The sequence below is a fragment of the Brassica napus genome, chromosome C1 (genome assembly GCF_020379485.1).
Source record: "Brassica napus cultivar Da-Ae chromosome C1, Da-Ae, whole genome shotgun sequence".
Classification (NCBI taxonomy): Eukaryota; Viridiplantae; Streptophyta; class Magnoliopsida; order Brassicales; family Brassicaceae; genus Brassica; species Brassica napus.
In genome coordinates this window covers 37,510,782-37,581,126 of record NC_063444.1, presented here as the reverse complement: position 1 = coordinate 37,581,126, position 70,345 = coordinate 37,510,782, and the positions used below count along the sequence as shown (strand labels likewise).

General features: G+C 34.5%; 9 protein-coding genes and 3 pseudogenes across 12 annotated transcripts in view; 6 read left to right on the top strand and 6 right to left on the bottom strand.

Moving 5' to 3' along the window:
• The window catches only part of LOC106351481, a 3,848-nt gene extending 671 nt beyond the window's left edge, over window positions 1–3,177 (top strand). The window contains exons 1-6 of the mRNA XM_048744400.1: window positions 1–751; window positions 831–1,037; window positions 1,119–1,718; window positions 1,787–2,119; window positions 2,207–2,560; window positions 2,665–3,177. The exon at window positions 1–751 is cut by the window's left edge and continues 671 nt beyond it. Of these exons, the coding sequence (XP_048600357.1) occupies window positions 1,509–1,718; window positions 1,787–2,119; window positions 2,207–2,560; window positions 2,665–2,946 (1,179 nt within the window). The 5' untranslated portion in view covers window positions 1–751; window positions 831–1,037; window positions 1,119–1,508 and the 3' untranslated portion in view covers window positions 2,947–3,177. The remainder of the gene's footprint in view (window positions 752–830; window positions 1,038–1,118; window positions 1,719–1,786; window positions 2,120–2,206; window positions 2,561–2,664) is intronic.
• An 804-nt stretch (window positions 3,178–3,981) lies between these two features.
• LOC125579983 lies at window positions 3,982–6,776 on the top strand. The gene is made up of 5 exons (XM_048743910.1): window positions 3,982–4,010; window positions 4,089–5,475; window positions 5,559–5,696; window positions 5,781–6,406; window positions 6,485–6,776. Exons 1-5 carry the CDS (start codon window positions 3,982–3,984, stop codon window positions 6,774–6,776), a joined length of 2,472 nt encoding a protein of 823 aa, XP_048599867.1.
• On the top strand, window positions 6,529–7,976 carry LOC125580205. The gene is made up of 2 exons (XM_048744401.1): window positions 6,529–6,957; window positions 7,252–7,976. Exons 1-2 carry the CDS (start codon window positions 6,853–6,855, stop codon window positions 7,864–7,866), a joined length of 720 nt encoding a protein of 239 aa, XP_048600358.1. The 5' UTR covers window positions 6,529–6,852; the 3' UTR covers window positions 7,867–7,976.
• An 8,361-nt stretch (window positions 7,977–16,337) lies between these two features.
• LOC106347032 lies at window positions 16,338–20,598 on the bottom strand (annotated as a pseudogene).
• Window positions 20,599–27,752: 7,154 nt separating this feature from the next.
• LOC125579982 (glutathione S-transferase T3-like) lies at window positions 27,753–28,622 on the top strand. The gene has a single exon (XM_048743909.1). It carries the CDS (start codon window positions 27,753–27,755, stop codon window positions 28,620–28,622), a length of 870 nt encoding a protein of 289 aa, XP_048599866.1.
• Window positions 28,623–29,250: 628 nt separating this feature from the next.
• Window positions 29,251–30,878, top strand: LOC125580204. Its single transcript, XM_048744399.1, has one exon. It carries the CDS (start codon window positions 29,262–29,264, stop codon window positions 30,585–30,587), a length of 1,326 nt encoding a protein of 441 aa, XP_048600356.1. The 5' UTR covers window positions 29,251–29,261; the 3' UTR covers window positions 30,588–30,878.
• An 873-nt stretch (window positions 30,879–31,751) lies between these two features.
• On the bottom strand, window positions 31,752–34,065 carry LOC106349957 (annotated as a pseudogene).
• Window positions 34,066–35,276: 1,211 nt separating this feature from the next.
• On the bottom strand, window positions 35,277–37,716 carry LOC106349958. Its single transcript, XM_013789916.2, has 5 exons — window positions 37,670–37,716; window positions 37,326–37,572; window positions 36,479–37,213; window positions 35,421–36,392; window positions 35,277–35,306 (listed from the first exon to the last, which is right to left on the bottom strand). The coding sequence occupies exons 1-5, from the start codon at window positions 37,714–37,716 to the stop codon at window positions 35,277–35,279; spliced, it is 2,031 nt and encodes a 676-aa protein (XP_013645370.2).
• Window positions 37,717–38,449: 733 nt separating this feature from the next.
• LOC106347034 (VAN3-binding protein) lies at window positions 38,450–46,901 on the top strand. Of its 4 annotated transcripts, XM_022704940.2 has the most exons (8): window positions 38,450–39,364; window positions 43,691–43,965; window positions 44,316–44,426; window positions 44,682–45,093; window positions 45,266–45,514; window positions 45,619–45,668; window positions 45,993–46,050; window positions 46,485–46,901. In XM_022704940.2, exons 2-8 carry the CDS (start codon window positions 43,750–43,752, stop codon window positions 46,697–46,699), a joined length of 1,311 nt encoding a protein of 436 aa, XP_022560661.1. In that variant the 5' UTR covers window positions 38,450–39,364; window positions 43,691–43,749; the 3' UTR covers window positions 46,700–46,901. The 4 variants fall into 4 exon arrangements, with proteins under 4 accessions (XP_022560661.1, XP_048600355.1, XP_048600354.1 ...); XM_048744398.1 differs by lacking the exon at window positions 43,691–43,965; XM_013786519.3 differs by lacking the exon at window positions 38,450–39,364 and having other exon boundaries at window positions 43,427–43,965.
• Window positions 46,902–57,278: 10,377 nt separating this feature from the next.
• On the bottom strand, window positions 57,279–58,573 carry LOC125575421 (mitotic spindle checkpoint protein BUBR1-like). Its single transcript, XM_048744395.1, has 4 exons — window positions 58,319–58,573; window positions 58,160–58,233; window positions 57,992–58,081; window positions 57,279–57,905 (listed from the first exon to the last, which is right to left on the bottom strand). Exons 1-4 carry the CDS (start codon window positions 58,385–58,387, stop codon window positions 57,842–57,844), a joined length of 297 nt encoding a protein of 98 aa, XP_048600352.1. The 5' UTR covers window positions 58,388–58,573; the 3' UTR covers window positions 57,279–57,841.
• On the bottom strand, window positions 57,399–57,508 carry LOC125581216 (annotated as a pseudogene).
• A 129-nt stretch (window positions 58,574–58,702) lies between the features above and the next one.
• On the bottom strand, window positions 58,703–59,694 carry LOC111206917 (mitotic spindle checkpoint protein BUBR1-like). The gene is made up of 6 exons (XM_048743908.1): window positions 59,662–59,694; window positions 59,495–59,553; window positions 59,293–59,422; window positions 59,022–59,212; window positions 58,864–58,948; window positions 58,703–58,780 (listed from the first exon to the last, which is right to left on the bottom strand). The coding sequence occupies exons 1-6, from the start codon at window positions 59,692–59,694 to the stop codon at window positions 58,703–58,705; spliced, it is 576 nt and encodes a 191-aa protein (XP_048599865.1).
• Window positions 59,695–70,345: the final 10,651 nt, after the last annotated feature.

Genomic DNA, 70,345 nt, shown 5'->3' with positions numbered 1-70,345 from the left:
AGAACAGCAAAGAAAACGGCTTCCCCTAAAAAGAATTTAGTTTTAACGCCAACGAGAAGAAGTAGTAGAATCAAGAAAGTGGCTGCTGAAGATGATTACATAGAAGATGTAACACCATCTGACGATGATGAGGTAGAAGATGTTACACCTCCTAAGGATGATGAAGTACAAGATGTAACACCTGCTCAGGATGATGAAGTAGAAGATGTAACACCCGAAGATAAGGATGATCAGGCTGAGAAGTCAATGTCTGAAGAAGATAAAGACGATGAAGAGGATGTCAATGGGAAAGAGGATGAAGAAGATGGCGATGTCAATGGGAAAGAGAATGAAGAAGATGGAGATCTCAATGGGAAAGAGAATGAAGAAGAACCGGCCAATATGGAAGATGATGGAGTTCTTAATGAGAAAGGGAACGAAGAGGAAGCTTGCGAAGAAGAAGCTCGCGATATGGAAGAAGATGGCACTGCGCAAGATGATGAGATTCCTAGTACTGAAGGAGTTGAGCTAGCAGGGGAGGAAGTTTCAAAAAAAAAATAAAAGAGGACCTACAAAGTTGCGTAGAGTGGCTGAAAATCCCAATGATAAGATTATGGTCACATTCAATGACATTGGTGAGCATGTTGGACCTGGTTCAGTAACCCTATCGTCGTTTCTTGGTCCTCTTGTGAGGGAACATGTTCCGGTTACACTTGCCGATTGGAGAAAACTTGATGCAGCGACTAAAGCAACAATGTGGGAAGAAATTCAGGTTTGTATATATATTAGTATGTTTTGTTTAACCGCAAGATGAAATTATAAACATGTTTAACTTGATTATTGTGATGCAGGGGAGGTTTAACTTGCAAGAAGAGTGGCAGAAAGCTGTTATTTTCAAGCAGCTGGGAAATGTGTGGAGGGCTGGGAAGTCAAGGCTGGTGTCACAAGTACGTGTGGCGAAGACTGCAGCTGAGAGAATAGCTTTAAAACCGAGCAACATCCCATCCCTTCAACTGTGGAACACTTGGGTTAAGAGTAAGACTACCAAATCTTTCACAGTGAGTTATCTACAACTAAGTAAGTTTCATCCTTAAAGGTCATGTCTGATGGATATAATCAATGTCATATTTATATTGTAGGAAACGAGTAACAAGTACAGAGCGATGAGAAGAAATCAGATTCCTCACACCACCAGCCGCAAAGGAATGCTTCGTTTAGCTGATGATATGGTAAAAGAGTAGTCAAACATCTACATATTGTAGATCAGCTTGTTAGATTAAAATGGTAGTGAGATATGTTTGTTTTCATATAGAAAAAAAAGAGTAAAGACCCAAGTAAGGTGAGTAGATCCAAGGTTTGGATTGCGGGACACACTCATGCTGATGGCAGACCTGTGAAGCCCCAGTTTGCTGAGACTATTGTAAGCATTATGGAAGTTGTATATTGTGTATAGTTAATAGACTATGGCAATGAATGATTTTGTGTTTAAATGATTGTATCAGGAACAAATACAGTCACTTGACAGTCGGATGGACTCCACATCAGCTGCTGATAACATAAGGGAAGATGCTGTGAGCAAGGTTTTGGGAAAAGACAAACCTGGACGAGTAAGGGGCTTTGGTAGAGGGATTACAGCTAATAAGCTAGCATATCTGCAATTTAGAGACGCTAAGATTGCAGAAATGAAAAGTGAGATTGAAGAGTTAAAGGGGATGGTGCGAGAATTAGCTGAGAAGAAGGTAATCCTTTTCATTACCTTTGGTCAATTAGTTTTAAGACATTTACGATTTCCGTTGCCTTTTCTCAGAAAAGTAATGTTGATGCTGAAACATCTGAGAGTAGTGGTGGATTCAAAGAAGGAGTCAGAGTACAAATACTGGATTGGATTGAATCAGAGGATGTTGTTGTTGGTGAAGGAGAATTCTGCTCTGCTGAACCGAAGTACAAAATTGGTCGTATACCAATTGGTCCTAATGCAGTGGCTATCGTAGTTAAGTATGCACTAAGCGCATCAGCTTCACTCTGGAGGCCTACTACGGATGTGTTAACTCTTGATGAAGCTGTGGGATACAAGATATCTTGGCCAATGGATAAAGTGATTTTGGATAAGGATCCAAACTGTTCTGAAGATTTATCTATGGTAAATTTTCAAATCTTGTTTTCTTCTTACAACAATTGAGTCATCTCTAATCATTACTAAAATTTCTAATTTCAAATCTTGTTTTAGCAAAGCAAGGAAGGTGAATATCGAAGATGCAAGATATATGATTGGACCAATGATGAGGACGAGGTCATTGCTGAAGGTCTCGTGTGCTCTTCAAAATCCAAAGACATGGTTAACAACATACCTCTGGGTCCCAATGCTGTTAGTGTCGAAGTAGTGAAGGTGTTCAATGATCAAGCATATTTGTGGAGGCCAACCGCTGATATGTTCTTGATTGGTGATGCACTTAGCGAGAAAATAGCATGGCCAGTCCTAAAGGTTGAAGTCATGCCTACACCTGCTACAGAAGTAACACCAACTAAATGTGCAGGGAAGAAAATAGCATCACCTTCGAAGCCAGCCAAGAAAAAAGCAGTGGTATGTAATTGACATGAAGTTAAATTTTTTTATTTGCCTGATGATTGATGTTGCGTCCTTGATTGATGTTGGAACTTGCTTCTGTCATCTTGTTTGAGTTGTAGAGTCCAGGCAGCACTAGTTCGACCAGAAGTCCGAAGCAGAAGTGCACTCTCTTGGATTGCAACAACTCTGGACGTAAGGTAGCTGAAGGAAGGGTAGCTTCAACGGATCCGAATGAGTTGTGCCACTTTGTACCCCTAGGTCCAAATGCAAGCAAGGTGTGGATTGATGTGGCTAAGATCGGTGATGCAAAAGTCTGGAGGCCAAATTCAGAGATTGAATACATATCTGATGCAATGGGTTCGGTTGTGGCATGGCCAAATGACAAAATCAAGTTTGTCTAAAATTGTCGTCTGAAACATTTTTCAAGTTGGTTCTCATCGGCTATGTATTTCTAGTGTGTGATCGAATGTTTAGGTACTTTTTTACTCGGTTGAAATCATGTATGCTATTATGTAACAGTTAGCAGACAAAAAACAAAAATTATGTGTTATATTATGATATAAGGTTATGTGTGAAAATGTTTAGCTTGTTAACCCCTATACCCTTAAGTGCATAATTTTACATTAAACCATAAGCTTTAAAAATTAAATCCACAGATGGGAAGACCAAAAATTAAAATCCTATACCCTAAAGTGAAATCCCTAAACCCTAAAGTACAAACCTATACCCTATACCCTAATTGTACTTGATTTCACAATTTTGTTCATTCTTAAAAGGATATTGTAATCTTAATTTCACAAAACTGATTAGTTATAAATTTTATAAACACTCATTTGTTCAAACTCTATACCCTAAAGCCTTTGTACATACAAATAAGTAGTAGTGTTTATGAACATATGAGCTAGATTGATCAATCTTATAAAAGCTCACATAAAAAATTTATATTCATACAATTTTTTTTTTGTAAAATTGGAAAACTGAATATTTGATTTTTAAGATTTAATTTAATTTTTTTTTGCTTCAAAATCATATTTATATATTAATTTCCAGATTTCAAACGAAATTAATACCTTGAGCCAATAAGGAGTAACCTCCAAGATTGCAGACGTGGCAAACCATATGCCGATGGATGTGTCTTCCCAACTTCAATCTTAGCCATTCTTTTTATTTTTTGAGCCAATGAGGAGCAACTACTAAGATTGCACTCGGATTAATCATAGACCGTCCGATTTCTCTCCAAATCTTTGATCACAACCGTTCATTTTTTTCTGTCTCTGTTTGCACTCGGAAAATTTCAGAACACAACATCTCTCTTTCTGTCGAAACTCCTTTCTGTCTCGCGATCTAAAATCAAAAAAACCCTAAAGAAAGCACATGTATCTCTCGAGCTAAAATCAAACCAGCTGTTCCTGTATTCGCCGATTGAAAGTAAGCAAATGGATAAGTCGTGGATTTGGCTTCCAAGGTATAACCTAAAATCCCTCGATCTCATTTCTACTCGCCGATTGAAATAAAGCTAACTTCTTTTGTCTGATTCTTGTAGGAATAGCCACGAGTATTCAGAAGGAGCAACTAATTTTGTGAATTCGTCCGCAAAAAGATTGGGAAGTCTGTCTGAAATGCTATGCCCTTGTAGAGACTGCCGCAATCTGAGCCATCAGTCACTGGATAAAATTGTGGAGCATTTGGTGATTAGGGGTATGGATAAGAAGTATAAGAGTTCTCGTTGGAGTATTCATGGAGAAAAAAGAGATTCTGCAGAAGACAGTGTTCTTCAATATGAAACAGAGGCGTTTGATTTGTTTAAGACAATATTCTCCATGGACGAAGGTGGTCCAAACCCGACAACTGACAACGAAGACGATGAAGCACCAGAGGAAATTGAGTTTAAGAAAAAGCTCAGAGACGCTCAAACGCCATTATACTCGGATTGTCTCAAGCACACAAAGGTTTCAGCTATCATGGGACTTTACAGATTCAAGGTTAAAAGTGGTGTGTCGGAGAACTACTTTGATCAGCTGTTGGTTTTACTTGAGGATTTGCTACCTGAAGACAATGTTCTTCCCAAGAGTTTAGCTGCAATCAAAAAATTTCTGAAGATCTTTGGGTTCGGCTACGACAGTATTCATGCTTGCAAGAATGATTGCATATTGTATAGGAAGGAGTATGAGAACCTAGAAAGCTGTCCAAGATGCAAAGTTTCAAGATGGGAAATGGATAAGCACAGTAATGAGTTAAAGGTGGGGATTCCGGCAAAGGTCCTTAGATATTTTCCAATCAAGGACAGGTTTAGGAGGATGTTTAGATCACAAAGGATGGCTGAAGATCTGCGTTGGCACTATACCAATGCCACTGAAGATGGTACAATGCGGCACCCTGTTGATTCTATCTCTTGGGCACAAGTGAATGCTAAATGGCCAGACTTTGCTGCTGATCCACGGAATCTTCGACTTGGGATTTCTACAGATGGGATGAACCCTTTCTCCATGCAAAGCACCAATCACAGCACATGGCCAGTGTTGTTAGTGAACTATAACACGCCTCCAACCATGTGTATGAAGGCTGAGAATATAATGCTGACTTTGTTGATCCCTGGTCCTACTGCTCCTGGTAACAACATTGATGTTTACCTAGCACCACTGATAGACGATCTAAAGGATTTGTGGGCTGAGGGTATTGAAGTGTATGACTCATTTGCGAAGGAGAACTTTAATCTCAGAGCCTTGCTGCTTTGGAGTATCAGTGACTATCCAGCCTTAGGAACACTGTCTGGATGTAAAGTAAAGGGGAAACAAGCCTGCAATGTATGTGGAAAGGATACACCTGCAAGGTGGCTTAAGTTTAGCCGCAAGTTTGTCTACATGAGTAACAGAAGGAGACTACCGCCTGGCCATCGTTACAGATATAAAAAAGCTTGGTTTGACAACACTGTGGAGGAAGGGAATGCTAATAGGATACAAACAGGCGCTGAGATATATGAGACACTACAAGCTTTTACGAATGATTTTGGTAGACCTCTAGAGAAGGAAAAAAAAGGAAAAGACTAGAGTTGGAAGATGATGAGAGGTTACAAGAAGAAGAGTGTGAAGAATCAAATGAACTATGGCGGTGGAAGAAGAGATCAATATTCTTTGATCTACCTTACTGGAAGGTAAACTATAGTAACTGACCTATATTATCTGATTACTGGAAGAAGAGATCAATATGTCTAACAGTTTCTTGTTTAATGTGTTAGGAGTTGCCTGTTCGTCACAATATTGATGTTATGCACGTAGAAAAGAATGTGTCCGATGCTATATTGTCTCTGTTGATGCAAAGTGCGAAGTCAAAAGATGGGTTGAAAGCAAGAAAAGACTTAGAAGATATTGGAATCAGAAAGCACTTGCACACAGAGGTGAGGGGAAAGAAAACATACTTACCTCCTGCTGCCTACTGGTTATCGAAGAGAGAGAAGACCATTTTCTGCCAAAGGTTAGCTAAGTTTAGAGGCCCTGATGGTTATTGTGGTAATATTGCGAATAGTGTTTCAGTTAACCCTCCAAATATTGGTAGTTTAAAGTCGCATGATCATCATGTCTTAGTACAGAACTTGTTACCAGCTGCATTAAGAGGGTTGTTACATAGGGGTCCTAGGATAGCCATAAATAGATTATGCAGTTACTTCAACAGGTTGTGTCAGCGCATCATTGACCCAGAGAAACTTATATCCATGGAGACAGAGTTTGTGGAGACAATGTGTCAGCTGGAGCGCTTCTTCCCTCCAGCCCTTTTTGATATCATGTTTCACCTTCCACTACATTTATCAAGAGAGGCACGGTTGGGAGGACCAGTTCACTTCCGATGGATGTATCCCTTCGAAAGGTTTGATCAACATCTCTCTTCAATATATCCACTTCCCACAATGATGTTTGACTAATATTCATATTTCCTGAGTTATAGGTACATGAAAACACTAAAGGCTTTTGTTAAGAATTATGCAAGGCCAGAAGCATGTATGGCTGAGGCGTATTTAGCTGGAGAATGTGTTGCATTTTGTTTAGAGTTCCTTAAAGAATCAGTACCAGTTCAAGAAGCAGTTAATCGTAATGAAGATGTTGAGGCTGATAGAATGGTGGTTGAAGGCCGACCTCTGCAGAAGGGTATAGAGGTTACCCTGTCAGATAAAGATAGAGACATTGCACATCGATATGTGCTAATGAACATGGCATCTTTGGATCCCTTTCTTGAGTAAGTAATTCTCTATGTTTCTTCTACTTGTTTTACTCATAATTTCATTTTCATATACTGTTGTTTAATTTAAAATCAGGATGCATTTGGAAGAGTTGCAAGCTAAGGATGCTCGATTGGCTAAAAATGAAACTTTGTTATGGAAAAACCATACTGAACACTTTACAGAATGGCTTAAAAATAAGGTTACAAACTCCAAATTCTTTTCTTGATTATTATTGTAAATACTGGTTAGCTTGTTTGGTGATGACTAGTTAGCTTGTATCATGATGCCTGGTTTGTATCTTGAAGAACATGTCCATATTTTAGCGAATTGATGTCTGAGTAGCTTATAGCTTGATGAAACTGTCTGGATTTTTAGTATTTTTATGACTGGTTAGCTTGTAGATTGATGATTGGTTTCGTGGTACATATTATCATGTTTTGATTATAATTTAAGTACCTCGGCTTGATGATAATCCTCTGATTTCCTGCGGCAGATTCATTTAGACTCAAAAGATAGTCATTCTAAGGAGATAAGGTGGTTGGCATTTGGACCAAGAAATGTTGCTTTAGCACATAAAGGATTCATCATCAATGGCCAACGGTTTCATACTGATGCGGTCAAGCTGAAGACACAAAACAGTGGAGTAACTTATGAAGCCTTTAGCATGTGTAGATCAAGTGCAAGAGATATGAGACAGGTCGCGGATATGATTACATACTATGGAGTGATAAAGGAGATTTTGGTCATCGACTATCACATGTTCAAAGTGCCACTCTTTAGATGCAACTGGGCAAACACAGCGAATGGTGTGAAGGAAGAAGATGGCTTCACTCTTGTTAACCTTCATATGAACCAAGCAGCCTATTTGAAAGATCCATTCATTCTACCTTCTCAAGCGAAACAGGTTTTCTACTCTAGGGAGGATGATGCTTCAAATTGGTATGTTGTTATGAGAGCACCACCTAGAGGTTATCATGAGTTGGAAACAGAAGAGGATTTAGGTGGTGCTCCTTTACCTGTCCAAGAAGTTGATGATATGGGTGATGATATGGATGATGATAGTGTATATGTTAGGGATGATTGTGAAGGTTTATTAGTGGTAGATTGATGATATGTTGTATGCTTGTGTGATGGTTTGTATGAATGTGATAATGTTGTGTTATGGGATTTGAATAATTATATTGATTTTTGGAATTTTAATAATTTATATTGTTTTTATTTCATATTTTCGAATTAATTATTTAAAAATCAATTCAATAATTATTATTAATTAATTTTGGCATAATTATAAAACTAATTAATAACACGAAACATTTGCTATCTTTGCTACTAGGAAAAATCAAATTATTTGGTTCTAATAACATTTATTAAACGTTATTATAAATACTAACAATTACGAACACAAAAGCGCTATTGTTATACACTTAGTAATAGCACAGAGGAAAATCGCTATTAAAAGGGTTGGACTTTTTATAACGGGTGATGTCAGAGCGTCCAAGGAAACGCTATTAAACCAAAATGATAGCGCTTTTCGTCCGCTATTACTAACCACATTTCCTGTAGTGAGATGAACCTTCTTGGGAATGGTTTTTCACAAAATTGGCTAGTTGTGTATCTGATGAGCAACCTCTGGTGATAGTCTCCGACCGGCACGCAGCTATTAAGAGTGTGTGTGATAAGGTGTTTCCTTGGGCAACCCGAGGAATATGTTATTATCACCACTAAGATAACATTGTCAAAAAGTATAAAGGAAAACATCTCTTGTACTTGGTGAAATGTGCTGCTTATGCTCATACGGTTTCAGATTTTGACCGGTATATGGCTGAGATACGGAGTGCAAACCCGGACCTTGCAACGTATTTGGAGAATGCCGACGTCAGCCTATGGTCAAGGGTTTATTGTCAGGGGGACATGTACAACATAAAGACAAGCAACATCGCTGAATCTATTAATTCCGCTCTGAAGAGAGCTAGAGGATTTCCGGTTCAGTTCCTGTTGGAGTTCATAAGGGAGAAGCTAGGAAAGTGCTTTTGGAAAAGGAGAGAAGATGCTTTGAGTCTCCCAACTTAACATAGTCGAGGTGTTGAATACTTGCTTGATGCTCGATCGGAGATAGCAGATACGATGATGGTACAACCAATTGATGGATGGTGATTCTTTGTGAAAGGTGGCAAAATGGACTGTGTGGTTGATTTGGAACATGGAAAGTGTGATTGTGGTGTCTATGCAGTGGAGAAAATACCTTGCTCTCATGCTATAGCTGCTGGAACATCTGTTGGTTTGCATATCTCCACACTTGTATGTCCAGTGTACTCAAAGGATTTTCTGTTTGCAGGATACTCAGGGAATATATATCCTTGTGTTGGACAACAAGTTGAGGAACGCACATGCTTTCCTCCGGATGAAAAGCGTGGTCCGGAAAGAGAAGAAATCAAGATGGCAATCTTGGTTGGAGCTATCCAGGATGAGAGCACGCAAACCCCGGAAGCAACACAGGGTTTATAGATGCTCAAAATGTAAGGAAATTGGCCATACGAAACCACAATGTAAGAAATGACGTGGACGACCTTCAAGTAAGTCGTCCAGAAGGTCGTCCAGTTAGTCGTCCAGGGTTTTTTTCTTCCAGAAGACCTTCAAGTTAGTCGTCCAGTGTTTAGTCTTCTAGAAGACCTTCAATTAAGTCGTCCAGAAGGTCGTTCAATTAGTCGTCCAGAGTTTTTTCTTCCAGAAGACCTTCAAGTTAGTCGTCCAATGTTTAGTCTTCCAGAAGACCTTCAATTAAGTCGTCCAGAAGGTCGTCCAGAGTTTTTTCTTCTAGAAGACTTTCAAGTTAGTCGTCCAGTGTTTAGTCTTCCAGAAGACCTTCAATTAAGTCGTCCAGAAGGTCGTCCAGTTAGTCGTCCAGGGATTAGTCTATGTATTAAAAATTTGTGTTATGAACTTATCTGTGTCAACTTCTTTGTCAAATTGCACTATCAAAATTTCTTCGCACGGCTCTATGAACTTCCAACCTAAAACCAATTGGTGATTAGTGGAGTGATTCATCTATCTTATATATTACTAATGATATCTTCTAATATCCGATGTGGCACTTCTGTCCTTAATACAGACCACGCTAACCTCCACAGCCTTGCCTAGCACCGCCTTCGAGAACCGGAGCACGGTTAACTTGAGCCGATAATGTCTAAAATCTGGTGACAATGGATCAACCCACAAAAAAATCAACAAGACCAAATCACCATGAAAACCAGTCGACCAAGCTTTAATGGCGAGGCTGGAAATAAATAACCGAGAAGAGGAATGACGAATGGGAGAGAGATCGGAGCGCACCGCCTTGGGGAGGCCATAGATGCCCTCACCTACAATGCAACACCGCAAACCTTCACGAGCCACCACCGGGAGCACTGACACACGCCAACACCACCGACTAAGCACACCCTTCGATATAGAGCAACTGTTATTTAGTTATTCATATTTTACCATTTGACATCCATTTTTTCTATTGATCGTAAGAGTTCTCAAAATAGAGTCAGATATATTGACAAACGGAAAAGCTTATCACAATCTTGATAGCTACGAAACATCGTTGTTGAAAATCAGTGATCCTAGCAAGAGCATGATATAAAAGGGTAGTTCGTATGATATGATATAATTGTTGGGTCATATAAATTTGAAACATTTGCTAAATAGAACAAAAAGCAGTTTCATTGACCCTTTGCGATAAATTATTTTTTGGTCTATTTTGGATTTAGGATATTCCTGACCTAAGTTATACAAAAACAAAATTTTAATTTTTGATCTACAGATAACAGAAAGTCCAATCTAGTGTATTGGCACGTAGATTGTTGTTTCAGCCAATTACATATATATCTGCAGCTCATAAGACGTAGATTTTACGTAATGGCCTCTAGTCTACCGATGTAGAGTATATTATCTGCTATGTTCGCTATAATCTGAACAACGGTAGAATTCGTGAACTACTATTTCTATCATATCTACTAACACTAAAACTTAAATAATGCATATACAGTAAAAACTCTATAAATTGATAATATTAAAACTATGATATTTTATTAATTAATAGAATTATTAATTTACAAAAGTGTCATTTTTTATTTTACCATATATTCATTAATTAAATTTTAGAAAGACCCTCCTATTTTTATTATATAATTTCGTGTACGTGAAATATGTTTTTTTGAATTTAAATTTTGTTTTAGATATAAATTAATTTACAAAATATTATCAAAATATATTGATTTTTTTTTTTTAAATAGATGAATTTTACGAATGACGACAAAAAATAGATGAATTCTACGAATGTAATTAGCTGAAATTACGTTCTATGTACCTTGTAATGTCGTCTTTAACTGTTTGTACATTTTACGAAGAGTTGAGAAGGAAGTAGTTGTAAAGTCTTTGTAAGCATTTACGACGAATTTACAAGTATTTCCATATAAAGTCTTTGTAAAATTTATGAGGACTTTACAAGTAGTTCCTTGTAGAGTTCTTGTAAATATTACGAAGAATTAACATCTCATTGATGTATTTAATTTATTTAAAAAATTAAAAATATTTAAATTATAAAATAAAATATTTTAAAATATGAAAACTATATATATATATAAATGTCATATAATAATATTTAAATTCATAATACAAAGCGAGAAATTTTTTAAAAAAGCTAATGGAAGACATTGTCGTCGAAGTAATTGTTGGGGTGGCTCGTTCCCGGAGATTCTCGTACTTGATCCGTGGGATGGGGGGGGGGGAGGATGTTGCGTCCCGAGATTCTGTCGTCTCTAGTCTAACGCTCTCTGCAGAAGCAGGTTTCCAGCCACCATAACGCCGAGAAGACCCTCAAGGGATTCCAAGCGAGCCTGTTGGGCATCCATTCGAGCCTGCATCTGAGAATTCTCCTGATTCCTTCTCGAATGCTAGAAAGAATTCGCCCTTGCGACTTCATTGACAGAGTTTATTTCCACCGCCCGTCCCTTCTTTTTAGGAGACACCTTGAAAAAATGAGAAACATATAAATTTAGTTAATATTATAAAGAATAATTAATTAAATAAATTAAATAAATTTTTAAAATTTACCTCTACGAAGATTTTGTCCACCTCTTCTGTAGACAATTTTGTCCACCTCCTCTGTAGACAATTTGACAGGTAATCCAACAGGAGACTGCTGGGATAGCTACGTCTCACACTCTTAATTCAATCTGTGCAGTCACGTCATGGTAAATCTTCTCCGGCCGTGGATCTACAAAAGTCTGCTTGAAGTCCCGTGAGTAAACTTGAATAGATAAGCCAGAGATGGTAAGACTCCTTTCTTCTCCGCCTACAAACAGAAAGAAATTATTAATATCAATTAATAAGATAAAAGAGATGAAATTAAATATTAAAAATAAAACTTGCAATCTCTAGACGGACCCCGGTGTGGAGTTTTTTCCGGTTGTATAAACCATGGGAAAATGACCATCCGCATCCTTTGTCCTACGGGAAGCGGAACACTTATTGGCTTTATCGATCGAGCTTGGCAGCTTCCAATAGGCGATGAGGCCATCCTATACATCCTTCGTGATCTCGGTGGGTTTCACCTCATAATTTTTCCTAACATTTAATATATTTTGATGAGATTTAGTAAAATTATATCTAAAAGCACATTTAAATCCTACAAAACATATTTTATATACACTAAATAATATATTAAAATTAATATAAATGTCAAATTTCAAAATGTTAATTAATGTATATACATTAAAATCAAATATTTTTCTTATTTTAGGTGAATATATATTACAATAGAAAAAATCTTAAAAGGAATATTTTTGTAAATTAATAACTCTATAAATTAACAAAATATTAAAGTCCCAAAGTTATTAATTTATAGAGTTTTTACTGTATATAGAATTTTTTTGATTTTGGTAGGTGAGGATATAACAACAGATTTACAAGGAAATAAATTTACTAGAGTTTTAAAAATCTGTAACATCTACTTTACAATTATTTTACAGCGAAATCAGTTTGTTAAAGCATGCTAAAAACACGCTTTCACCAAAAAACGGTAACATGTTTCGTCGTAAAAGCCTTATAAAGTTACAGGAACTTTACAATGAAATTTTTCTTTCCTCGTATAATCGACGTAAATTTACAAGTACATCACGGCAAAAAAAATTCCAAGTAACCTTACAACGAGTTTACAATGAAATTCAGTTTCGTCGTAAAGTCATAGTAACTTACTCGTAAATTTACGAAAAAAAATTTTCCACGTTATAGGCACGTTTTAGTGGTAATAAATATGTAACGTAAAATGTAAATATGTTTTAAACGTAATATGATAAAAAGAACAAAATATTTTGAAATATTATGGAAAATTAAACACTGCAAGAAAACATGCCTATAACGAAAAAAAATTGCGAGGAAATATATTCCTCGTAAATTTACGAGAAAATTACTACGATTTTACGACAAAACTGAATTTCGTCGTAAAGTCGTAGTAGAGTTACAAGGAAAATGTTTCGTGGTAATTTACATGTAAATTTACGTCGATTTTACGAGGAAAGAGAAAATTCGTTGTAAAGTCCTTGTAACTTTACAAGGCTTTTACGACGAAACATGTTACCATTAATTTTTGTGAAAACGTGTTTTAAGCATGCTTTACCAAACTGATACCCTCGGTTTAGAAATTTTGGAATAACTTGATTAGCTGCTATCAAAGTTACACCTCGTGAACGAATAGTTGCTAGAGAAGAATCACTTTTGCAAGAAGAAGTGTGTATCACTGAAGTGGAAGTATCTAAACAACAAACTGATGACATCCTTCTAATTGATATGGATAACCGTCAATATGAAGATCTTTTCGACGATATGACGGATGAAGAAAGTGAAGAAGAGTTCGATGCAAGCGATGATAATCATTGTACTGATATTGTTGAAAACTCGAATGATTCAGAATGATGTAATATATGTTTTAAATATTTTTAAAAAATATATAAATCAGTTTAAGACTTAATGCAAGTGTATATTGTTTGGTTATAATAATTATTTGTTGGCTTTTAAGGATTTAATTGGAGTTTAGGGTTTAAGAGAAAATAGGATAAATGGGAGAATGGGGGAATGGGGTAAAAGGGATATGAGGTTATAGGTAAGAGACTTTGGGGGTTAGGGATTTGATTTTCAGGGATTCAGATATAGTCGTAGTAAATTCGTCGTAATGGAAAACACGGGCCTGGTATATTCCTTGTAATACACGTGTCCTTGTAAATTCGTTGTAATCATTTCCTTGTAAATTCGTTGTAAAGATTTCCTTGTAAATTCGTTGTAATGCTCCCTTGTAAATTCGTTGTAACTCTAAAAATGCGGGCCTGGTAGATTTGTCGTAAACATGTGTCCTTGTAAATTCGTTGTAATTCTTTCTTTGTAAATTCGTTGTAATGATTTCCTTGTGAATTCGTTGTAACTTTACAAGGATTTTTTTCACGAAACATGTTACCATTATTTTTGGTGAAAACGTGTTTAAGCTGTTTTACCAAACTGATTTTGTTGTAAGCATTCTCAAGCCAAGCAAGTTAACTTCATTTCATACCCTCGGTTTAGAGATTACAGAATAATTTGATTATTTGCTATCAAGTGGTTGTTTGATTATAGTACTTATAACTTGCGTTTTAAGGATTCAATTGGAGTTTAGGGTTTAAGAAAAAATATGATAAAGGGGATGATATGGTAAAAGGGTATGGTGTAAATAGATAAGAGATTTTGGGGTTTAGGGATTTGATTTTCGGGGTTTCAGATATAGTCCTAGTAAATTCATCGTAATAGAAAACACACGGGCCTGGTAGATTCCTCGTAATACATGTGTCCTTTTAAATTCGTTGTAATGCTTTCCTTGTAATTTCATTGTAAAGCTTTCCTTGTAAAGTCGTCGTAAAATTTTTCTTGTAAATTCGTCGTAAATATTCCTTGTAAATTCGTTGTAATTCTAAAAACGCGGACCTGGTAGATTCCTCGTAACACTAAAAACGCGGGCCTGGTAGATTCCTCGTAAAATTACGACGACTTTACGAGGAATGTTGTTTTCTTATATAAACTCGAAACATGAATGAGGAATGCCTCCTTCATTCATCTCAAACCACACCTCTCCTTCTCTCAAAAGGTATGTTGTTTTTAATATTAATTTAGGTTTAGGTGGTTAGTTTAGGTAATTAGTTTAGTTAATTAGATTAGGTGGTTAGTTTAGGTGGTAATTTTAGGTAACAAAACTATATTCAAATATTAGGTTGAGGCATTTAAACGACTGATTAGATATTTTTTTAAAAAAATTAAATATATTTTATTTTCTTATAATTTTATGTAATTAATTATATTAATATGTTTCTTTTTTCAAGGTGGCTCCTAAAAAGATGGAACTGACGGTATGAATAAGCTTCATCAATGAAGCCACAAGGACGACTTCATCCTACTCTTCGAGACGGAACCCATAGATTAAGTACGAGACTCTCCAGGAAGAAACACCTCTAACAACTACTTCGATGGCGTTCTCCCTTAGCTTTTTATTTTTCAATTTTTTTGTTTTCTATTATTAATTTGAATATTATTTTATGACATTTATATATTTTTTTTAAAAAATATTTTAATTTTCAATATTTTATTTTATAAATTACATATTTTGATTTTGAATATTTCATAATAATATAATAATATGACAATGAGATGTAAATTTCTCGTAAAGATTACGAGGATTTTACTAGGAAATACTTGTAAATTCCTCGTAAATATTACAAGGACTTTACATTAAAAGACTTGTAAATTCGTCGTAAATTGTACAAGTACTTAAAGACGACTTTACAAGGAAAATATACGAGTCTTTTACGATGAAACGTAACTACGAAACTACGACGAAATACTCTCTTTCGCTTTTACAACGAATTTATTTCGTCGTAAATGTTACATGGAAGTTACGACGAATCTTGCATTACGACGGACGTTTTACAACGAAACGCTATTCTTTGTTAATTCGTTGTAACCCTTCTATTACAACGAATTAACAAGGAATATGACCCTTGTAATAAATATGTTTTCTTGTAGTGAAAAACAAAGTTCATTGTGTATAAAAATCAAAAAGTGAATTTTTTTTTCTATTTTTACAAATTTTATACATATCATTTACTAATTTATGATGTTAATGAGATCATATATTTATATAAGATTCAAAATATATATTATTTGATTTAATTGAGTAATATTTTTACATTCTTTCAATTCGAGACTGGTGAAACTTGTTAAATTATACTGATAATTAATTTTTCGAGTATTAATTTATATTGAATTATGGCGGCATGTTTTGTTACTTCAGAACTAGTTTATCATATTTTGTTTTTCTAGTAATTGAATGATGATAATGAAATTGAAAGCCAGAAATTTGCTAAATGAAACGTTTCATCTTCTCTCTGTGTTCCCATATAGACCAATTCCAAAAGTTGCAACATCTTGAGGCTTTGTGTTCTTGCTACAGAATTGTTGTCGTTAATATTCTCCTGTGATATAAATGACACCTTTATGTTCTCTTTGTCTAGTTGAAACTTGAAACTTGAAACTTTGATGCTCTGCATTGATTCTTGGTGGAGAATTTTGCTGTTTATTACATACTCAAGAAAGTACCCGAAAGATACTAAAGTACAAGAAATTTCAGGAGGTAGAAGTAAAATTTTATTTGGGACTCAAATATGAAACGTAATCACAACGGAAGTAGTCTCTTGTCACCATATCATATTCCAGAAGAAGCTCCAGTGATTTTGCTCTTTTTCTCTTGACGCTTCTCTGTCTTACTTGGGTTCCAAGGTTTGTCTCCGATCTCAGTGTATGAAGGTTCATTATCTTCATTGACTACTCTGATGCTCAATAAAGGGACCTCCTGGAGCTGGAGTACCCCACATTCTTTTATCTCCCATGTTTTTGAATTTATTCTCTCTTCGTAAATATGCCAATAGCCGACCAGGAACTCAAAAACAAGCTCCGTGGAAGTCATTTCCTCTGTTTCAACCTCAACCTCGAATATGTATAGATGCCCCTTCACAACTTGTCCTGCTCTTTTATGGCAAGCAGTGAGCGCATTCCCTTCTGACGTGATGCTACAATATACAGTTTGTACCAAATCTGTAATGCCATTTTCGTCCCCATCAGCAATGCCATTTTCGTTCCCATCAGCACATATGATGCAAGCCTTAAATTTGGTTGATATACCAAGAGGCTTTTGATTCAACTTCACAGTTAAAGAACTCCCAGAAGATCGGTAAGTGAAGCACTGAGGCACTTCTGCAGCGGGAAATACTGCATATTGGTTGGTCAGCGTCAGGATGGCTAGATCTATCGCTTCTTGATTTAGTTTGAAGCAATTAATGAAGTTGAGGGAGTGATACCAGCTTCTTCATTCCGCTTAGTACAAGTCGTTGTAGACTAGATATTCTCCCGGTCCATGGATCAAGCTCTTGAATGTCTGTAGAAATCTTAGGATAACTTTTCAACAAAGAACAGTCTGAGAGATTGAGATATCCGAGAGATTCCAAGTTGATGTTGGCCAGAAGAATCTCTAACTTCAAGCATTTCTCTAATTTCAAATTCGACAATCTACCAAGGTTTTTCATAGAAGAAGGGAGCTCCACTAGACTTGAGCAATAACTGAGTTTCAGTTCTTCGAGACTAAGTATATTCCCAATAGAGGAAGGAAGTTTCACCAGACTTGAGCAATGACTGAGATCCAGTTTTTGAAGATAAATTGCATTCCCTATAGAAGAAGGGAGTTTCATTAGGCTTGAGCAACACCTGAGATCAATGCACATGGGATTAGTGACTGTTTCAATGTTGAAGGGAAGCTCCAACAAACTTGAGCATCCACTGAGACGAAGAGATTTGAGATTAGTGATGGTCGCAATAGTTGAAGGAATCTCCAGTAGACTTGAGCAATTAAAAATTAAAAATGTTTTCAGATTAACTGCATTTCCAATAGAAGAAGGGATCTCCGCCAAACTTGAGCAATCACCAAGATCCAATTCTTCGAGATTAATTGCATTTCCAATAGATGAAGGGAGTTCCACAAGAGTTGAGCAAGATTTGAGATCCAATTTTCAGAGATTAATTGCATTTCCAATAGAGAAAGGTAGCTTCTCTAAATTTGAGCAAAAACTGAGATCCAATTCTTGGAGATTGGTGGCAGTCGAGAGATCAGGAAGCTCTTCCAAACTGTCTGAATCACTTAAATCCATCCACTTCAGATTGTTGAACGGCTGCAATGACAAATAAAGGAAGCACACAAGACCAACACATTGATACAATTAGTATTAAACACATAATAGAACTGTCCGGTTAGATAGCCTAATTTGCACAGTTATTTCTGAAAATAAAGTATTGCTTACTCGAATTTCATCCCACAATTTCTCAAGATCGCTAAACTGCATCTCTAGTTTGACTAGGAACTTTGGATTAAAACTAGAAGGAAAAGTTGGCATCTGGAACTCCGACCACACGAGTACTCTAAGTTTTTGGGATATGTAGTTCAGACTTTGTGTGTTGATGCCATTGCCACTGATTCTTAAGAATTGAAGATTAGTCAATCTTTCAAAGGATCTTTCACTTGTACATGATATGTCCTCCTCCTCTTTAAGATCGATTCCTATGACACTGCTACAATCCTGTAAAACAACTCCCAATGGAACATCAATAGAGATGGTTAGTTATTATATAATATCAAATATATAGAGAGGACTGTACTGAGAATACCATCCTTAAAACTTACGGCTTTATCATCACTAAGTACTTCACCGATATCAACTGCACCATTCAAAAACTGGCGTTTACCAAGGTCACTAACAGATTGTTTTAGTACAATTTTTCTTCCCAATTGGACTAGCAACTCAGCCATTTGTATTGCTCTCGATTCCATAGATATGAGAGATTTTTCAGCTAAGACGCGAAGCCCTTGTGTCACATCCAAAAAACATTTTGCTAGACAGCCTTCCACTATATCAGCTTGTTCACCATTGAAAAAGCAGGCTATATGAAGAAATAAATGTTTATCTTCATCATTTAAGGCATCATAACTGAACTTTAAAATGCTTGCAATTTCTCCATCTCGGTCAATGTGTGTCTTTAGCTTTGGAAGTGCCTCTGTCCAATGTCGCTAGGAAATTCCCCGAAAATAGGAGCCCATAATCCTTAGCCCCAATGGGAGTCTACCTACAAGACTCACATTTTCACAAGCAAGCTCCTTGAAACCATCCTTAGGGCATTTTTTTATCAAAAGCATACATGCAGAACATTTGAAGAGCCTCATTATATGATGGTAATTTCACCTTGTGTATATGGTTGATTCCACTTGCTTTTAAAACCCTTCGGTCTTGTGTTGTGACGATAATTCGACTCCCATGACCAAACCAACAAGTTTTGTTCGCCATGGCTTCCACTTGTACTGACCGATCCACATCATCAAGGACGACAACAACTTTTCTGTCTTTCAACCTGTCTTTGACGATTCCCAAATGTGGAATCTTGATATCTGTCTCATTGGTTAGTAGAGACATAAACTGCTTCTGTAAATACAACTTCACACTGTAGTCATCAGAACAAGTTGGTATCACATACTTTCTTTTGATATTATCTATAAAGACATTCAGTTGGAAATCTTGGGAATGTTGATTGTATAGAGATCTAGCAATGGAGGTCTTACCAATCCCAGGCGGACCCAAAATCCCTATTTTTCTCACTTCATCCGAATCTAGCTGTAACAATGATCCTATTTTTGTCATCTGAGATTCTATCCCAACTAAGCCGTCAAAATCACTGGATGGTGCCGAATGGTTCAACTTGTATGAAACATCAGTGGCAATATCTTTAATCATCTCTGCGTCAGTCTTCCTGAACAAGGGAATGATCAATAGTTCCGTTATAGTTATGAAAAAATAGCACATATGTACTAGTATTTGGATATTCTCATACTAATAATTGTAGATCAAAGAAAGAAAGCAACAAGTATCTATCCAGGATGGCTGTTGTTTAAAAGCTACAAAGCTATAGAGGTTGATATGTTAGAAAGATTAAGAGCAAGTGAGAATTAAGAGGACGACGAACCAGTTTCTTGAACGGTAACGGGCGATTTTGGCAACTTCCACCAAAGCCTGTTTCCATATTTTGATGTCGCCCTTTGTTTTACCTTTACAATTTTTTTTAAAGACCTTCCCAAACTTACCGGTCTGCTTCTTTACATCAGTTGGATCCACTTCATAGAAAAGAGAAATCACTGTTTGCCCCCAACTTCTCTCTGCACTTCATGATCTCCACAAGCTCATTCAAGCACCATGTCGAAGAAGTGTAGTTCTCTGAGAGCAAGACAATAGAAATCCTCGATCCTTTAATAGCTTCTATTAGTTCAGGACCAATCGGCTTACTTCTCTCTATATCATTGTCAATGAATAGATCGATTCCTTTGCTCCTGAACTCCTTGAGGATGTGGCTGAGAAAGTTTTTTCGGACATCCTCTCCGTGGAAGCTTGGGAAGACATGGTGTTTCCAGCTGTGTGGAAAAGAATACGTAGGATCCAAAAGAGTTAAAGAAGAAGCCATTGTTTTGTTTTCTTGATGGGATCTTGATTTTCTGTTGAAAAAAATTGTACCGAAAAGCGCCAAGAAGCATATTGCAGCAGCAACAACGGTGGTAAGGGAAACATAAGAATCCATTAGTATAATGAAGAGAGGATCAAGATCACAGAGTTTTTTATGATGGAGGAATAATTAATAAAGAAGCTATGCGTACATACTAACATCAATTTTCGTTGACTGACTGGAATAAGCAAGAAAGAAAGTTTTGTGGAAACAAAAGGTATCAATATTCCACGCAAGATTTGTGGCCACCAATATCATTTGGGCCTACCTATCAAAGAGATAAGATACCGTTGCAGAAGGTTCACCACAATTCCTCACTTTGTATCCGTCTATACAAGGTTTGTGTCATATTAAAACGAACTTTAGCTCACTGAGGAGCATTGCATGTTCCAAAAGGTGCGTTTGACTGTGCATGTATATAATGCAAAAATATACTTAAGATTAGCTCAATGTGAGACAAAAAGACTGTTCTAAAGGAAGAAGAATGTGTTGTGTGTGGTAACGTAACGATACCTTGCAAAGGACTAAACTGACAAGACCATGTGAGACAACAGTTTGCTCCATCTACTGCTTCTCTGCATCTCCTCCACCGGCACTCCTCTGCGCTTAAGCATCAATTAGCACGTATTTAAAGATGACAAGAGGGGTATAAAAAGGCTTTTATACTTGAATATTTTGCAGAGATGTCTAAAAACGTTGTTTCAATTTTCGGGTTAGGTAGCAATAGATTCAGCAAACACCTCTTGATGAAGCTGGACCTAGCACCCGTAGAAGTTTAATGTTATACTAGATTTTGATTCACAATTTGAAAGCACAAAATTTATTTGGATAGAATTTGTTGCTTTGTTGTTGTAAAATTTAATTAGAAAATAAAATTAAAAAGTTTTTTTTTGTTATTTTATATGTTTTAAATTTTATCGATCTAATTATATGAATACTTATGATAATTATATTGTTTATAATATAGAGATTGATTAGATTATGACCCGGTCTTTTAAAGTTCGGGAATAATTTTTTAATAAAATTTAATTTACAAAATCAATATGTTTTAAAAATATTATTTTATTATATTTTTGAAAATGTAGTAGTATTTTTTTCATTAAATATTAAATTATATAAGATATTAATTAATTTTTTTTCAATGATTTCAACCGTTTTCATTATGCATTTTTAATAAAATCTCTGTAATTTGTCGGTGCGCAAACAAAAATATGTAATTTGTTGTGTGGTATATATTTTTGATAAAAATTTAATTATAAAAATTAGTTGATATCAATCTATTGACTCTAACATTTTATTTATTTATAATATTTAATTTAATATGAAAGCTTTTTAAGTTTAAATGAATGTGTTTATTTATGAAAATCTAAATAAAATAATCTATTAATTTAATTGATTCAAATTAAATGAAATTATCTTATAGTATCTAAACCTTCGAAAAATAGTGATACTTATTTTCACAAATTATTCGAGTGTTTTAGTCAATTATTTGATTTACCAAAGAATTTAAAAGAAGATTCATAAAACCTTATTAAAAAGGAAATATTTTATGTTTTTATTGTTTGAACACATGATTAATTATGTGTTGTTTGGAAACGTATCTAGTAGTATATTGTTTCCATAATTATCTTTAGTAAAATTCTAAGTTTTTATTAATTACTCTGACATTTAATGTAATATAATATATGACTAAAGTTTAGGTCCAAATGAATGTTTCAGTTACTAAAGAGAGATTTATATTTTCATAAATAACAATTACATTTCATTTAAACTTAAAAAATCTTTCATATTAAGTTAAATATTTTATATAAATGAAATAACCCATTAAGTTAATTAGTTCTTATGATTCCACGGATTTTATCCACTTTAGCCATGATATATAGATGTTTTAGAAACTTCCATTATGTTTTGGAGTCTTTTTAACACTTTTGCATGTTCAGGGATGATTTGGAAAAAAATGATGATTTGGATGCATTTTGGAAATAAAAATGAGAGGAAACTCGAAGATGGCCATCGAACCAGTTCGAGGTCGACATTCAGAGTCCACCATCGATCGATGCACACTCACTTTGTGCCCTCGATCGACAGCGAAGCGCGCAAAGCCCAACCGGCTTAAAACCCAAGTCAAGACATATTTACAGAAATATCCTTGGCCGACTTTTAACCTAATATTTATGTGCTCTGTCATTGTTCTAGGCAATACACGCTTTTTATTATTTCCTACTTTTCTAGTTTTACACAACAAAATGTTTTTAGTAGATTTGAAGAGAAGATCCAAGACTCATTTAGAGATTTGTATTGGAACTACAATATTTTTAACTTTAATCTATTTATGTATTCTTTTATGTTATTTGTTATGAATTGCTTTGCTATGTCTGGGTAGTTCACCTTGTTAGCTTTAGGGTTCAAATAGGATTACGAAGGATTAGCCCCAAATATAGATTGCTGAGTTGTTTGTGATATTCATCAGTTGAATTTCTCTTATTGCTTGTATTCTAGAGTAGCTAGCTAGAACCCTGATATTAGGATAATAGGCGCAAGCGGAAGTCTGGTCTTTTACCTGAAATAATTCATATTATGCTAGGATTGCTAGAAAAAAACGGAATTTGATCAAAGAAGCCTAGTAAACATAGTTCAAACCCGTTCGGTAAAGCTTGCTAGAAGGAACATCGATCGACAACCCTATAGGTGTATCGATCGACGTTCTGAAAGGTGTATCGATCGATTATCCATCGATAGCATCGACCGACACTTTCTCCAGATCAACAAACGACAGTTGAGATTTGAAGATCCGGACAATAGATATTCTAAACAAACGAAAGTTGATAGCTTATTAATTGGTTTGTGTTCTAGAATATCTAATAAACTACTCTACCTTCTATACTATTATAATCATGATTACCTGAATAAAAACCTAAATCTAACGCTTTCTTATATTGCTTACAAACCTCAAAACCAATCAACCGAACAACTGCCCCGTTCACCACTGCAATTTATTTTTTCATAATTAACCTAGTTTAATCATAAACTGTTTAAGATATTTTGTGTGCTCCAGCTCCTTATAGATTTGTTCCCTAAGTAATACAATTTGATCTCTCAAATAAGAGTACAAATCATAGCATAATTATCACCGTTTCTTAAGCTGTTTCTTAAGCTAATTTTGATTAAAAAAAATTCAAAAACACATAATAACTGAAGAGTAGGGGAAATAAGAATCGGTTCTCAGTGGAGATGTGTTTGTTTATCTCTTCTTCTCTCTGTCTAGCTCCCAACAATGGCGTCCCTCTCCTTCCCATCCTCTCTCCAAAAACCAACCTTATTCTCTTCACTACTCACCCCAACCTTCCTCCCATCGAAAGCCTCTTCCTTTCTCACCAAACCCAAACGAAAACCCCTCACAATCTCCATGTCCATGGAAGCCGGAATCGGCGTGATGGCCTCAAAGCTCGGCATGATGTCTTTCTTCGAACCAGACGGAACCGTATTCCCCGTAACCGTCGTCGGGTGGGTTCCGCGAAGGCAACATCGTTGATGTCGCGGGGACCACGATTGGGAAAGGGTTTCAGGGAGGGATCAAGAGGCGTAATTTCAAGAGAGGGCAGATGACTCATGGGTCGAAGAGTCATAGTGGATGCCTAGCTTTATTCGTCACCGTCAATGGAGATGAGCTGAGACGATCAAATTACCGAAAGATCGAAGCTTTTATCCTTATTACTGTAAAAATGCGTTTGTTTAGGCCTGTCTGGTTGTCTTGTCTGGTATGTACGTTTTTTACGTTGGTCCTGTCATTTATGTTTTTGTTACAAAATAGGTTCAAATCAGGTATTTTTAAACCGAAGAACCGATTTAAACAGAACCCGAAAGTACAATGGGTTATACCGGTTTTTTGAAGATTTACTAACTCCGATCCGAACCCGATAGAACTCGAACCGGTCCCGAACCGAACTTTTATATAACCCAAATGGGGTTGATTTTGATAAACCCGAAAAACCAAAATCCGAATGGATAAAACCGAAACCCGATTGGGACCCCGAATGCCCATGCCTAGTCTTACTCACAAAGTTGGATCTTAATTTATATAAGCGTATTAAGTTAATATTATTAAATTCTTTATTTTAATAAGGAAACTATCTTTATATGAACGTACTTTCTCGTTATGGCGTAGTATCCTGTCATATCTGAAACTGCGGCTGCGTTTCTTCCTAGAAGGGTTGAAAGAAGGGTTGAAAGAGGTGAAGATCGGCCTATGATCTGACTCTTCAAAGGGGAGATACAAGCACCTGCCAGTTGGGTATTTATCAGACCAACTGATGTTGACCAAGGCCCGATCCAGTCTGGAATGGACAACGTGTGTATGTCGCTTTCCCTCCACGTAAGGAAATCCCCTGAATGTCTCAAATCAAAGAAGTTGCAAGATGAGAGGAAGCTCCCAGGTCTTTCCTTACCTCCCGACTTCTCCGAATTATCAATAATCTCATTAAAGTCGCCCGTCAAGAACCAAAGAGTATCCCTTGCTGCTGCAATGTCCGTAAGTTTCTCCCACAAAGCTTGTCTATTTGGAATTTCATGAGCACCGTAAACAAACGTGCTGAAAAAGCTGGCATTCTTGTAGGTGATCAGAGTGTTTACGAAATGTACATTGGCTATGTCTGACCCTAGAGAAGGATTAAGCCGTCTGATCCTGGAGTAAGTGGAGGAACTAAGAAATGTGCATCGAAATTCAGGGGTTCTAACTTTTTCAACACGAAAGCATCAGGTTTTTTTGATTCCCGGAGGAAGATGATATCCGAGGAATGTTTTTTATTGAGTGCAATGAGCCTCTGGACTGTTCGCCTTTATTTTAAACTCAGTTTTTTGGCGCTTTAGTAGATATGTATTACAAAGATACAACGAGTGAAAATTTAGGCACACCGACTGCTGACCCCCATGGATCTAACAGCTTTCATGGCTTGTTTTACTAATAATTTATTTTTGATATAAAACTAGTAAAGCTGGTTTAGAGAAAGAAAATAAAAATAAAGTAAGTTGTAATTGAATAATCCTGTAATGCCAAAAAAATTGTGTAACTCCTGAATAATTGTTAAGCACAAAAAAAACTCCTGAATAACCATTAATGACAATATTGGGAAATGAACTTTCAAGCAAAATGTATAAGTGGTACTAGTACACTAGTATGATTGTAAGCAAAATTTATAATCGCATGATTCATTGTCACCTTCCTGAGTTCTAACTTTTCATGTTTAAAAAAGCCGTAGACTTCCGTATAGACGTATGTATGCACCTATGTACACGTATACGCAACACTATTATTTAGTAGTTCATATTTTTCCCTTGACATTTCCTTTTCGTTCGTCTGTTGATCGCAAAAGTTCTTCAAAATCGAGTCAGATGGTCAAAGGACAAACACTTATCACAATCTTCCAACTACCAAAGATTCATCGTTGTTGAAAATTAGTGATACTAGCGAAAGCACGATATAAAAGGGTGGTTAGTCATTGAATGATATTATTGTTGGGTCGTATAAGTTGTACTTTGCTACACACAATTGAAGTACGATGAATAATAGGGTTTTTTTTTTCTTGTATTTTTAATGAAATGTACTTTTCTACGGCCCATAAGGCAATCTAGTAATTCATAATCATCGAGACTATATTAGCCTAATCCATTGGCGCGCCAGAAAACTGTGAAGACCCAGATCTTTTAAAAGGCAAATGTGTGTTTATTTTTATTTTTAAGTAGTATTATCTCCCGGTACTACGTACGGGGCATTTACGTACATGCATTAGTATGTACAAATATTAATTTTAAATTTTTGAAAATGCAAAATAACAATTTTCATTGTTAAATTTATATTGACTATATTTAATGTGTATATATATATATATACACACACACAAATACATTATTAGCAAAATTCTATAAAATTGAGCCTTGTTTACAAAAAAAAAAAAAAAAAATTCTATAAAATTGTATAAATATATATAAATTAAGAAAACCCAACCTGAGAGCATTAATATCGCGGTCTCTAAGCACCGTATGTAGGTATTTTTAGATTTAAAAAAAAAAGAAAAATGTGATAATTAGATAGAAACGTCGCTTAATTAAGGAAAAGAGGAGACGGTTTTATGGGACACGCGTCACAAATGCACCATTCTATCTCTCTCTTGACGGATCATCTTCTCTCTTTCACTCCCGAATCCTCGACGATATCGAAACTCTCTGGTGATCTCTCCTCGGCGCTGATCTCTCCTCGACGGTGTCGTCGGCGACTCTGCTTCTCTCTCGGTCTCCTCGACGAGTCGTCGTCTCCGCCGGTGTCGTCGGCGATGCTGCTTCTCTCTCGGTCTCCTCGACGAGTCGTCGTCTCTCTCGGTCTCATCGACAAGTCATCGTCTCTCTTGCGATCCTGGAGGGCTCTGCTTTGCTATCGGTCTCGCCGACGATTGACACTCCAGTCTCGCGATCCTCGACGACTCCGACTCTCTCTCTCTTGGTCTCGTTAATGCCTCCACGTCTCTCTAGCCATCCTCGACTACTCTGCTTATCTCTCTTGTTCTCCTCGATGACTCGGCGTGTCTTTCTCAGTCGTCGAAGCTCTCCGGCCCATGACTAGGGTCGAGGAAATCAAATCGAAAAAGGTAAAGCTATGTATTTGTCCTTTTATGTCTCAGCTCGTGATTGTACAGATGATGATGTCTCTTGTGTTTGTTTAAGTCTGTGTCTCTGTTTATTATGTTGATTAGGTCTCTTATGTTGGTTGTGTGACTTGAGAAATTTATCTGGTAATTTAAAGATCGATCATCACTGATTCTTTTTGTTCTGTCTCTTTTTCTTTGTTTCTTTAGATGAACGAATGAAGCTATACGAAGATACCTGAAGGTTCGTCAATGCAGAGGTCTACAATTGGTGTACAGGTAAAACAATAATATTTGCTCTCGTAAATTGATTGTTAGTTTGAAAAAAAAGCTGTGGTTAGGTGTGATTAATGGTTAGATAGAAACTGATTAATGTCTGCAATATATTGATTGTGAATCTCGTTTCTTTGCAATATATTCATTGTGAATCTGGCTGGTTGTCTGAGGTGTGATTAATGGGTAGATAGAAAGATGTTTAAGTCTGATTAATGAGTTAGGTGAATGTCAACTCGAATTGGTTGTAAGTTAAACTTTCTATCTTCTATAAACAACTCCTTCTTCTCTTCTTCTCTTCCATCTATCAACTACGGCTTCTTCTCTTCTTCTCTTCCATCTATCAACTACGGCTTCTTCTCTTCTTTTTATTTTAATCTTCAACCGTGGATTATTCTCTTCTTCTGTTCTTCTCTTCCTTTAGACAAATTCAGATATGGATCCCAATCTATATAAGAATTTAAATTTTGTTGATCTTCTTCAAAGTCAACAAGATAGTTCTGGTTTTGAATCCTCTGCTCCTCCAGTATTCGGGACACAAGCTACTGAAGGATGCAACTTCGAAGAGAGCAGTCCTGCACAGCCTAAAGAAAGAAGGAGTTGGAGTCCAACAGAGGACGTCGTGCTCATCAGCTCGTGGCTGAACACGAGTAAGGATCCCGTTGTTGGGAATGAGCAGAGGTCAGTTGCATTCTGGAAAAGAATTGCAACTTACTTCAACGCCAGTCCTAAGCTTGTTGGATGTGAAAAGAGAGAGTCGTCTCAGTGCAAGCAAAGATGGCTCAAGATCAATGACATGGTGAGCAAGTTTTGTGGAGCGTTTGAGGCTGCTACCAGGGAGAGAAGTAGTGGGCAAAATGAGAATGATGTTCTCAAACTTGCCCACGAAATCTTCTTTGCCAACCACAAAAAGAAGTTCACCTTAGAGCATGCATGGAAGGAATTGCGCTCAGACCAGAAGTGGTCTGAGCTATCTACTGCCAAAACTGATGGATGTTCGAAGAAGAGGAAGGTTGGCGACGCTTCACAGTCAGAGAGCTCTCAAGCAATTGAAACTGATGATGGAAGAACCAGCCGTCCCCCTGGTGTTAAGGCATCAAAAGCCATTGGGAAGAAGGCAGTGGTTGATGGCAAGGACGTTGCTAAGTATCAGACGATGTGGACGATCAGGAAGCAAGATTTGGAGATAAAGGAAAGGATGTCCAAGATGAAGCTACTGGAGAAACTATATGAAAAACAAGAACCGCTTCTAGAGTTTGAGGAAGCGCTGAAGCTGAAACTCATAACTGAGTTGATGTCTAATTAGTTAAGTGTAAGTGTCGTTTCAGTTATGCGGTAAGTTTCAGTGTGAAAATGTTGGGTGATGTTAAAATGCTTTTGTGGTTCTCATGTTCTGTGATGTTAAATTTAATGGTGTTGTTATTATGTTTTGTGGTGTTCTTACGTTTAAAATTTTGTTGTCCTAATGCAGGTGAGAAAGTGAAGTTTGAAGTGAAGTCAAGTCTCGGTTTCAACTAGAGAAGTCACAGACTGAAGCAATTGTGTAGTGTTGTGTGGTGTCTTCTAGTGTCATGTGTAGTGTCTTGTAGAAGTCACGGACTGGTGTCTTGTAATGGCATGTGTAGTGTCTTTTTGGAGTCACGGACTGGTGTTTTGTATGATTGTGTTTGTGTCTTCTAGTTGTATGATTGTGTTTGTGTCACGGGCTACTTGTTTTGTTTATATGCATGTGTCTTTAAAACCAAACACAAGCGACTTGTTACAGCATCAAAGCCATCTCCACTCTTTTAAATCTCAACCTGCTTCTACTTCCAACAACATCTCCACTCTCTTTAATCTCAAGCGAGTTCAACTTCTAACAAAGCCATCTCCACTTTCTTTACATCTCCACTCTCTTTACACAAAGCCATCACCACTTTCTTTAACCACCCTATAATCACCAAATATGGATTCTTCTTCCCATAACAATGTAGATGAAGAATTTGATCAAATGTTTGATGATGCATTTGATCAACAGTTCGATCAAATTTTCGATCAAACTTTCAAAAATTTAATGATTCATGGTGATGAAGAAGACGCAAGGAAAAAAAGAAAAAAACGAGCCTTTATCGAAAGAAACCGAGAAGAAGGTCATGTACGTCTATGGAATGATTATTTCAGTGAAACTCCGACGTATCCTGAAAATTTTTTCCGACGACGGTTTAGAATGAACAAGCCTTTGTTCATGCGCATTGTTGATCGACTCTCCAATGAAGTTCCATACTTTCGCCAAAAAAAAGATGCTCTTGGAAGGCTTGGTCTCTCTTCACTCCAAAAGTGTACAGCAGCTATTCGTGTCTTGGCATATGGTATTGCGGCTGATACGGTCGATGAATACCTACGTCTCGGTGAAACCACGACTCGTAAATGTTTGGAACATTTTGTGGAAGGAATAATAAATTTATTCGGCGATGAGTACCTACGAAGACCAACACTGGCTGATCTACAACGTCTACTTTATATTGGAGAGTATCGTGGATTTCCCGGTATGATAGGCAGCATCGATTGTATGCATTGGGAGTGGAAGAATTGTCCCACTGCTTGGAAAGGGCAATATTCTCGTGGCTCGGGAAAACCAACAATAGTTTTAGAGGCGGTTGCTTCATACGATCTCTGGATATGGCACGCATTTTTTGGACCACCAGGTACCTTAAACGATATCAATGTTCTTGATCGCTCACCTGTTTTTGATGACATAGTAAAGGGTCATGCTCCGGCAGTCACTTACTATGTCAATGGAAGAGAGTATCATCTGGCTTACTATCTCACCGATGGTATTTATCCGAAATGGGCAACTTTTATCCAATCTATTCCATTGCCACAAGGGCCGAAAGCAGTTTTATTTGCTCAACATCAAGAAGCTGTCCGAAAAGATGTCGAGCGTGCTTTTGGAGTCTTGCAATCTCGCTTTGCCATCGTTAAAAACCCATCACTTTTTTGGGATAAAATCAAAATTGGGAGGATTATGCGAGCATGTATCATACTCCATAATATGATAGTAGAAGACGAACGGGATGGATACTCTCTATTTAATGTTTCTGAGTTCCAACAAGGAGAAGACAACGGAAGTTCACATGTGGATCTCATGTATTCTACAGATATCCCAACAAATATCGCCAATATGATGAATGTTCGAACTAGAATTCGTGATAGACAGATGCATCAACAACTAAAAGATGATTTGGTTGAACATGTATGGCTTAAATTTGGACGTGAAGACGACAATAACTGAACTCAGATGCTTCTTTTAAAGTATTATCGTTTATTTTAGTATGTTTTAATTAATAAAAAAAATAAGTTTAATAATTTTTTTTCAAGAACCCTTAATTAAGAACCTTTGCAATGGACCTATTAAATTTATGGGTTTCTGTCCTTGGTCTCTTAATACACTTTTCCTAATAAAATGCATTAAAAATTAAGAAAACCCCCTTATATGGGGTTTTGCAATAATCCTGCTCTGAGATTGGACATGAGAGTCGTCTATCACTAGAGTTTCATGAGGCATATTTTTTTATCTTCTAGTTATCCCCACATTTTTTTTTTTCCATTCTTCTGTTTTAAAGTGAACTTCTTACTTTCCACAACCAATAGGCATCTTCAAGCTAATATTTTTTTCGACAAAAGATTTTGTGAATTTCCGAAAAGAAGGTTCAGGGAAATAGAAAAAAAAAATTGCAAAAGAAAATAAAGCAAATTATAAGTAGGTTAGATCGGAGACAAAAGACTTCATGAAAAAATCACCATGACACAAATTATTATTTGAGTATTTGAAGAGTTTGGGCATAGTTTAGTCTCACTAACCTGTAATTTAACCTTCTTCTGCCAACTTTGCATTGGGTTTTTGTTTTCTCTTATTCACTGTAATTATTCTTTTCAAAGAATGTTGTTGTGCCAATTCTTGACCAGAGGTCGACATAGATAGAGATTTGTAGACACAGAGCCGGTCCTAGATATATGGGGGCTGGAAGCAAAAAAAAAATTAATTGGCCTATTAACTGTAAAAGACTTGTAACGGAGAGAGAGTAAGATTCGAACTCTTGACTTCTTTAAGCAAACATGTGTACAATAACCAAATTGGCTGAAGAGAATTTTTACAAAACTCGGCCGAAATAATACTTAATATTTAGCGGCCGGAAGCAAGTGCTTGGCCCGCTTCCATCCAGGGCCGGCACTGTGTAGACATGACAGTGGAAGTGATCCATCTGTCTTGTTCGAAATCGAAATTCATCACTTTCATTGAAAGAGTTAATGGAACAATTACAAAGAAATTAAGAAACTACATTGAATGCATGTAGAGATCTCATAGAGAAAGATTTACAGTTTCAAATCGGGAGATCATGATGTAGTGGGTTGAATATTAGGATTTTTTTTTGTATATAATTAGAATCAGTTAACAAACAAAACTGTCTTCTAGAAAAGAATTATGCATTCTGTTTTTATTTTTAAATTAGAAAATATAAATTATATGGAAAAATGTGATTAGTTGAATGACTTATGCTTTAGTATATAAAGAATACAAGATGAATTTATATACATGGCTCGTGTTTATTTCTTAATCACACATTGTTAATATATGAAAACCAAACACACATAAAATGAAACAACAAAATAAATACAGCTTACACACAACACACTTAATTCATTGTTTTTCACTAGCCTGACCACCGAGCTTGCGTGCAATCACCACCGAGTTAATAACTTCACTGGTCGTTGGGTGATAAATGGTCAAGACCTCGAAGCCTTTAAATCACAAGGATCAACCATGTGATATATATGAAAGCTCTAAGTCCATGACCACTCCGTAGCATGAGAAGTGCTTCTGGAGCCATGTGTTTTTCTAAATATTCAATTGCTTTAACCTTTGCCTCTTTGTCTAATCCAACAAGCTCAGCCAACAATACAACGTCATACTCACGTAGAACCTCCGTAGTTATGTTGAGTAAATCCGTGGTGTGGAAGATCAGGCGTCGAGAGAGGTCGGGGTCACGCGAGACAAGATGGGATGCAAGAGCATTGGCTGGAGGGTCGATATCGAAGTTGTAAAAGCCCGTGTTGGGGAGATGAAACTTAGCCAAGGTGATGGACGAGAGGGGCATCGGACCGAAGCCCACGAAAGCGATATTGGTCGGAGGATGGGTTGTATGTTTCGTGAGTAGACTAAACTCGAGCTTGCTTACATTGACATGGATTGGGTAGGTATGGAAGATATCTATGTGGTCAAGTGGGTTGTCTTCGAGAGACCCCAAGATGGTGGAGTGTTGCAGAGAAGATCCCACATTAGAAATATGTAAAGGATTTGAGTAATATATAAGGGATCTAGGCCCTTCCACTTACCGCCAATTAGTTTTAAGTTGGAAGTCCAATGAATTTTTCATGGTATTAGAGCGGGTCTACACCCTGACCCATTATCCGGCCCGGAAAATGGTCTGATCATACCACAAATTGATGGCCTAAGGGAGGCTTAATTTCTTTGAGATATCTAGAAAAAATAGCATTATCTCGGATGGGTATGATGGATTATACGAGATTAATGGTTATATGCACTATTATCTCGAAGGAGGGTGTTGGAGAGAAGATCCCACTTTGAAAATATGTAAGAGACGTGAGTAACATATAATGGACTTGGACCAGTACACTTACTGCCAATTGGTTTTAGATTGTAAGCCAAAAAAACTTGTCATGGTATAGCGGGCCCACACCCTGATCCATTAATCCAGTCCAAAAAGTGGTCCGATCATCCCACGAATTGATGGCCCAAGGAATGCTTAATTTATTTGAGATAGCTAGAAAAAGAGCATTATCTCGAAAGGATATATGACAGATTTTGTGAGATTAATGGTTATACGCACCACTATATCGAGAGAGTGTGTTGAAAAGAAGATTTCACATTAAAAATATGTAAGAGACTTGAGTAACGTATAAGAGACTTGACCACTCTATTTACTCTCAATTGGTTTTAGGTTGGAAGTCCAAGAAGCTTGTCGTGGAGAAGTGAATATCGATCCAATGGCTTCACCGCCTAGCTTCTCATGTCTTGGACTTCTTGGCTCATCTTTTGAACGTCAATGTTGGTGTCCGTAGGCACACAAGGTCATGAGCTGGTAATAAGGCATCAACTTCCTTCGAAAGTCTTTTAAGCTTTCGAGTTTCGAGATTTGGTCGTACAAGTCGGCGATTTGCTTAACAGAGTAATTATCTTGGCAAGCCATATATATCAACTAAAAGGGGATACTTTGAGTTGGTTTCTAGGTTCCGACAATTTGTAACCTCCGACAAAAGGGCTTTATATATAGATTGGCAATTGTGGGATTCATGTCAACTTTAGATCTATTTTATTGGGGTTTTTGGCTTATTAAATGAACAAAACTTAGGTTCACCCCATAGGGTGAAGTTTTAAATTCACCTCTCATTCTAGAACCAATCAAATTGCCACGTAGATAATTAATTAAAAAATATTAAATTTATTTTAAAATAACTAAAAAAAATAATGTTAATTTTAACAACGCTGACACCGACATCTAAACCGTAAACCCGAAATCTTAATTTTTTAACCCTAAACCGTAATTCTAAAACCCAAACTCTATACTCTAAACCCAAATCCTAAACCCTAAAACCAAACTGTATATTCTAAACCCAAATCCTAGACCCTAAACCCAAACAGTAAACCTTAAATCCAAACCTTATACCCTAAACCAAATCCTAGACCCTAAACCCAAACCGTATACCCTAAACCTAAATCTTAGACTTAAAACCCAAACCGTAAACCGTAAACCCAAACCCAAACCCTAAACCTAGATGCTATAAGGTTTGGGTTTAGGGTCTAAGATTTGGGTTTATGGTTTGGGTTTAGGGTTTATGGTTTGGGATTAGGGTTTATTGTTTGGGTTTAGGGTATACAATTTGAGTTTAGGGTATATAATTTGGGTTTAGGGTATAGGATTTGGGTATAGGGTTTAGGGTTTAGGGTTTGGGTTTAGGGTTTGGGTTTAGGATTTAAGGTTTAGGGTTTAGAATTTAAAATTTAGGGTTTACGGTTTAAGTAACGGCGTCATCGGCATTAAAATTGGCATTATTCTGTTTTTTTAGTTATTTTTAAATAAGTTTAATATTTTTTAATTAATTATCTACATGGCAATTTGATTGGTCATAGAAAGAGAGGTGAATTTAAAGGTTCACCCTAGGGGGTGAACCTAAGTCTTGTTCTTATTAAATCCCTAACTCTCTAATTTCGGCATATTTAAGCTCTAACTTTTGTTTAGCCATAATAAATATCAAACTCTTTAAAAGAATCCAACAAAATCCTGAAGTTTCTATTTTTTGGCTGAAAAGAGCTTATGTTAATATAAGCCACGACTCGTCACTAACGCTGTTTTCTTGTCGCCTTTTCACCAACCTTAAGTTCCACCCAAAATCTTTTCACACCGATCCATAATCCACAATCAACTGATCAAATTTGGGGAACAATGATGGGATAACAAATTTAATTTTAGATTAAGCTATAGAATATGCATATAAGTTTAATTTAAACTTTTGTTGGTCAACTAAGAAAAATACTAGTTTAGTTTGCTGGAAGAAATAGTAGCCAAGGAGAATGAAGATCTATTTTGTTTTCTGCTTAATATTAAATACGTAACACAAGAGATAACACAGTTGAGTTGCAGATTAATTTAGAACAGAGAATAAAGTGAAAACTTGTAGAAGATGAGACAACACAACTAAGGTTCTTATGGAGTCACGATGATGATGGCTCTGTTCTTAAAAGCTAGTATATCATAAGTTCAACATCAAGAAGAACAAAATTATTCAAAAAGAACAAAATTCTAAGCATGGTCAAACAAGATCGTGAAAAAATCCAAACAACATCACAACCATTCAAAGAATAAAAAGAAACAAAGACTTTAATCAGATTTCTCTGATTAGTCTATCCATATCTCTGCAACATCTCTTCGGCCTGCAAGAACAAATATTATATGTATAAACCATAAGAAAGATAATCAAAAGAACATAAATTAAGATAAACAAATCTAGAAATAAAATAACTTATAGCTAAATCATATATACGAACCTGTTGTAGATTCTTTTTTGGTCGACCTCGAGGACGTTTTTTTGCCACCATAGGAGGATTAGAACACGTCGTTTTGTTGTGTCCCTCTTGCTTACAATGTGAACATGTCATTGTCCTACCATCACCTGTCATTCTTCCCTTTTTTGATGTATCTTCGTGAGGTTCTTTACGTCGGTTATTATTCTTTTTTCTTCCTCGTTTTGGTCTTGGGTCTGGTGGTATAATAGGGAGTCTGTTTAAACGTGGCCACAACTTCATTCCTTGTACAACTCTCATTCCCCGAGCATATGTCTGCTGCCATTTATGAGTAGTAAAATACTCTGATACATAGTCATCAAGGTTTAGTTTTTTCCCTATGATAACACACATAGCATGATTACAAGGGATCCCTTTCAGCTGCCACTTTCGACAACCACACGTTTTCAAATGTACGTCGACACGATATCCAGTCCCGTGATCATCAACTTCATATTCATCACCTGTGGTTTGATACAGAATTAAATCTTTTGAATCAGCTCGACTCTTTTCAATCTCAGCTTGTGCTTTTTTTGTAAATTTCCCCTTCCATCTATTTCCAGCAGTAGACCGTTTAGCGTTACGTACCATAGTTTGTCTTCTAATGTCCTCTAACATCTCAAGCAATGGTTTTCGTCGAGCTTCTCTAATGGTTTTGTTGAAAGATTCAGACAAGTTGTTCGAGTTGTCAATAGTACAAGAATCTTCCCTAAAGAAAGCCCGAGACCATGTAGTAGGTGCAGTGCGTTGTAGGGAATCATACGCACCTGAATTATAGGTTTTTAATGCTTCAAGGTTGTCGTCAAAGTCTCCTATAGTATAGCTTCGTGCTATTTTCCAAAACATAGGCTCCAACTCTTTATCTTTGTTAGTTTTTCTCCACTTTGCAAGGATATGTCTAGCACACATTCGATGCTCAGCTTGTGGAAGCTCATTATGCACAGCATTTACCAAACCCTAAGATCAGTTCAACATGAAAAATATCAGAATACAAACATAAATTTTAAAACTAGATAGATATACTCATAATCTTCACAACAAACCTTTTGCTTATCAGATATTATTGTCATGTTGTCTCCTTGTCCAAGATCCAAATCAGTTTGGATATGTTTGATGAACCATTCCCAGTTATCATTGTTTTCAATGTCAACTATAGCCCATGCGATAGGGAAAATCCTATTATCTGCATCTCTTCCAACCGCAGCCAACAACTCACCTTTTATATCCCACTTTAGAAAAGCACCATCTAGTCCAATTATTCGGCGGCATGTCTGTTTCCATGCTTCTCTGAGCGCTTCAAAGCATATATAAACTCTGTAAAACTTGTGTTCTACTTGTGTTGGACCTGGAAGTGTCTCAATGTCCATTGTGGACCCTGGATTTGATACAAGGATTTCTTTCTCATAATCCCAGAGTCTACCAAATTGTGTTCCATGCATCTTCCTTCTTTGTTCCACCACTTTTTTCTTTGCATGTTCACACTGAAACAGTGTAACATTCAGATTGTAGTCTGCCTTTATAGACTCCATCATCTCCTTTGGTGAAAGTTTTGGATTCAGTCTAAGAGGTTCCTCAAACAGCTCGGTAATTACAGGAACTTTTAACATCTTTGAGTAACCTGATTTATTGCAAACATGTTCAGCTGTATAAACCTTAATCATCAGCTTGTTTCTTGACTTCTCAAACGAACAATAAACCCTCCATGGACACTCTTTTGATGAACAAATTGCTCCAAGCTTCTTAGTCGTTGACTTATACAGCTTCACATCATACTCTGTCTTCAAAGAATACTTAACCAATGCATACTTAAAATCTGCTGCAGTATATATTGAAGGTTTTTCCCAAATGTAGAAGCTCATCTGGATTTATATAATTTGGATGAAATTGTACCATGTCCTCATTGTCTTCGTACTCATCCTCCGATGAATCAGAAACATGAGGAATTATATCATCCTCCAATAAAACACCATTGTTATCATCATCACTTACATCATCTTGTGCAATATCTCCAAACAATTCTTCTAGTTGTGATGCACCTTCTTCAACCATGTCACAATTCTCTTCTTCATTCTCACCATCATTGTTTCTACCATGAGTTTCAGAACCTAAACCTTCGATGTCTCCCGTCATGGAAAGACTACCGATACATATCATTAAAAAAAATTCAAATAATGTTTTAGAACACAACTCATTGAATTGAATCGTAACATTAATACGCTGAGAACGAAGCTTACCTTTTTGTCGACCTTCTAATCTCCAGTTTTTGTCTCTTGTTATTCATAGTGAGTTTTCTGTGAAGAACGACGTAACGGAGACGTGACGAAGTAGTAATCTAGGTTAACATAAGCTCTTTTCAGCCAAAAAATAGAAACTTCAGGATTTAATTGGATTCTTTAAAAGAGTTTAATATTTATCATGCTTAAATAAAAGTTAGAGATTAAATATACTGAAATTAGAGAGTTGAGGATTTAATAAGCCAAAAACCCATTTTATTGTCTTCTTTTATTAATTTTTATTTTGTGTATGTATCTTATACATGCAGACACGCATAAAATTTGTATATTGGAATTCTCAAGGAATTTACAAATATTAAAATTTAAATAAGTGTCAATTTTACATTTTTCACACGGATTAAGAAAGTAACAGAAATATATGTAAGTTGTTATTAATTATATCTCTTTGGCAAATAGTATTTGAGATAAATAAAATTATTTATAAAATCAATGTAGTTTTTAATTAATTTTCAACTGAAAGTAAATATAATTTGCATTAAAATTGTAAAGTGATATTTTTTGTAACAACAAAAAAAGTGAAAATGACACTTATTATGTATGAAATTGAATGATAAAAAAAGTGTAGATTATAAGTCTTTTCGTTTCTCCGCACCGTAAATGTAACGAAACGTACTAATGTTTTTGGGCTCCCAAATGTTTTTATTACTTTATATTTTGCGTCTTTCAAAATTGTTAATACCATTTATGAAATAACACATTTTTTTTAAACATGTGTACGAATAGTATTATACAAAAAACATCACATTCTCCTCCTTCTGAAACCTCTCTAGAAAGACGAAACCCTAATCTAAATATTTTGTTGGGCGGCCGGCGGCCTTCTCGGCTCCTGTCCGCCCTTCCCCCGTTGTTGCTTCTCCTCCTCTTTCGCCTCTCCTCTCCCTCCTTCCCCGTTCTTCCTTTCTCGAAGTTCGAGGGGTTTGTGCCACCACGGTACCAGATCTGGTGCTGTTTCTCTTGGAACTCCGGAGAGGCGTGGCGGAGGAGAGAATGTGAGGTTCCTTCGCTTGGGTGTGGTTGTGGAAGTCTCGATCTGACGTCAGATCTGGATTCCTGAAGTAGATCTGTCTCCTTCCTCTGCCTCTTCTGCTTTCGGTTCTCGGTTTGGGTGAGATGGCTCTCTTGGTTGAAGGCGTTTCTGGATCTCTCCAGGTGGTGGCGTTGCGGTGTTTATCTGCTTGTTCTCGTGTTATACGCCGGCGTTTCTTGTTAGACCGGTCAATCTATCTCGCAAGGGCTTCCAGGAGTTGATTTCGGTTTGAAATCGTGAAGGTCCATTGCGGGTTCTCCGTCGCGGTGCGTGTGCGTGTGCGAGATGAGAGTCGTCGGCCTTGTCAACCACGGCTTCTTTCCTCGGTGGCGGCACGTTCAGAGCCTGCTCATTTCAGGGGCAAGGTCTAGGGCTGTCTCCTGACCACTTTGAGGTGGTGTTTGCTCTCTCTGTTTTCTTGATGTAGGTCCGATAATCTGTGGTGGCTCTTGGTTTGAGCGGCGAAGGCGTTGTCTGTTCGTGGAGGCTGTGGATTAGGCGGGCTTTACGAGCTGTTCTTGACAACCTGGATCATTAAGGGCTGATCATCGGGAATGCCGAACACTACCGGGTTCAGTTCTAACTGCGGGTTTGATTTTGCGGCAAATGTATGTTCCAATTCTGATGTGCTTTTGCTAATTAGTTGCTCCTCTTGTTGCCAGTTCATTCTCTTGTCTAGATCTGAGTATGTGTTTATTTTAATTCTGCATTTCTACTCTCGTTCCAGTTCTGATGCGCTTTTGTTAATTAGTTGCTCCTCTTGTTACCAGTTCATTCTCTTGTCTATGTCTGAGTATGTGTTTATTTTAATTCTGCATTTCTACTCTCAGTTTCTATGCCGTTCTGTTAAAAAAAAAGGCCTTGGTAATAAATCTTAATATTTTTATCAAAAAATAAAACAATGTTATGAACTAGACTGTGGATGGCTCTTAACCAAGAGATTATACCATCGGCGGCCCGTCCAGCTTTTCCTTTTCCTTATGTCTTTATGTTTTCATTTTCCTAGTTGGATTATGATTTATACTATTTCCATTTATCTATGACGGTGTAATCTCCTATATAAAGAACCTTTATGTTATGAATAAAGATAGACTTTCCATTACTTTTATAACACGTTATCAGCACGATGCCCTAAATCCCTAAGCTAATACCCAAATTGAAAAACCCTAAAACCCTAACCCTAGCCGGTGATCTGACGAACCCTAAACCCCGATCGCGTCCCTTGTTCCCGCATCTGTTCCAGCTCGCTTCCCCGATCAGCTTCAGCCTAAGACGTTCCTGATCCTAGCTCAGACGTTCGCGACCCGAGAGTAGCTCCAGCACACGACCTATTCCTCGTTCGCGACAGCATTAGACAGCTCGCGTCCGACGATCAAGGCGTTCCCGATCAAGCAATAAAGGACGTCCGCGACCCGATAGAAGCGACTCGATCCATTCCAGATCGCGTCCCGTCCGTGTCCAGCTCACGGCTCAACTCCTTTGTGGTCCGATTCAACAATCATCTAAGGTTAAAAGGTAATTCAAAACCTAAGAACCCATAATCGAATATGGATTGATTGATAAAGAATGAAACCCTAAAACCCTAACCTTTATGAATCAAATCCATAGGGTAATAGATCAAAAATCCTAATTGATTAAATCGAAGCTCTAAAGGTTCGATACCCCAAACCCTAAATCATGTTCCTACATGATTAAAACCCCAAATTGGTTTTTACAAGTTAAAATCCGATAAACCCTAAACCTATATCTATAAACCCTAAATAATAAAAGTATCAGAATTAATTATACTATAATTATCAAATCACATATTAAAACCCTAATCGAATATTTTGAAATCAAAACTGTTTTCGGTTTTGATCATTGAGGTTTTAAATTTGATTGAATCTGATGCTATGTTGCTAGAATTGTTTGACCGTTAAATTGATAGATTTATTTTCTCATCCTGCTAGGTTAATTGTTCATCTGATTTAAAATTTTTTAAACCGACCAGCCTGTTAAAACATTGATTGAATCCGATAGGTTGCTAGCTTGCTTTGCTTATATAATCCGATAGGTTGATAGATTGATTGAGGTTTACTTGTTTAAAATCCGAATGATCTGATTGCATGATTCTTGAGGTTTAATATCATCTGCTGGGATTGATAGTTTTGTAATCCGATCTGTTTTAAATAGAAACCCTAAATAATCCTTATGATAGGTTATATTGATATGATTTGGATGTCTTTGAGAATTGAGAATCAGTATGCTAGGTTGATAAATTCATGATAAAATCTAATGTCTTGAGGTTTAAGATTGTATGCTAAGTTTGATTTACACATGGTTTATGCTAAATACCAATCAGCCTTGAAACTGATTCATTGAAATTCATGCTTGAAATTTATATTCTAGTATTGCTAAAATCAGCCTTGAACTGATTCATTGAAATTCATGCTTGAAATCTATATTCTAGTATTGCTAAAATCAGCCTTGAAACTGATTAAGTGATTAATAAATCTTTTTACTAGTCTTGCTAAAATCCATTGATTGTTAAACCCTAATTGCATGATTAATTGAATCCGTTTTCGCTAGTCTTGATAAACCATAATATTATGAGCACATAGAAATAGTATTGCTGGGACTTGCTAGAAATTGACTGATTGATTAAATGCCTTTAAGATTGATAGTCTCATTGTCCTCACAAGATTGAAATCCGAATTGATTGTTTTTAAGAGTAAGGCCGCATGAAAATTATACCTAAATATTGAGTGATACATGATTTGAGATGTCGAAAATCAACCTGGATTTTGCTGCCCTAAATCTCTCTGGATATAATTATTTACGGTGGGTATTGGATACAAAGATTATCCTAAAGTCAAAAAGACTTGGTGAATGTATCATAGAAGGCAATAATGCCAATGAGAAAGATTAATACATGGCAATATTAATTATTAGCCATCATCTTATTAAAAGTCTCAAATATCAGTATCTGACTATAGAGAATCCTCTAAACCTTTGGACAGAGTTAAAAATTGAGATATGATCACCAAAGAACGGTGTTATTACCAAATGCCCTATTTGATTGGAAGAATCCCAGAATCCAGGACTATAAGTCCGTGGATGAGTCTATTGCTAGTTGGGCAAAATAATGGATTACTGATGAGAAACAGTGAATTGAGACCTCCTGGATTAACCCCATTACTTGATACCAATAAGGCAGCAGAAGAAAAAAAGGTAACCACGTCCAGAATGATAAACCAAACGGTCATGGCCGTGGAGGGTGGAAAGGACGTGGCCATGGCCACTATAACACATTTGGCCGTGGGAATCACTATGGCAGAGGCCGTGGGTATCAACCCAAATTGAGCCATGGTCAAGGCAGTGGCCGTGGTATATCTTTTAAACCACAAAGCTCGACCAAATCAGTGTGCCATAGATGTGGAATGGGAAACCATTGGGATAAGATATGAAGGACTCCCAAACATTTTTGTGACATCTATCAAAGAGAGTCTGAAAGGGAAGAATCCTAAAACCCACTTGGTCTATAAAGATGGTGAAAATAATTTCGAACATGATCAAGATGATCTTATGGAATATAAGACTTATGATTGCCTAAAAGAATCAAGTTGATAATCTGATTTCGACATCAAACTTGTGTGATTGCTTTGCCTGTATGATTTCTCTGATTTTTATCTCCTTGAATTTATTTCTAATACATTGTATGCTTAGATTAAATGAATGAATGATTTTTCAATATGAGTACACTGAAAAACGCCAATATAAGTAATAAAGCAGGTATCGCCAGTATGAAAGAAGATTATGGCTAGGCTAATATATTATTGCCTAAGGGTATGCATCTAAAAATCAGTGATGCCTTATATTCACCCAACTCTAAGAGCAAGAGCAACCTATTGAGTTTTAAAGATATAAGAATGAATGGTTTCCATATTGAAACAATGGGTGAAGGAAACAAAGAGTTCCTTCAGATATATGTATAAAATCGCCAAGGCTATAATAAGTCCTAAAGACTATACATGCATTCTCTACTGACCTAGACTATGCATAGATCAGTATGATAGAGGCTAAAAGCCTGCGAAAATATACACTTTATGCCACGACCGGATTGGCCATCCTGGTCCAAACATGATGCGAAAATTGATATTCAAAAGGCACACATTAAAAGATAAAGAGTTATTCCAAAGAATATCACGTGTGTAGCATGTACACAAGGGAAACTCATTAGGCCACCACCAGTAAAACGGATACGAGCCCCTTTTTCATAAATAAAGACTATATGTCTAGATAATACTGGTGAATAGATGTCCCAAGCGTTTAAATGATTATGGTATGTCCATGGGGGTAAGTGTGGACAATTCTGTGATACATGTCCATACCAAGAACGACTTGACCGAAATCTTTTAAAACGCAAATAGCTGATTGATAGACTATAACTTATGAGGTCAAAACTCCCATTCACAGCTTTGGCCACACGAAATTTACATGCACCTAAGTTAATACGCTTCAGGCTATTTAGTGAGCATATATATCCCCTATCACAATTATTAACGGGTCAAGAGCCAAACATACCCCATCATAAGACATTTGGATGTGCTGTATATGTACTAATTGCTCCACCACAGAGAACTAAGATGATACCTCAAAAGGAGGATGTGGATATATGTTGGATATGATTCTCCCACAATAATAAAGTACTTTGAGCCAACTATGGGTGACTATATTTGAGGCCGGGTACACAGATTATTTTAAGACCAGGAGAAAAAAAATAAAGCTGGTAAAGATGTAATTTTATTTATAAAAAATATTTGAGAAATTTGTTTTTCTCTATTGAGATTGCTTGCTCGTATCACTCTTTAAAATGGCAGCCATCCACATCTTTCGCTTACATCTTCCGGTTAAAACCCCACATTCTCTCTTTCTCTCTCTGATGGAAAAACCAGTGTTTGAAGCCTGGAGATCCGACCCGGCCGTCCGACCGCCGGAGACGCCATTAGAGCCTATGGAGTTTCTCTCTCGCTCCTGGAGCGTCTCAGCTCCAAAGGCCTCTAAGGCTCTCGCTCATTTGACGATCTTAGGAGACAGCACTGTCAAACTCAAAGAGAAATCAATCACAGGCGGAGAGACAGGGGAGAACAGTCTCATCTCCGAGAACCCTTTCTCCTTCGCGTCCTCTGGAACTACTCAGAGGGTCATGGACCATATCTTATCTCAGTCTGTGAGTATTCTTCTTGCCTTTTTTTCTCCATTATTTTTTTATTTTAAGTGGACTCAGGTTAAAAAGAAAACAGAGCTTTTTCAGACAAAACTAAGAACGTTGACAAATCTCTTCTGTCCAGATTCTCAGAATCTCAATTACTAAAGTATATCATGCGCAATAATTCGTAATTATACACTCTTCCTTAATAAAACTGAAATGATTTTCCAAAACACTAATTTTCCTGGGGCCCTCTATACATAATCACAAACGTTTGGAGTTTTTAAGAGTCAAAAAGCTAACAACTCACTGTTGTTTATTTGTCTTCATTCTTCTAATTCGACTTCTTGTCTTTATATTTCTTTTCGCAGCAAGAAGTGTCGCCACGAACATCTGGTCTGCTTTCTCACAGCAGCGGTCCTCTCAACGGTTTCTTAACCGAAAGTCCTCCAATTTCACCGCCTGTAATGGACGACATTCAGGTAAAACATTCTCACTATGTTTTTTTCTTTAGTCTCGGCGGCAAAAATGACTGAGATAATCTGAGTTTAATTAGTTTTGAAATAATATCTAGGTCTCTACGTTATAGCGTTTCTTTTCATTCATATGTTTTCATTTACAAAAGTAATAATTATATTGCATGTACACCAACATACAACATCTTAGGTTTTGTCTTTTCTTGTTTCATCACTCTTTGTGGCTAACTAAACTTACTATGATCAAACACCAATACACAGAACTTCAACTCTCAATTCCGTCCAATGGCGAACACTCCGGGACCTATCACGGCGAGAACCACACAGTCTAAGACGGTGGGTCGCTTGATAAAAGACCGGAAAGAGAAAAAGAAGGAAGAGACGCGAGCACAAAACGCCCAGATTCACGCCACGGTAACTATAGCCGGCGTGGCAGCAGCGGTGGCTGCAATCGCGGCTGCGACGGCGGCTTCTTCTAGCTCCGGGAAAGATGAGCAGATGGCTAAAACGGATATGGCCGTGGCTTCTGCTGCAACCCTTGTGGCTGCTCAGTGCGTGGAGGCTGCGGAAGTTATTGGAGCTGAGAGAGACTACGTAGCCTCCGTTGTTAGCTCCGCCGTCAGTGTTCGTTCGGCCGCAGATATCATGACATTAACAGCCGGAGCAACTACAGGTTCTTTCTAGTTTTTATTTATTTTTCAGCTAATTAACTCTTTGTTAATTCTGAATTTGACTCAATTAAACTTTATTACTGAATCAAGGGCTTGCATTATTGTTTAATAACTCGGGATGTTTTTTTACTATTGATCATATTCTAAATTGAATGTCTTTTGTTTGTGGTGCAGCGTTAAGAGGAGTGGCTACATTGAAGGCGAAAGCGACGAAGGAGGTGTGGAACGTTGCATCAGTTATTCCTATGGATAAAGGAATCAATCCTGGAGGCTTCAGCAATATTGATAGTAACATTAACGGTAGCAATAGCAGCTCAAGTAGTAGCCACAGTGGCGAGTTTTTAGCGGAAGATAATTTCTTGGGACATTGCAGCAGAGAATGGCTTGCAAGAGGTTGCCAACTCCTCAAACGCACCCGCAAAGGTATAAACGCAAATCTATTATTAACTGTGCTTCTCTTGTTGTAATATGAAGTGAGAGTTTGTTTCTTGGATCATTTGTCTTGCCTAATGTCATGGTTTTGGCAGGTGATCTTCATTGGAAAATAGTTTCTGTTTACATAAACAGCCTAAATCAGGTTTGATTCGATCTTTCTTGTTTCTTAAGTTTCTTCAATCTTTCTTCTTTGGGAAATGAAATCATTGATGTGATGAACTTTGAAGAGAGAAAAATATCAAAGAGGAGAGAGCGGTGCATTATTAGCGAATCAGTGGAAACTTTTGTGACCCAGATGAGTGTGTCTTGTTAAAAGAATACAAAGAAAAAATATGATTAAATAGAATTTCATAGACCAAAAAAAGAACAGAAAAAAGCAGAAATGAACATGAAGGTTATGTTTTAGTCTCTGATTAAATACCATTTATTTGTATTACTCTAATGGTTTTGATCGTTGAACATGAAGGTTATGTTAAAGATGAAGAGCAGACATGTTGGAAAAACTTTCTCAAATAAGAAAAAATGTAAGAGATATTTACCCTAATTATGCATACAATTATCAATAACTAACAATAATTGCTGCTAGATTTCTCCAAATGTTTCCATAACATCGTTAATGTCTAATTGACCAGCTCGAAGAAAAATGGTCTGTTTGGCATTCTCATGGTACTAATGTGACATAGTCACATAAATAAAGGGAAAGCTTTAGTTATGTCACTGTCTTCTACTACTATCAAGGATATAAGAATTCAAAACTTTGATGTGGGTCTAGTTTGAACTTGGGAATTTGAGAAAGGATTAAAATAAAAAGCAAAAGAAGTATGGGACTAAAGTGAACAGAAGATCAAAACAAAATGATACTCTATCTCTAACTTATTTTTTTTTGTCTTTCTTTTAAATGTGAATATCAAGACTCCTTTATATCATTTTGCCTAATCTTGTTTATTCTATATGTCAGATGTTGTGATGGATGTGATCAAAAACATACCAGCTTGGCCAGGCCGCCATTTGCTGGAAGTTGGAGAGGATCTGACATACTTTGGATTGAAGACAGTTTTGCGAGGGATTGTGGAATTTGAGTGCCGGAGCCAAAGAGAGTATGAAATGTGGACACAAGGTGTCACACGGCTTCTTGCTGTTGTTGCCGAGAGGAATAACCGATATAGGATATGAAGGAGAAACCTACCAGTTAAGAGCTACTGTTTTGGGTGTAATATAACTTTTGGGGTCAAATTAGGAATTTAGAGAAAGCTGAGGGGCTCTTATAGAGGAAATTTTAGGTAAAATATATAAGGGTGCTATGGTTAAACAAAACTTGGTGTTTGTAATTTTGTTTTCTTTTAGTGTTTTTGTAAAATGTTTAATCTTGAAGTTATATATTTCCATTAAAAAATAAAAAATAAGGTGGGTAATCTGGTCTGGTGGGTGTTCATTTTCCATATTCGTGGGAGCCTAAAAACACTCCTACTTTTTTTTTTTTTTTTTTTATAATCCAGGGTTCTCCGCTTCGCGGATCATTCTCTGGGCCCGGTCAGGGAGCGGACCGGCTTCACCCGGGAGGGTATGTCCTGAGCCCGAAGGCTCAGTACCCGCTTTTTGGTGACATGAAAAAGCAGTTCGCCTCCGGCTAGCGTCGAACCCGAAAGCATGACAATTGGTCCCCAAAACTCAACCCAGTAGAGCTGACTCATCCCGTCAACACTCCTACTTTCGTCTATGATATATCGAAATAAAATAAAATTTCCGTTTCGGTTTAACTGGAGCTGAGTATCATTTTCCACTAATCAACAGTTACATGTCATAAGCACATAAGCAACGAGCGTGGTCAAATGATAAAGGGGCTTGGGAAGATGTTAAGCACCCAAGATTTGAAACGTACAATCTACGATATACTTGTTTGTGTGGATAGACGATATTGGTATCTAATTTTCATTGCAAACAGCAGGATTTATCTAATGCCGATAAACAAACTTCAAAAGATTAGTTGATTGGACCTCGGTATACCGGATACCCCTGATTATAAAAAAAGCAGTTACATGTCAAAGATATCACAAACAACCCCTATAGCATTTCGGAACAATTTCATCCCCCATACCATTTTGGAACAGTTCCATCACTATTGGGTTTAAAATAGGATCCCATGATTTCAAATATTTGGTCTGGACTAGGTTTTATTAGTCTTTTAATTCTTATACAGTTCTTGTTAATTGCATTTTTAATTGGATTACTATATGATAAATAAGCCCTTAGAGCATGTCCAATGGTTAGAGCCCATTAAAAGTTCTAATGATTAGTTTAATAATTAATTGTGTAATTTGTGAAGTTTAGAACCTCTACTAATGTAATTTAATTTAGCATAGTCCAATGGGAAAACTTTTTTGAGGTTCTTAATTTTTTTTTCTAAGTTGAATGATTGGTTTTCATAAAATTTAAACAAATATGACATAATATGAAATCTTAGTGAAATTGGTGAAGAGAAACAAAAGGAAAAAGAAGGGAAGAGAAAATGTAAGCACAATGTGATTTTCATTACACCATACATATTTTTAACTTATAAAGGGAAGAGAAACGTTGATTTAGTGACTAACAATACATCAATAGGTAGCTTACAAAACATTAGCCAACGAGGAAGGGATCTTTTCGGTTTATACAAAACATTATTAGCCGATCAACATTTATACAAAAACAATAGACAACTTTGATCCTAAAGAGAGTGTTCTTTATTTTAACCCAAAAAAAAAAAAAAGAGAGAGAGAGAGTGTTCTTTACATTATCTTCAAGTTCAGACACCGAGAGAAGTCTGGTATTGAACCTGACAAAGAGTTCCCATCAAGCATAAGCAGAAGCATTAACTTGGTGTTGAGGTGGAAGTGTTCCTTTCATTACAGGTTATCAAGTATAAGCATAAGCATAAGCATTAACATTAACATCGAACCTGACAAAACACTTCTACTCAACTAACAACTAGATGACACTAAAGTCTATTTAATTCCCAACCTAAACAATTTTTAACAAGCATTAAAAGAAAAGTATACTAACCACTTGCCAATTGAAATGAAAGAGAGATGCTTTGATGATGTTCTTCTTCTGTCCATGGAGTTCCTACAAAACCCAAAAGCTCAATAAATAAATTGTATCAACGAGATACTGAATTAGAGAAATAGAAAGATAGCTACCATTCAAAAATATCAAAATAAATCAATAACAGCTTGAATATGTCTTACGTACAACACAAAAGAGCTACAAAGTCTCTTTCTTCAACTTCTCTTCTTCAATGCCTATGAGAAAAATGAAACATGTTCCCATAAAAACCAAATCATTGAATCACAATGATAGATCAACTAGCAATTTTGACCAATTCTAGATAAACCATATTCATATAACAGAAGCCACATCCAACATCTAGAGCTACCAAGTCAACATCAACAGAATCATAACAAAGCATATCCTTTTAGAACATAACGAACATAACGAGTACCTTAGCAAACCGTTCAGCGGTTCCAGTCTGAGTACCAAAGAAGATAGAGACTCTACTCATCCCTGTACCCAAATCCACATCCTCATCCTCGTCCTTCAGCTCCTGGCTCTGATCCGACATCGTTTTCCTCCATACCAACACCACGAACCCAACGGCACAATCACCCTCGGCTTTATCATCCCCTTCCCTTCTCCATCCCCACACGCTCACCCTATATCCGCCGCGTGTCCAATCACCAAAACAGACACCGCGTTCGCCGCAGCTCCGGCGACTATAACCGGTCTCCGCCGACCGTACTTGCTCGCGCACCTGTCGCTGCTGTAAACCCCTTCGGATACAAATCAGAACTCATGTTCATCTTTTCACTTTGATCCAAACGTCTCTTCTCTCTCTCTCTCTCCACAAACGACGATTCGATTTTTGTTGCAAAAGAACTTCAGAAACGTCGACGAAGAGAGATCAAAACTTTTTTTTCTTCCTTGGCATTACCCAATACGAAATAGACACGTATGGATGCTTACCATTTCTTAAAATTCTGTGTTTTTAACAGCGGTTCTCTTCTTTTATGTATTTTTTTATTTATTTTTTTTTAGTTTTCTTTAAGAAACCTTTACTAAGGGCATCAGCATTGCTAGATATGCAATTGCATATCTTAGTATTACTTTAATAATATAATTAGATTAAGAGATTTTGGTAAGATACATGAGTAAAAGTAAAGATTATTGGTAGAAGTTTTGGTAGGTTCTTAGCAAAATATTAAATTTTGTTTTTTTTTTATAATTGTTTGGTAGGATTTTATAATAAAACATATAACATTAAACATAAGAACATTACAAAGTTGAAAAAAAAATTACAAAGTAGAAAAAAAAAATTACAAAGTTGAAAAAAAAATTACAAAGTTAGAAAAAATTACAATAACATAAACTTCACCGATTTTAATTTTAAGACCCAAATTTATCTCATATATGTTCGATCAAATCATGTTTCAATTGTTGATGGACTGGTCTACCCCGAACTCTTGCTCGACGACAACTACAAAGCTATACCCAAATAACACTTCACACAACTACAAAGTTATACCCAAATAACACTTCACACAACTACAGCTATGTAAGCAGTAACAAGAACATAAACATTCATTTTCTACTGGCAACTACAGAAACTTCACTCATCCTATACGAAGGCAACTACAATTTTATCAAACCTATCTACCTAAGCCTAAACCAAAACATTCATTTCCTACTCGCAACTTGACATAACACTAATAATCACACCTTTAAGTAAAGTAGAGCTAACATTAACAATCTCACTTTCAAAAACTAACTATAACAATATTATTTTCAAGAGTTTAAACATTTAAAGAGTTCACAAACCCGGGTGAGATAGGAGCAACTTGAACATTAACAAGCGATTCCGAACATAGCTAACCCATTCATCACATTTTTTTTTTAATTATCTAACAGAAACCAAACCCTAATTCACTAAACAATCAAGGGAATAAATCTATCCATTCGAATTTTCCATTTTTATTTCCAAAAAAAAATCAGTTTCGGATAAATAAGAGCCATGCACGAACCAAACAATCACCAACAGCGAAGATATAATCAAAAGAAAATCGAGGGATGAGGAACACATACCTTGTTAAGATATGAAGAGTCGGAGGAGAGGATGATTTCGAATTTGAAGGTGACGGAAGAGATCGCTCGAAAGAGGAGAGATCGCAATTGAGGAGAGGCTTAGAGGAGACGATGTCCGCAACAACAACACCGAATCGTCGTCAACGCTTCCGATTTGGTGCCTTCGGCGTCGAGAGAGATCGAGAAAAGAAAGAAATGAGACAAACGAGAGAGAGAGAGAGAGAGACAAACCCGTTTCCGTGTTTGCAAACCGTCCACTTGCGACACGTGCCCCTGAAGGACGAGCCAAATAACTTCTTAACTTAGAAGTTTTTCCAAACATATTCAGCCTTTTTGATTTAAATTTCGACCCAAATTTACTAAGAAGTGGGCTTAAGAAGTCCCAATGCTGATGCCCTAAAAGGCTAAAACCTTCTCATGGAGGTGGTCTTAGAGCTGAAAATATCTAAAAATCCCGGTAAAACCAAATTGAAATAGAAAAAGTGGTTTAGATTTGCTAGTATTGAATAAGCGAAATGAACGTCATCACTAAAAACTACATTATATAAATATGATTTGGTTTACAAACCGATTAAAATGAATAAATCAAAAAAATTAATTAAATATGATAGTATAGTTGTATGTAAATTATAAAATACAACTGATCGTATATATATAATTTATATGATCGTAGTATATAAATTTTTTTAAGTAATTTGTTACTAGCTTAAGATCCGCGCAATTGTACGTGATGAATGATATGTAAAAATATTTTTTTCTATTATTATTTATTTGTATTCATTTACTTATTATATATATAATTAAAATAGAGTAAAGACATAAATCAAAACAATACATCTTGTTTATTTACGATACTTTTTTGGTAAATAAATCACAACAATCATTTTATTTATTTTATATGTGCTATAACTAAATTTCAATGACATGAAAATAGATATATAATATAGTTTGATATAAATATTTATTATTAAGAATTCATACTCATATAATAAACACAAAAATTTAAATGAGCGATTTTTGAATGCAAATTTCAAAATTAAAATATTTAAGTCTCAAAAATTTTCAATACAAATTTAGAAATTATCATATTTAAGTATTTTTCTATGTTATATAGTTTAATTTTAAACTATATTGATATATAATAAGAATACAATATCTAGTAAATGAGACTTCATATGCATACGTTTTATGATCATTTGTATCTTGCTATTACCAAAAAAAAGTTAAATCATTGATCACAAAATTTTAGTGTAAGACATTTAAAGTTTTTAGTTCTTTATAGTCGTTTTAAAAATTCAAAATATAACATATAAGATTTTTTTTTTTAATTATATGGTTAGTTGTTTAATATCTTTTAATAAAATAAAATTAAACAAAAAAGAGCTAAGATACAAAAATTATTATCAAATATTTATTATTCATAATCATTAATTATCATATATACGTTAATCATATTAAACAATTCCGTATATTTTATTTAAGGAAAATGCGATAATACTCTTTTGTACAATATTTATCAACTTAATAGTTGATTTAATAAAAAGTATAATATAAATTAAAATGGACCAACCTATTTATTTAAGAATTTTGAATTTAATTTTTATGGTGACACATGACTATAAAACAATGTTGTAATGTTTCTCAATTAATATATAAAGTATTTGGATAACTTCTTTTCAGCCATAAACTACTTAAACCCACGTCTTAAGTAGGTTTTTAAGTAATTTGTTATTAGGATGACCAGGATGCTAGGCGAACGAATGAGAGAGTACTTCTTTTGGGTTTTCATTACTTTGCGGGTTTTTCTTCTGTGGCTACCTTTGAGTTTTTATTCGTCATTGTCTCTGTCTTTATTTTAAACAGTTCATCATTTTGTTCGTCAATGTTAGTACTTTGTCTGTTATTAGACCAAACAGGCCCGGTCCTAGGGAAGTGTTCATCAATGTTTTCATTTATTTTTATATAAATATTTTGTTTTCAATTCTAAATTGGTAAATATTATAATATATATGTGTCTATCAATTCTTAAAACATAATAAGTTTACGGTATATTTTTTTCATTGAAAGATTGTTTCAAACTTTCACATGTATTTGTATCTTCTTCTATATATATATATTTTTTTTTTCTTTCGGATTATTATTTCATTATTAAAATCATAACTATATATAGATTAGTAAAATATTGTTTTATTGTCGTATTCAAAAATATTGTAACATTTCACAAATTTAGAAAGTTTTTAAAAATTTAAATTTTTCGCTTCATTGATTTATATTATCGAGTAAATAATTAAACATTTAGTTTTTGTTTAATTTTAAAAATAAACTATATAGTTTAAAATTTGTTTTCATTGGTTTAAGGTAGTAAAGATTAATCATTGTTAGATAATATGATTTTTGTTATTTAAAAAAAAATCTTTTTAATTATAAAAGTTAACATCGACAAATATTTAAATAATTAACATTTGGAAGTATAGTATTACAACATTAAATTATATCTATTCAATTTATACTATCTATAAATCCAATGGATCATCTATTGTTTAAATCCAATTATTGATAGTCCAATAAAAATTTCTGGTAGGCCCAAAATTTAAATGATAAGATTAGAGATTAAGGGTCTGATTGGTAAGGGCTGTAGCTTTAAAATTTTTGCTGTAGAAAAAAATATGTAGACTTTTTGCTGTGCCTTTAGATTTTATTGCTGTACAATTTTATGGAAATCACTAAAAAATTGCTTTGGATATTTGGCTCTGCAGAGCATTTATACAGCTGTAGGTTATTTCAAGAGCTGTGGTTTCAAAAAAAAATTTAAAGCTTGATTGCTGTGAATTTGGTGCTTTAAAAATGAATTGGGCTGTGGACAGCACATACAGCAACTACCAATCACCCCCTAAATGTAACCTGACTTTCTATGAATATGTCCATTAGGTCCATTTTTAAAAAAAAATCACACATAAATCAAGATTGTGACTTTTGTTTTAATATATAAAACTAGATCGGGTATATTTTTTGTTTTATATCTTTTTAGGTCTTTTCAATTGGTAATTTAAATATAGGTCTAATGGCATAAAACATAATAAATAATATTTTAAATAATGATAAAGATAAAAAAAATAGTTGTTGGATCCAACTTTTATCAATGGGTCAAACAGGTGTTTTAATAGAATAGATTTCAAAAAAAAAATTTTAAAAAGTCCAAATTTTATAAATTTCTAATAGGTTAATAACGGAATAATTTTTTTTTGAACCGGACCATTAAAAAATTTGAGCTGGACCTAAAACCAAACAAAAGTACTATAGAGCATCCCCATTGGTGGGGATGCTGATTTGAGTTTCTTAACTATAAAAAAATAATATTGTAATGTGTTGTGTTTTAGCATTTAAATTTAATTATTATAGATAACTAGAGATTTTTTCAGGCTACGCCCGGATTTCTTTCCTTTATTTTAATTTAATTAGTTTATTATAGAATCTGTATTTGACTACATATTTTACACTTAGACTAAAAATGCTATATAAATTATTAGAAAATTTTGCTATTTTGTATTGGTTTTGGTGACTAAAGTTTAAAAATTGTCAAAGTTCAAATTTTTTTCTTTCATTGTCAAAATACATATAACTTGGTAAACAAACTGAATAAGAAAATAAATTAAACTTTAGTTGAAATTCAATTATTCTTTAATCTCATTTATTTGAATTTTATAAATATATGGTTAGATTAACATATAATTCAAACATTGTTTTTACGTTAAAACTAACCAATGTATATTTTTAAAAAATTAATATTGATTATTTATTATTTGGACGTTAAAATTAACCAATGTATATTTTAAAATTTTAATATTTATTATTTATTATTTAGTGATAAGAAAATGTATATGAATTTGTTCTTAAGGCAGTGGTGAAATGACGAACAATTGAAATCTAAAAGTGATGTAAATTTAAAAAATCCTGAATTTATGTCAAATACTTTTGTATCCATGCAGCAAAACAAAATATTAAAAATATAATAATATTCTCTAATTATTATAGACAGTAATGTAAGGGCAAGTCTCTCACCCCTTCATGCGGAGATGGAGGCTTTAATTTGGACGATATAATGCATGAACAATTTAAGACAGTTTCGGGTTACGTTTGCAAAGGATTGTTCTCAACTGGTGAAGATGGTTTCGGAACCGGAGGAATAGCCAGCATTTGAATGCTACCTGGAAGACATTAAGTTTTTGCGAAGAAGCTTCACCAACTCAGATATCGTTCACGTACCTAGGGCGGAAAACATAAGGGCAGATCGCTTGGCACACAGTGTTAGGAAACAACCGTCTTTCGTCGTATACATGGATGCAGAGTTATCACTTTGGTTTACAGAGTCTACATGAGTCTGTGAATTTTTTGCTGTAAAAAGAAAAATTCTCTAATAGCTATTTGTTTGTTTTCCCTAAGAAAATCCAAAGAATGTAGTTGATTTTCTTAAAAAAGATTGACAATTTATGAATTTTAGTTGATATTCAATGATTGCCTTCGCTCACTAATGGAAATTATGGTTATAATATTTAGTCTTGGGGCTGATAAGAGGTTCACAGCGTTGCTATGTAAAAACCTCAATATTACTCATATAATCTCCATGGTTCATTATATCGAAGTATCATATTGCTATCTATTTTACCTTGGAATAAAAAATCAGCGTTTGTATACGTAGAGAGTGAACCATAAGTATTAAGTTGGATAAAATAACTGAAATTAATCATCATATGTAGCTTGTACTTGCAATAGTAAAAAACTTACAAAACAAAAGTAATTGTTGATAACTTAAGCAAAATTCTATAGTTTTAAATTATTGAACAAACTTACACTGTTTAACTTTCACGACTCCTAGTCTCCAACCAATTGCATACAGGAAAAAATAAATCTTAAGAAAAACGCTTTACAAAGTTCTGAAAAATTCTTATTTGTTCTTTTCTTTCTGTAAACATCAAAATGTCTCCTCCTTGAGCCTGTACAACGTCATTTCTTGTTGCTTGATGTAACAACGATCCTCTTTGTCCCCCAGGAAAAGATTCAGATAATACTTGACTCAGAATTTGTTGTTGATGTTCTGAGAATCTATTGTGTCTTTTCCGGCAAAAAGAATAACAAACTCGTGAACTTTGTAATCTACCTCCATCGAACTGCACGTACTTCCTTCTTCACTTGTGTTTCCTTCATGAAAACCCCCTGTTCAACTGCCTCTTCGAAAAACACATAAATAGCAAGCATTAGATATGTGCACATCTGGATCCAGCTTCAGCAAGCACTTTACTACTCTTTCAGCCATCTCAATGTTACCCTTTTTCCTGCAAGTAGAAAAAAAGGAGCTCCATATAATAGTGGTTTCTTCCACTGTTATGTTCTTTATCATTGCTTCGGCTTCCTCCAATAGCTCTGCTTCACCCAACACGTTAAGAATAGTTTTTTTTTGCTGGCTTAACAAAATACGTTTATCTCATCGTTATCAAATAACCAGTTGTCTTCTCTAATTCACGACAAATTCAAATTTACAGTTATCAAATCGCTGACCACCTTCCTAGCAAGTGACAATTGTTCTGCATGACGCACACATATAACCAGGTCACAAAAATTAAATAATGACAGAACCAATACAAAATATGTGTGCAAACTATATGAAAATAGGAACACCTAGTAATACGCAAGAAGGAATTTCTTACTTAAGCTTCACAAGCGTACCCAATAATAAACAAACTCACTAATATGAGTATCATGAAGGTTTTGGTTCTAACAAAATGATACAAAGGCACTAATAAGTTATCAAAACCCATCAACTTATATATACGATACAAAAGCTTAAAAAAACTAAGCACACCATAAAAAGCTTAAAAAAACTAAGCACATCATCATTACTGACTCTCAAAGTCACGAGCTTTACACATGGCATTAATAACTGAATCGAATAGTAATGGGGATGTGTAAACCAAGGTTTCATCTCGGCCCATTTGAACACTGAGTGGAGCAGCATAGGAGATGAGCTTAACCGATCAAAAAGCTTTGAGGCAGTTGTATACTTGTGTTCTTTAATTGTAAATAGAGATGAAAGAGGTGGAAGAAGAGAGAGAAAAAGCTAGAAGATAGGGAAGAGTGATTTTACCATGGAAGAAGATAAAAAGTTCGATGACGATGAAGAAAATGATTGGGGATTTTTCTAGGGTTAAAGGAAATTAGTATTTGTCCTATATTTTTAATATTAAAAATGTATTAAATTAAATTAAATTAAATTAAATAACAAATATTATATATTTAAATTTAATTTAATTTAGATTAATTTAAAGGTATAATGCTATTAACAATAATTAAAATCTTAATGTGACAAAAAATTTAGATAAAATCTTAGGAGGAAAAACCCAATTCCTATGCGGGGTTGTTGAGTTTGATTATTTACGTGACCGTATGTTGCGAAGGATTTGCTGCAGTTGATGGAGTATTTGTGTAAACTGCGCAGTAGATGTGTGTATAATTGTGGCTATAAGTGGTTACTATGTAGTGAGTTTATGAGTTTGTATTGTTGTAGTGTTCAAAGGGCATATCCCGATTTTACGATTAGATGTTTACAAGTTTGTCTGAACTTGTCATATATTTTTTGATCTTCTGTTTTATCCAATGTACCGTAATGTTTTTCATTTTTTTTTAATTTTTTTTGTTATATTTGGTTATATTTTTTCACCATTTGTTTTGATTTTTTTATTTTTATTTTAAATCGAGAATTGGTCTATTTTTGAACCATTTTTCAAATAGTGTGTATCATCCTTGCGCATGGGCCATGCTAATCTACTATGTCTCGTTCCAATTTACATTTGTGGATACAATACCTTCTCATCCCAGAATATTGTGAATTTATGAATTTATGAACCAAGGTTTCATCTCGGCCCCAAAAGTCACGAGCTCCAAAATATACAAAATATTGTGAATTTATGAACCAACCAGTCAGTGTACACATGGTTAAAAAATAACTGGAATCAATTACAGAACACATAAGTTTCAAGAAACATGAAATACTCATTCATTATGGACTTTATGGTACATAATAAATCTCAGTACATAAAAAACACAAACCCAAACAGGCAGAAAACATAAGGAACTTTATAGACAAAAGCTCAAATGTCAAATATCAAATTTCAGAACATTGTTGTCTATGATGATTATTTTCGTAAATCATCGTAGGAAGCTGTTGCGAGAGAAGTGTCTTAAAGGGTTCTGTCGCAGCAGCTCTGTTTCTCTACAGTTTTTATAGAGGAAACATTGTTAGATACTCAAGTCATGTGATAATTGTTTGGGTGAATCAAGAAGGGGTTTTATGCTTACTTCTTTATCTCACGGCCATCATTAAGTGGCAAAACGTTTGATGATGATGGTGAGATGGTTTCAATCTTCTTCCTTTTCTCTAATCCCTCACTGCTGTTTCATAATCAAAAGTTAATAACGAAACATCTATGTCTTGTTATGGAAACATAAACAAATTGTGTAACTTACTCTATACATTCTTCTTCGTCGACAAAAACCTTAAAAGAGGAAGCAGCAGTTCTCACAATGGGTTTCTGAGGAACCTGTGAAAATACATATATGTAGGTAAGTGAACAGTTTACAGAGATAAGTTTAGTGTAGTTTTCGCAGTTAGAGCAGAAGCAAGACCTTGAATGCTGCCCATTTTCCAGGTAAGGCATTGTTTTCTTTGTTCCTCTCTGCTCTGCCTCCAAGCATAAGCCAAGAACCAAACTCTAATTTTGACTTGTCCGACTCTGTTTGATCCGCTGTTGTAGTATCCTTGTACACAGCCAAAGGTGCCTTGGATGAGCTACAAAAATCAGAGAGAGAGTTGCTCAATAATTTAGAGTTTTGATGAAGTTTATATATATGTTTAAAGCAAGAAATACATAATGATGAGACTGCTTACTGATTCAGCTTTGTTCTCTTTGCTTGTGGTCCTAAAGTTTGCCTTCCTGTATCTATACAACACATTGTCATGTAAGAAAGCTTAACATAATATATTAATAAAACTTCCAAAGTAATTAATTACTATGTCTCATTAGTATTATCTCCCCTAGACAATACAGTCCCAAAGCTTCTTGACGGTAAGTCATTCTCCTTTGGCTCCTGCTAGTAGGTAAAAAACATTAAATCATCATGTGGAAAAAAAAAACTTAAGGATAGATAAACATACAGAAGAAACTTCTTACATCATCAACTGCTTTGATCCTTCTCATAGTTCTCACAATAAACTTCTTGTAAGCATCATTCAACTTCTCCACAGGCTTTGCATTCCTGCACAGAGTTTCACACTTTATTAATCAAATCACGTGACAAAAGCCAGGGACCCAAAACGAAGAAAACTCACCTAGAGATCCCGAGATTGAAGATCTCATTAGCAGTCTTCACCTTACCCTTAAACTCCATGTGCAACCCAAAATCTCTATAGTACAAACCAAGCGTCCTCCCAATATCATTAACCTCCAAAAACTTATAAATCACTTCCGCATCAGCGCAATGCTCCGCCTTCAAAAGGATAAACCACTTCCCTTTAGTGAACTACACTTCCAATACAAAAGAAGATCATTCAAGGAAGAGCTAAAAAAAAGAGAAAGAAACATTACTTATTCCAACCAGACTTTGAGGTAACGAAGATCATCCTTGTACCGGTCCGAGTGCCAGAACTTTCTCACGCACTGCTCGTAGATCACCAACAGACCCGAACACTCTCCACCCGGAGGAAACGCCTCCTGCACCCATTTAACACACCTGGAGAGAAACCTCAAATCTCAGGATCAAGAAGACTTTTTATAATCAAGAATAGATAAAAAATGAACTCACTTTATCCATGGGAAGAGAGGGTCGTCACCGTCATACTCATCTATATCCTCAATAAGCTCCTAATGAATCAGAGATCAATGAGTGTGATTCGATTGAAACCCAAGAGATAAAAAAGTTGAAGTGATTCGATTGAAACCCTCAGCAAAAGCTTTGGAAGAAAATTTTACCTTCACTCTCAGATTCTTTCCACGCTTCACCATGTCTTTCAACTGATTCTCCAAACTCTAATCAGTTGTAGTGAGGAACATTTGACTGAAATACAATGGACCGAGGAAAATGTTACAAAAATACTAATTCAAAGATGCATATGTAACGTTTTCTAATAAAAATGGAATCAGAAACCAGATCTTTGAAGCCAATGTAACATAAACTTAACTCGTATATAACCAAAAAAAGGATTTGATTAATCTTCTGAGGCCAACCGGGTGAGATGATGCAAATAAATCTACCAACCTCTTCAAACTTTGATGTCGATTCTGATAGGACCGTATTATATAAACTACGGAGAACTGAATATTGTAAAGAATAAATTTGATAAGATTATACCAAAGATTAAGAAAAAGATGATTCAACTGCAGATGCGAGATATTATCTCTTTCCTTAACTCAAAATACGTCTCGTAGTGCGACGGTTCGATAACGTAATGAGTCCCAAGATACAACTGCAAACAATCTTCTGATTTGCGTCACTCTATCAAAAGCATGGTGAAACTAGTTTTGTGTATACTTTCAGATTAAAAAGGAAAAGAAGAGAATACACAAAAATAAAGAATCAAATATTCAAGTGGGAGAAATATTTTTTGCTATACTTGTTCGTATATAAATCTCTCCTGAATGAGTATTAACATTGTCACCTTTATAGTTTCAACAAAAGAAACCGACTTGGTGTTTTTATGGAGAGTTAATTCAGATATCAATGTCATAATGAAGATACGATTCTCCATTTGACTCATTTGACAACAACTAATGGTAATATAAATATATTTTGTTTTGAAACAATAATATATTTATTTAAATGGATTTGCTTTCTTGTGTCTAAATAAACACAAAAGATCATCTTAAATAAAGTTTATAATGATATGTTAATAGACAATGTCTCATTAACAAATCCAAACTCAAATCCAAATTCAAATACTCAAAGTGACACATTTGCTAATTTTTATACTTAGCCAAATCTAAAGCTTTACAAGCTTTGTAAATCATCCACTTTGGATCTCCATTTCTCATTCAAAACAACTCCGATTTTGACCAACAAATACACTAACTCATAGTGTTCACGGTGAAGATTACATCGTGCTCAAATTCCGGTTCTTCCGACAGACGTCTCTGTCGAAAAACCCATCGGATGACTAATTATGCGTTCAAAGCTAGATGAGTTAGATCATCGGCCTTTTAAAAAACAAAATTAAGATTGAATATAAGATGCTTGTGGATACAATACCTTCTCATAAAGGAAAATTAGAGTGATTTCCCATGAATTCACCATGCTTCTTGATGTTTTTCGAGTCCCAAAAACGGATCATCGGCCAGTGCTGTTTCGTTATCCCTGAAATGCATTAAGACGAATCGGAGCTCGGACTCCCCCAATGCAAGACAGAGATCGTTGAAGAATTGAGCATTTACTGGTGAATATGCTGTAGTGGGTGAAAGTGAGGGATTTATAAACTTTTGAGCTTCGAGAATCTGGAGCGATAAAATAGGGTCGATTGATGAAGTAATTAATGGGATATTATGAGTAGTAGTTGTGGAGGGTGTGGGCGTTGAGGATGAGAATCGGAGAAGACAATATTTGCTTTTCTTTTCAGATGAGATGAAGCTCAAAAGACAGAGCCGCGTAGGTTTAAGGAGATGATGACGTGGCAAAAAACAGTTCCCTATTGGACGATTTTCCAAGCTGACATGGATGTCTTCCCTAAGGCTGATATTCTCCTTTTATTACTTGTTTGATTATTGACTAATAATGGAAGAGAAACATGTGTTATCAAAAATTTTTAACAGATTCTGAAAGTATTGGTTCAAAAAACTCAACCATTCCTCTGTCCTACTTTTTTAATTTTTATTATTTTATTTGGTTAGATATTCCTCCAAAGCGTACCATTGAAAAATCTATAACTCAAATACACATACGTAACCTCAATTACACATCCTTTGTATACTAAAGCACAAGTCACTTGACCAATAAAAATTTGACACATGAAATTTGTTATATAATTAAAAAAAAAATTAAATGTAAAAACAGTTCAGCTTATTAATTTTATTTATTTATTTTTGATATAAATTAAAATCCCCTAAAATTTCTCACACTAACCATGATCTCCTCACGATCTTTGAACAGTTAAAATTTTCCCGTTGAACATTTGACTCAACGATTCTATAAATTCATCTCTGCATGCTTTTTCCTAAATTATTTGCAGTGGTTCCAATTAATCTCTCTTTTTCTGAAAGTGATAAAATTTCAGTTTTTAACTTCTAAAGATCGTATTTGTCATTCTTCTACAGTTGTATGTCTGACTCACTAGACATTTGCACAACAATAGCCTTTAAAGATTTCTTTTCACAAGAAGAGAAAAGAAAGTATACATTTTCTATGGTAAAGCTTCCTGCAAAGTTGACAAAAGAAAGTTCAAATTCTGGTTAGTGAGGCTAAACATGTCTGGACTCTTTATGACTCAAATCGTAATTTGTTTCATGTTTCTTTATATGAACTTTTTTCCGCTAACGTACTATAATTTTGTTCTTTTCTTTTGTTCTTCTATATATTAGCAAAATTTATGTACTTTCTTCGGTAAAAGGTAAACCTAATAAATCTTTTATATACTAAAGCACAAGTCACTTGACCAATAAAAATTTGACACATAAAATTTGTTATATAATTAAAAAAAAAAAATTAAATGTAAAAATAGTTCAGCTTATTAATTTTATTTATTTATTTTTGATATAAATTAAAATCCCCTAAAATTTCTCACACTAACCATGATCTCCTCACGATCTTTGAACAGTTAAAATTTTCCGTTGAACATTTGACTCAACGATACTATAAATTCATCTCTGCATGCTTTTTCCTAAATTATTTGCAGTGGCTCCAATTAATCTTTCTTTTTCTGAAAGTGATAAAATTTCAGTTTTTAACTTCTAAAGATCGTATCTGTCATTCTTCTACAGTTGTATGTCTGACTTACTAGACATTTGCACAACAATAGCCTTTAAAGATTTTTTTTCACAAGAAGAGAAAAGAAAGCATACATTTTCTATGGTAAAGCTTCCTGCAAAGTTGACAGAAGAAAGTTCAAATTTTGGTTAGTGAGGCTAAACACGTCTTGACTCTTTATGACTCAAATCGTAATTTGTTTCATGTTTCTTTATATGAACTTTTTTCCACTAACGTACTATAATTTTGTTCTTTTCTTTTGTTCTTCTAGATATTAGCAAAATTTATGTACTTTCTTCGGTAAAAGGTAAACCTAATAAATTAGGTCAATTCTGTTTTTAAAATGGACTAAATTAGTTTTCATTTTGCGAACATAAGATCATCTGTTATGGTGGTGGTAATTCAAGGAAAGGAAAGTAATAAGCTCACCTTAAAAGAACACATTTACAAACCCCAGATCAGGTTGAGAAGCCCCACAAGAAAAAAAATATATATGGTGATAAGTAAAAATGAGGCTTAAGAGACTCATGTCTACTTCTAGATCAAGAACTAACATCAGGTTGGTATTTCTTATATTTGTATGCTGATATTATTTTTGGATCAACATACGCTTTTGTAGATTTTCTTAAAAACAAAAACTTTAGAATCATGAAATATTTAAGCCAAAAAGTGCAGCATTGAAAGTGAAAAAAAAAACACGTGAACTATCTACAAATAAAGTTGATATTTTATTGGTATGTTATAAGATATTAACATCAAAATCTATTTTTCAAGTGTTCCACTAATAAATCTTAAAATAAAATTTATTTTCACAGTAAATTATAAGTATTCTATATAATTAAAATATATAAAAATAATAATGTCCGTGCATAGCAAGGGAGTAATACTAGTATACCATAACACAGAAGTATTAATATGTAATTTCAATTACAAAAGCTTCCACCACGCTGTTTAATAGCTCTGATGCAACTCACTTTCTCAGATTTATCAAAAACTTTGTTAACTGATTTTTTGAACATAAATAGATCTTGCCTCCACAAGAGGTACTCATGCCAACTATTTGTTGATGCTCTCTTACAGTTTAGTTTTTGATTTGAGATTTTACCCATAAACCAAAATATGAAGCTTTCTTAGTCTTCTCTTTGCTCCGATGAACCATAATTTGAATAAAAAATTAAAAAGACAAAGAAGCTTCTACAAAATATAAATAACAGTGTTCTAAAAAAAGTTCTAGGCATCTGCTTAGACGGCCTCTAAGTTCTAGGCCTTATAAAACAATGGCGATTATCTTCTAAATTGCTTAAACAATTATAATATTATAATAATAAATAATTTATTATTTATAAATTCAAATAGTTAATATATTTTAGTATAAACTTCTATGAAAATAGTTAATCTAGTTTAGTATAGATTTTTATGAAAATAAAATAATATGTTTGGTTCCCCTTGGAAACTTAATTTTAACTACTTGACTAGTTTGGACTTGGGTTTCAGCCCAAATGGTTTACATGGTGGACCGTAACAGATGAGTAGGTCCATATCCTTGCATTAGTCGGAATGCATTTCAAATTCGGGTCAGACAGTGTGCTACGCTTTCGGACTAGTTCACTATGTATCACTAAGTACGTTCCTCTCGAAGCCGATTGGATCAGCCAATAGAGCATATAAAAATAATAATATAAATTTTATAATTTGTGAATCATGATATTTAATATAACCTTTTTATATACTTAGTATATTGTTGTAATTTTTAAACGTCTAAGCCTGATAATCTAGACTTCCAATTAATCGTTCTATTTTAATATTATTAGTTATTTATTAATATTATGAATTTACTCACTTTTATTTTTATATTATTACAATTGCTATAATTATAAATTTTATTTTTAGTAAGTATTTTTAATAGTTAAATAAATTAGAAAAAATTCTATTTAAAATTTAGAGTATTGTATATTTTGACAAATCCAGCTTATAGTCATATATATTAACATATAAAATATTATAAAAGATAAACAAAGTCAAGTTTTTCATATAAAATCAAAAATCAAACGTATATAAACCGAATTAAATCAAAGTAGTTATAGTTTTGATATAACAACTAATTTTTATAAATTAAAGACGTGGACCGAAATTCGAATTGACCAATGGACATCTATCGCATTATTTTGTTTAACGGTCTATTGTATTTTTTTCTCTCCTTCCATTTTTTAACCCATATAGGTACGGAATTGGTTAATCACACATTTCTGCACAAAAGTGCTTGGGCCAGCCCAAATATACAGCAAGTCAGTCTCATTTGATATCTTAAAAAGGACATGTAAAATATTCATCTATACTATTATTTATGAAGTGATTTTGCTTAGTTGTCATATTTTCCATAATTTTAGGGAATTTTGGTTATTTATCATGTTTTATTAATTTTTAGCTGAGTCATTAATTCGTTAATTTATATAATATTATTATTTTAAATTAAGTATTAGTAAATGTTAAAAATTTTACAATAAAAAAATAAACAAAAAACAGAAACATATTATAAAAAAATATAATTAGTGTATATCTCAATGCTTCGTTGATGTAATAATGTTATACGTATTTTAATGGTTTATTTTATGAACTTATATTATCAACATAAACATGTTGTTACAGTTTCTATTTTCAATATGTTCTCACAAACATCATTTGTTTCCTTCTTTTATTAAGTTAAAAAAAACAATAGATTAATGAAAAACAATTTTTTGTAAATACTTCATTATATAATTAGTTAAAAATGAATTTTATATTAATAATATTAGATTTATGAGTTATATTAAATAATTTATTATAAACTAATATATTAAAATTTTCAAAATAATTTTTTTTAAAAAAAATAAGATAATTATTGTATATATTGTGTTGTTATCTGGAAATAATATTTTTAAAATTAAGATGTAAACTAATTATAATTAAAATTAATTGAGCAAAAACATTTGAATCTGGATATTTTATAAACTATTTTGAATATGTGAGTGGTTTTAAAAGTTACAATAATAACTATATATATTGATAAAATTTTATATATTATCATACTGATTTTTGAATTAATAAATTATAAACTAATAAGTATTTGTAAGAAAATTATGCCCGCATGTGCGGGCAAAGCACCTAGTTAGTTTAAAAAACGAGACAATTAAAGTGATATAACCCTACATATTTTCATTACAAGAAATCTATGGGCCGAAAGGCTACGTTAGGTGTTGTGTGCTTTCTTTTCCTTAGATTCTCAAATATTTTGATCGGGGGTGGGGGTCGACAAAAAACAATCAAACCAAACTGATCTAACAGAATTCAAATAGATCCACACCAGATAAAAGTATATGTCTAAACCATTTGGTTAAAATTTTAATCATTTTAGATGGTTTGGTTTAAAAAAGAACTGAAAAATCGAAGTCATTTAACTGGATTAACTAAATATAATAATTATATTAAAATTAAAATGTTTTACCATTTAACCTAAAAAACTAAATATAATTTTATATATTTTAATTCTAAATGAATAGAAGAAACACTACTAAAAATAAAATAAAAAATATGAATCTCTTACATCAACATCAAAATTATCTATAATATTTATACTAGGTTTGAAAATAATAATATAAATTTATTGGACTACATTTTCTACGTTTAAATATGAAAAATAATGATTTCTTCAATGTTTTTATAAATTTTATTTTTTTTAACCGAACTAGAAAAAAGCTAAGAAATCAACTCGACTGAGCTGTACATACACAAACAAAACCAAATTAAACCAAACTTAACCAAACACAAACCCTAACTAAAACCAAATCAAAACCGAACACAATCCAAATTAAACTAATTTGAGTTGATTTTGACTAAAGTTTTCTCAGATCCAAATAAATTAAATCAAACTGAACCTAAATTAAACCCCAAATTAAACCGAAATGACCATCTCTAATTTTGATCAGTTTCATCCTTGCTGATTCACATTGGATACCACGTGCCCATGCTACTCGAATCAGAGCAAAAGGTAGTGATGCTTTCAACTACTGAAATCTCGTCATCTAGGGTGCGACACTTTTTTCCTCAATGTTTCCTTGAGCTTGATGGATCGATGAGCCTCTGCTAATGTATATCCAAGAGGAATGTATTTTATATACAACAGTTACAGTGAAAAAAAGAGAGTATTTCTTCTTTATAAATATATTGAGAGATGAGACTATTTTGAGTACAGTTTGTACATGAGTTATGTAATAGCCGAGCACTTTTAATGGAGGTTCTAGCCAAAAATTCTTAAAATACATACATATAATTATTTTCGGTTGGGTTTCCTGTAATTTTTAGAAATTCATAACTAAATACATATATGTATGTATTTTAAGAATCTTTTGGCTAGAACCCCTCTACTTGGGGTGTTTTTATTCTCACAATTGTTTCCTAGTTTTTTTTTAAAAAAAAACTACCAACTAATCAGTCTTCATTTTTCTTTTCCTTTTACAGCTACAAGATTCGACCAATTTTGTTTGTTCAGTTAAATGTATTACTCTGTATAAGAACGAAATACCAATACGAAGAAAAAACGTCTAAAAAAATCAAACCGGAACAAAGCAATAACAAATAGTAGAAAGAGGCCCCACGTGCATGTGAAAAACTGACTTTGACTTGGAAAATAAATTGCAATAATTCTGTAAGACCAACTCGTGTGTTTCGTACTCTTTACTGTCTTACATAGGTTTATGTGCACCACGTAACACACTATCAATCTATCATCATACGATTGAGATATCATTTGTGATCTGTATATCCAATCTTTTCTAATAAAGAATATAAATCTTACAAATATTTTATAATAAAAATCGATAAAAGTTCAGGTTAAGACTATCTATAAAAACATCTCCAATGTAAACCTCTATAATTTTTTCTAAAATAGAGATATCTATTATAGAAGTGAAATACTCTAATGTATGACTCTATATTAGAGCTTCTCTATTTTAGAGAAAAATATAGAGGAAAATTATTTTTTACCTCTATATTTAAAAGTGAAAATAGCATATTTCTATATTTTTACTTATAAATAGATGAACTCTATTATAGAGTCATACACTAGAGCATTTTCACCTCAATAATAGAGTTTATCTATTTTAAAGGAAAATATAAAGACGAGGTGGAGATAGTCTAAAGCTCGAAATTCTAATCATAATTTTGTGACTAAATTATAAAAACATAATTCATAGCACACAAAAACGTACTATTCATGAGTAAACACCTACAGTAGTATAATTGAAGGGTACGCAAGATGTATCATTTTAAACGACGATAAGATTGAAACATTTTGAAATTTTCGTAAAGTAAAAAGCTTATCAGACATAAAAACAAAAGCAGACATTAATATATGAAGAAACAAGGTATGCAGCACGCACGAGTACATCTGTGAGTTCGTGGTGAATTTTGGGGAAAAAAACTGCGAAGAACCATAAATGTAACGACTGCTCTTGCTCACATGTGTCATCAAAATTTATTTTCAGTATAAAGGCCATGTTCGTTTACGTGTCGCGCGACCTGCGACATGCGATCTGCGACTAAGATTACGTTCGTTTACGTGTCGCGCGACTTGCGATTTGCGACCTGCTACTAAACCTGCGACCTGCGAATAAAACTTTGTTCGTTTACGTGTCGCGCGACCTGCGATCTGCGACATGCGACCAGTCGCGCGATCAAAATTTTTTTAATTTTTAGTCGCTGTTTTTTCGGGCGACTTAATTGGAAACCCGCGACTGGTCGCGCGATCAGTCGCGCGACATCAAAACGAACAACAACCTGCGACTTGCGACTTGCGACCAATTGCAGGTCGCATGTTACGCGACAGCAAAACGAACAAGAACCTGCGACCTGCGATCAGTCGCAGGTCGCATGTCGTAGGTCGTAGGTCGCGCGACATGTAAACGAACACGGCCAAAATAGTCCTTCAGCACATAGACGTGTTATTAAGTTCTTTATAAGACCATCTTCAATATATCTTCCTATTTTTTTTTTTTTAAATAGCAGAAATTTATAATAAAGATCCAATATATTCTTTTATTTTCTCCTCAAAAAAATATATTCTTGATATATTTTTTTTTAGTTTTACAAATAATAAATTTTATTTGTGATAAAGTTAAAAAATTAAGAGGTTGATTGTTTGTGGTTTTTGCTTTAGTTTTTGGTTTTTGTGTTTGTTTTTGTAAAAATTATTTTTTACCCAATCAAGTCTTAAATTTTAGTTTTAGTTTTTGTAAAAACCATTTGATTTGCTAATCAAGATTTTAGACAAATATATTCCCTAAATTTTAGGAAAACTAGTTTTACAAAACGTCAACCAATTTATGAAGAAAAACAAAAAAAAACAATTTTTGTGGGCTTTTAAGAGAAAAAACTATTTTTTTAATAAAAATTACTGCATTTGTGTAGTTAATAAAAAAATGAATGATATTTCATAGAGTGATTTCCATGCAAATTGTTATAGATAAGATATCATTTAAAAATAATGCAAAATAGTTTATTCGTGTCTCATATCTGTAAATAAATTTTGATATTTATATATAATAGCCATATGGTATAATGCTTATTATTTGTAAACCATTAGTTATTAATTTATATAAATGAAATTATTGAATAGTTTTAGAATTATTAGACACACTAAACAATAACTAAAACTTTATAAAAACATAAAAAATTCTTAATATAACATATTATATAAATTTTGAAGAATAGACATTGAAGTGTTAAAAATAAATATGTTATATTTAAGAAAATTTATAAATATTTTAATATTTTTAGTATTTGTAATTTTTTTATAATTTATAGATATTTTGTGTTTTATATTTTAGTATGATACTTAAAAAGTAAATTAATTTAATAAAATATTTTTAAATAACAATCACTATATTTTGATAAATTTTAATGAAAACTTCTAAATATTTTATTGCTTTTTTATTTTTAAAAAAAAATTATTGATAATTTTTTGAAAAACAAACAAATACAGCAAAACCAAAATCTAAAAACTAAAAACTAAAACCAGAAACTAATTAAAAAAGTCATCACCTAAGAATTTAACCATGAGTTAGAGAGATATATGAAGAAAAAGGAAGAGAGAGAAGGGGAAGGATGGTTAGTTTTTTTATTTTAGTTTTTTATATGGCTATAGAGCCAAATTTCTCATTTATTTTAACTAAAAACTAAAACCCGAAACTAATTCAAAAAATCGTCACCTAAGAATTTAGCCATGAGTTAGAGAGATATAGGAAAAAAAAGGAAGAAAGCGAAGGGGAAGGATGGTTAGTTTATTTATTTTAGTTTTTTATATGGCTATAGAGCCAAATTTCTCATTTATTTTAACATTTCATAAAACTACGATATTATTTAAATTTAATATTTCTTGTAAAACTATTATGTAAATAAAAAGTATAATTCTATTATATAAAAAGTGTATTTCACTAAAAAGCATTTATTTTTGGTTATAATTATTAAAGTAAAAAGTTAAATGACTATATTGTAAATGGCTATATTATATTTTTTCCTTTAAATATAGAGGTGAAAATAGTAATTTCTATTTTAGAGAAAGAATTAGAGGTGGATTGGAGAGAATTTTTCTCTATTATAGCATTTAGAGTAAAAAATGCTATAGATTAGAGATGATGTAATAGATATGATAGCATTTTAACAAAAATGATA

Excerpts from the sequence above, each read along its gene's own strand:
- LOC125580205 (XM_048744401.1), top strand. The coding sequence starts at position 6,853 with ATGCATTTGGAAGAGTTGCAAGCTAAGGATGCTCGATTGGCTAAAAAT. Across the intron at positions 6,958-7,251 it reads CAGAATGGCTTAAAAATAAG|ATTCATTTAGACTCAAAAGA; the intron begins GTTACAAACTCC and ends TTCCTGCGGCAG.
- LOC125580204 (XM_048744399.1), top strand. The coding sequence starts at position 29,262 with ATGGATTCTTCTTCCCATAACAATGTAGATGAAGAATTTGATCAAATG.
- LOC106347034 (XM_013786519.3), top strand. The coding sequence starts at position 43,609 with ATGGCAGCCATCCACATCTTTCGCTTACATCTTCCGGTTAAAACCCCA. Across the intron at positions 43,966-44,315 it reads ACCATATCTTATCTCAGTCT|CAAGAAGTGTCGCCACGAAC; the intron begins GTGAGTATTCTT and ends TTCTTTTCGCAG. Across the intron at positions 45,669-45,992 it reads ACATAAACAGCCTAAATCAG|GTTATGTTAAAGATGAAGAG; the intron begins GTTTGATTCGAT and ends TTGAACATGAAG.
- LOC125579982 (XM_048743909.1), top strand. The coding sequence starts at position 27,753 with ATGGATCCCAATCTATATAAGAATTTAAATTTTGTTGATCTTCTTCAA.
- LOC125575421 (XM_048744395.1), bottom strand. The coding sequence starts at position 58,387 with ATGCTTGGAGGCAGAGCAGAGAGGAACAAAGAAAACAATGCCTTACCT. Across the intron at positions 58,082-58,159 it reads GACGAAGAAGAATGTATAGA|TGAGGGATTAGAGAAAAGGA; the intron begins GTAAGTTACACA and ends ATGAAACAGCAG. Across the intron at positions 57,906-57,991 it reads GATGGCCGTGAGATAAAGAA|AGAAACAGAGCTGCTGCGAC; the intron begins GTAAGCATAAAA and ends TAAAAACTGTAG.
- LOC111206917 (XM_048743908.1), bottom strand. The coding sequence starts at position 59,694 with ATGGTGAAGCGTGGAAAGAATCTGAGAGTGAAG. Across the intron at positions 59,554-59,661 it reads GAAAGAATCTGAGAGTGAAG|GAGCTTATTGAGGATATAGA; the intron begins GTAAAATTTTCT and ends CTGATTCATTAG. Across the intron at positions 58,949-59,021 it reads TTCAATCTCGGGATCTCTAG|GAATGCAAAGCCTGTGGAGA; the intron begins GTGAGTTTTCTT and ends AACTCTGTGCAG.
- LOC125579983 (XM_048743910.1), top strand. The coding sequence starts at position 3,982 with ATGGATAAGTCGTGGATTTGGCTTCCAAG. Across the intron at positions 4,011-4,088 it reads TCGTGGATTTGGCTTCCAAG|GAATAGCCACGAGTATTCAG; the intron begins GTATAACCTAAA and ends TGATTCTTGTAG. Across the intron at positions 5,476-5,558 it reads AAGCTTGGTTTGACAACACT|ACCTCTAGAGAAGGAAAAAA; the intron begins GTGGAGGAAGGG and ends TGATTTTGGTAG.
- LOC106349958 (XM_013789916.2), bottom strand. The coding sequence starts at position 37,716 with ATGAATAACAAGAGACAAAAACTGGAGATTAGAAGGTCGACAAAAAG. Across the intron at positions 37,573-37,669 it reads ATTAGAAGGTCGACAAAAAG|TCTTTCCATGACGGGAGACA; the intron begins GTAAGCTTCGTT and ends ATGTATCGGTAG. Across the intron at positions 37,214-37,325 it reads ACGAAGACAATGAGGACATG|ACAGAGTATGATGTGAAGCT; the intron begins GTACAATTTCAT and ends TATTCTTTGAAG.